This window comes from Heteronotia binoei, chromosome 15 (assembly GCF_032191835.1).
Source record: "Heteronotia binoei isolate CCM8104 ecotype False Entrance Well chromosome 15, APGP_CSIRO_Hbin_v1, whole genome shotgun sequence".
Lineage (NCBI taxonomy): Eukaryota > Metazoa > Chordata > Lepidosauria > Squamata > Gekkonidae > Heteronotia > Heteronotia binoei.
The window spans coordinates 68,007,075-68,069,592 of NC_083237.1; the positions used below are offsets into that span (position 1 = coordinate 68,007,075).

The 62,518-nt window shown below is 46.3% G+C and overlaps 1 protein-coding gene across 1 annotated transcript; it reads left to right on the top strand.

Moving 5' to 3' along the window:
* The first annotated feature begins 902 nt into the window (after positions 1–902).
* On the top strand, positions 903–38,396 carry KIFC3 (kinesin family member C3). Its single transcript, XM_060255288.1, has 16 exons — positions 903–1,097; positions 3,213–3,278; positions 11,679–11,819; positions 11,911–12,150; positions 12,668–12,841; positions 14,498–14,645; positions 15,372–15,502; positions 16,049–16,160; positions 19,080–19,261; positions 19,672–19,776; positions 23,699–23,829; positions 32,156–32,279; positions 32,617–32,746; positions 33,350–33,579; positions 37,181–37,315; positions 38,250–38,396. Exons 1-16 carry the CDS (start codon positions 969–971, stop codon positions 38,394–38,396), a joined length of 2,325 nt encoding a protein of 774 aa, XP_060111271.1. The 5' UTR covers positions 903–968.
* The last annotated feature ends 24,122 nt before the right edge of the window (positions 38,397–62,518 follow it).

Here is a 62,518-nt window from a genome sequence, read left to right on the forward strand (position 1 = left end):
GTGTACATCTCCCTAGCCAGTTCCCTGCTGTGGGATTTGCAAGAAGCAGCCAAGGGGATATGTCCATCCCTTGGACTGACATTGCTCTGCTCAGAAAGCTTGCTCTCCTGTTTCCACATGTCAGTCACATGCTGTGTAGAACAGTCCATGGCCCACTCTCTGTGGAGGCCCTGTCCGTGAAGGTACTTGTCGGGCTGCAGTTTAACAGTTGCACATTTAAAGTTACTTGCTGCAAACAGGGGAATTAAGTCAGAATTCGTTGTTGTGTATTTTCTTACTGAAGCTCACACAAACAAAGTTTGGCCTATGCTGTTGAGGTATAGAGCTTTGTCATGTATTGTCCTTTGGGGTGCTCTGGACACAGACTTAGGGAATACTTGCTCAGGGTAAGCAGCATCCCAGTAGCCTGTTCGTGAGGCTAGCAGTCTACTGCTGGTTTTGCTGGCTGATGGCTCCGTTCAGCATTTTGGCTGGATGTGTAGCTGGTGGTTCACACACCTTAATTAATGTGGGCTGTGGCTTAATTGTTTTAATTTTAAACTGTTTCAATTGTTTTAAACTGTTTTGATTGTTTTATTATGTTGGAAGCCATCCTGAGCCCACTATGGGAAAGGGCAGTCTATAAATCTACGGGAACAAATAATAAATAAGCACTCCTAGAAGTGCTGCTAGAAGCTGGGAATCTTCCCAGAATGGTGCTTGGCTGGTGCTTTCCATCGTGCCTTTTCTGTCCCTGTTCAGCCCTTCAAGAACTCTGCTTTGTAGCCTTTTCTGGTTGTCTTTTCTGGCTTAGTGCTGCTGCTTATCCCATGCTGCTCTCCTCCTTGCCTCATCCCCAGGTGTGGCTGTCTATTGACTTGTCTGCTTGGACTAATTGTGCTCTCTCCCCCCTCCCCCCAGGTGGGTGGTTCTTCAGCAGGAAACGGCCCAGTTTGCCAGAGCCCCATCAGCTTCCTGTGGGCCAGAAGATGGTGGAGTCTCTTGCTCAGCTGCAGGAGGAAAAGTGGCAGCTGCAGCAAGAACTGTTCTCTCTGCAAGAGAAACTTTTTGTTCAAGAAAGTAGCCAGTATTCTCAGACCATGCATCTGCAAAATCAGGTATTTTCCTGTTTAGACTCCTGGTGATGATGAATGATAACACCTGCATCGGCTTCCCCCACTCCCCATGAACAGGTGGTGGAATATGAATCTGAGTGGCATCCCAGCATCTCCCACCATCTCTGTGTTTTGTCATACAAAAAGCAGTGTCCCATTTAAAAGGTGTTGGCATACTAACAGTTGCAGGGCCCCCATCCCCTATATCTGAGAGACCTCGGGAAGAACTGTAGTTGTAAAGCGTGGTGTTTGCAGCAAATCTTCATACTTTCTGCTAGTTCAGTAGGGATTGTGATAAGAATATCACCAGTTACAATGGGGCTTTTCTGCTGAAAGTGGGATAATTTATTTGTTCAAAATGTAAGTTGGCACTCAGGGTTTACGGTTTTAATAAATAAAAATATCCAGTCCACTCTCCTAACAGCCACATAGTAAGAGCAACCCTGCAGTGGCAGCAGTGTGCCTGTTGTACGAGAAACAGGAGACTTGTTCCCTCCCTCTCTTGCACACCTTTTGGAGGAAGGCGATCGTAGCTTCTCCTTCCGGTGCCTTCAGGCCTGGTTCTGTAGATTTGGAATGCTTCACTGTGAACTGGAATTGTTCTCTGAGTGGATGCATTTTATTTTTAACTCTTTCTAACGTATGCTGCTGCTGTCTTTGAATCATTAGTCTGTCTTGCTGAGATGTCTGATCGGCATGCAGGCAACTCTGGCTGGCAGTGGCTCTGCAGGACCTCAGGCAGAGAAAGGTCTTCCTCAGTAACTACCCGATCTGAGATTGCTTTACCAGAGAATAAATCAGGGGTCTTCTGGAAGCAAAACGTGTGCTGCAGTGTAGCCACAGGTTCCCAGTGCAGTCAGAAGAATACCCTTTGTAGCCTGCAGCATGCATCAGACATGGTGTGCTATTTCTCCTGTTTCTTATGGTTTTGCTTTCTACATTTTTTGTACCCATGTATAGACCACAAGGTCTAGATTTCCCCAGACTTTAGCAACATTGCCAAAGTGGGGTGCTGACAGTTATATAAACATAGCAAGAACCCTGCTGGATCTGACCGGTGGTCCACCTAGTCCAGCATCCCATCTCATATAGTGGCTAGCCAGTTCCTCTGGAGGTCCACCAATAGGGCATAGAGGCTAAGAACTTCCCATGAAACTGTCTAATCCTCTTTTTTGAAGCTGTCGGTGCCCATGGCCACCCTGACCTGGATAACCCAGGCTAGCCTGATCCTCAAAGATCTCAGAAGCTAAGCAGGATCTGCCTTGCTTAATAGTTGGATGGGAGACCACCAAGGAGAGTGTGACATGGAGACATGGAATGGCAAACCATCTCTGAACATCTCTTGCTTGAGAACCCCAGCAGAGGTTGCCAGAAGTCAGATGTGATTTGGTGGCCAAAAAAGAAAAGGAAAGGAAAAAAGCCTGTAGCCATCCCCCATGTCCTCTGGCAGTAAATTCCATATTTTGCTCACTTGCCATATAAAGAAGTATTTCCTTTTGTCTCTTCTAAATCTACTGTTCACTGCTTTAAACTTCTATCATGCACCCCTTCCTCTAGTTGTCTCTTTTCTACACATACTGGAAAGTCTTACCTCAAAGGGAAGGTGCTCCAACCCCCTCATCATCTTGATTACTCGCCTCTGTACTTTCCCAGCTTTCTGTTGTTCGTTTTGAAATGCAGCATTTTGACTTGCAGCTCCCACCAGCTTCCCTTGCAGCTTCCAAATCTTTTTTTTAAAACAGAGCAGGAAGCTGCAGGGGAAATTGGAGGGAGCCGTGGATCCAAATGCAGCTGAGCAGCAACTGGTGGGAATGAATCACTTTATCTGAGGAAAGCAGAAGCCTGGGGGTGGAGGGACTGCTAGTGAGGAGTTGGTCCAAGAGTGTTGTTTGCCATTTGTACAGCAGCTGTTCCTGCTCTGCCTTGACTTCCTCATGTTTGCCTTCTTGCTCTGCTAGAGCTGAGTTGACATCACTAAAGAATTCAGTTTCATTGGTTTTTGGGGGAAAGCAATATTCCCTGTGGGACTCTGAAGCACATTTAGAAGTACCTGCTAATTTTAGTATCAAGTGAAGACCTTTTCAAAATGCCTATTTAACTCTACCTGTGTGTTGACAGATAGAACGTCTGAAGGAAAAGCTTATGAAGCAAGCCCAGGAAATCAAGAGGCTTCATTCTGAGTCGGTGAGTTACACTTTCCCCTTTCCCTTCACCATCAACGCCATTGTAACACCCCAAGAGCTGAGGCAAGTCAGCCAGCACAGGTATTTGGCATTGTGTGGTCATGCCGAAGAATGGGAAAAGTGGCAAACATCCCTTGGCAAGGCTCACGCCACATAGTGAGCGCACCAGAGCTCCTAGCAACTTCTGTGGTACCTAATGTCAGACCCAGAGTCAAGGAAAAGACAGCTGAAGTTCGAGATCTTTATTCCAGCTTCATGGGCATACACACGCGTTGTCAGAACTGACCTCTCTGGCAGTTCCCCCAACTTATAAACCTTTGCCCTGACCATTATAATTCAAGCCAAAGCACGCCAAGCAAAAGCGGGTTTTTTTGCTAAGCTCTCATCACCGCAGGTGCCCACTATCAGTTCATGGTTCGCATCTCCTCCAGCTCTTTTACCTTGGTTACTTAGCAGCTAGCCAATTCCCAGACATGCCACCCTCCCTCCAGATAAGCAACAAGTTACAGTTATATCAAAGGCAGAGCAAGCACAGCATAGCATTGAAGCACAGCATAGCATTGTACAAGTGTATACACATGACAAGAGGAACAAGATGGTGTGTCTATTGACACCTTCCAGTCCATGAGGGATGTCCTGGTGATGCCGCATGAGTTGCACACTCGGGTGCCCCAGCCAGCTCTGTGGCACTGATGTTGCCACTGCCCCTTGTCGTTAGGCTGGAATCACCCATGCCACGGGTGCACCAAAGGAGAGGAAAAAGGCAACACAGCTTTCCCTGCTGGTCTGTGGGCAGAAGCTTAAGTTCTTACCTGTAGCCAGGTGCCCTTTTGTTTGTGGCATACCTGGTTGCTGTCCACTGAAGCAGCACTAGAGTCCGCCACAGTAGAACATCCTCCTCTTTCTGATCCCAGCTGGGGTGGGATGTCTGCCAATCAGATACTGGAGCAATACATGGAAACACAAACTTGCAGTGTCCATAAAGGCCATTCCCAGTAGCTCCTTGGGTAAAAGTGTCCATGTAGTGACTGAGAGACATCAGTTCAGTTCCCAGGATCAACATCTTTTGGTGATCCCAGCCCAAAATACAAGCGTTTTCAGCCCTGGCCCCAACTTAGAAGGCAGGGGTCTGCAGGGCCTTTTGTAGTTCTATTCAACAAAGCAGGAGTCATAGAATCATAGAGTTGGAAGGGACCTCTAGTCCATCTAGTCCAACCCCTGCACAACGCAGGAAACTCACATACACCTCCCCCTAAATTCACAGCATCTTCATTGCTGTCAGACGACCATCTAGCCTCTGTTTAAAAACCTCCAAGGAAGGAGAGCCCACAACCTCCCGAGGGAGCCTGTTCCACTGAGGAATCACTCACGGTCAGGAAGTTCTTCCTAATGTTGAGCCGGAAACTCTTTTGATTTAATTTCAACCCATTGGTTCTGGTTCTACCTACTGGGGCCACAGAAAACAATTCTACACCCTCCTCTATATGACAGCCCTTCAAGTACTTGAAGATGGTGATCGTATCACCTCTCAGCCGCCTCCTCTCCAGGCTAAACATCCCCAGCTCCTTCAACCTTTCCTCATAGGACTTGGTCTCCAGACCCCTCACCATCTTCATCGCCCTCCTCTGGATCCGTTCCAGCTTGTCTATATCCTTCTTAAAATGTGGTTCCCAAAACTGAACACAATACTCCAGGTGAGGTCTTACCAGAGCAGAGTAAAGCGATACCATCACATAACATGATCTGGACACTATACTTCTGTTGATACAGCCCAAAATTGCATTTGCCTTTTTAGCCACTGCATCACACTGTTGACTCATGTTCAGCGTATGGTCCACTAAGACCCCTAGATCCTTTCCGCACATACTACTGCTAAGACAAGTCTCCTCCATCCGATAACCATGCATTGGATTTTTCTTACCTAAATGCAGAACTTTACATTTATCCCTGTTAAAATTCATTTTATTGCTTTTAGCCCAGTTTTTCATCCTGTCAGGGTCATCCTGATGAACTGTTAACCTGAGTTATTCCTTGAGTCAGGGTCCTGACACAGATGGATAAATGACATCCACTGCCTCATTCAAAAGCCCGGCAGAGATGATCATTCCACCAGGCTGGGGCTGGGGCTGAAAACACCCCGGTCCTAGTTGAAGCCTGTATTTTGGGCTGGGGATCACCAGGAGATGCTGATCTGCTCGATGGGACACATATGGGGAGAGGCAGTCTTGGAGGTATGTTGGTGGCCTTAAAATTTATTACCAGAACCTTGAAACAGGTTTGAAATTGGATCAGCAGCCAGTGCACTTTGCAGAGCACAGCCTATATGTGAGCCCGTACGAACATCACTGTCAGCACATGTACCACCGCATTCTGCACTTGCTGCAATTTATGGATCAGATGCAAGGGTAGACCCGTGTAGAGCGAGATACAGTAGTCCAGTCTGGAAGTGGCCATTGCATGGATCACTGTAGCCAAGTTTTGGGTCAGTTGCCACACCTGCTGAAGATGGAAAAAAGCTGATTTGGCAACCGCTGTGACCTGCCACAAAAGGGGTACTGAGTTACTGTCATACAAACTGTGCTAAAAAATACTGCATTTGTGTTATCTTGTATCCTGCCTAGCCTGTCTCTTCCCTTCCATGCTTCGCTCTGCTTCCATGCACCTGTATTATGTTATGATTGTACGCTGACTTGGTAACGAATTGTATCAAGTTTGCAACCTGGACAGTGGGAACAGAAAGTCTCCCGATCCAAAGAATGCTCGGGAAAGTAACAGGGAGGGAGGGGGGGAGGCTTATCTTTGCTTTCTGTGCTTTTGCTGCACCTGTATTATTGATGAATATACTTTGGTGGGTCAGATCTGACTCAGACCCTTGGTCTGAGAGTTACTTGCTTGAGATTCTTAATAAATGGAACCTAATAACCAAACAAGGACTGTTTATTGAGTCCTCAGGGGGGAAAACTCCATTGAAAGGGAAGCATCCAGGATCACACCCAGGATCCTCTCATTGGTGTCAGTGATGCCCTGTCAGGGCCGCATTTTCCTCTCCATGCTCAGATACAGGACCTCCATCTTCTACAGATTTAACTTCAGCCTACTCTGCTGCAACGTGACTCTCAACTCTCAAAGCATTTGGGGCTGAGTCCAGCCGGCCACCCATTAACAGTTGGAGCTGGGTGTCACCTGCATATTGATGGCACCTTAGCCCAAACCCGTGGATCAGCTGGGTGAGGGGGCGCTTATAGATGTTGAAAAGAAGTGGGAGAGGATTGCTGCTTGAGGGACACCACAGACCAACAGAAACCATGGGGACACCTTCTCTCCTTGTGCCACCTTCTGTCCCAGATCTTGGAGATCAGTGGGCCCAAATATCATGATCGACCTTGTCGAATGCTGCTGTCAAATCAAGAAGTCCAGCTTCCTCTGGAGATCATAAGGGCAACCAGCACCATCTCTGTCCCATGGCTAGGTTGGAAGAAGAAGATGATGCCACTTGTGGGAAGGGCGGGGTATAAATCTTAAATAAATAATAAAAAAAAAATGATACTGGATTTATATCCCGCCATCCACTCTGAATCTCAGAGTCTCAGAGCAGTCACAGTCTCCTTAACCTTCCTCCCCCATAACAGACACCCTGTGAGGTATGTGTGTGGGGGGGGGGGTGAGAGAGCAAGGACAACCTCTGCCAGAACTATGCCTGACCCAAGGCCATTCCAGCAGCTGCAAGTGGAGGAGTGGAGAATCAAACCTGGTTCTCCCAGATAAGAGTCTGTGCACTTCACCACTACACCAAACTGACTCTCAGACTGGACGCCAGACTGGAAGGTTCCAGGATGGAGGCATCATCCAAGAAAACCTACGGCTGCTCGACTGCTGCTCTCTCATCTACCTTACCCAGAACCAGAAGGTTTGACACTAGGTTGTAGTTAGCTAAGGATATTGGGTCTAAAGATGGTTTCTTCAAGAGTGGACACACCACTGCCTCCTTCAACCCCGCTGGAATGCCCCAACAGAAGGGACAAGTTGATCATATCACACAGGAGGGCCTGCACTGTGTGTCCACAGGGCTTTACCACCCGACAGGCACATATTGAGAAAGCAAGTGGTGGGCCTCACAGCTGTGAGAACCTTGTCAACCTCCTCCTGTGAGTGACAGCTGAAGTGGTCCAGAACAGGACCAGAAGGTGACCAAGGAGCTTCTAGTTCCACTACTGTATCAATCACGGCAGAGTGTCAAGACTTTACCTGTGAAAAAATTCAGAAATGCCTCACAGCCAATATCCAATTCCCTACTGTTTTGTCTGGCCTCTGGCAGTGTGTCAGGTGTGCCTGCCATGATCTATACCGTTAGTTAAACCAATGTCTGTTGCGGGGAGAGTGGAATGGGGGAGGGGGACTGGTAACTTCACTTTGACTGTTAACTCTGGTGTATCCCACGCTTTCTAAGCTATCTTGTCACTAAGACAACTGACTTCGGGCATCTCCAAAGACATAGTGACCTTGGATTGAACAGATGAGAGTAGTGGGAAGGTGTTTGAATGCCTTGGAGGTGGGAGGAATGGGCTCCAGAATTTACCCACACAACTGCCCCACTGTAACTGTTAATACTAATTCCTGGCAACACTGGCCATGTACAGATTAGTGCTGGCACTTCAGTAGTAATGAACTTTATCCATGGTTTCATCAGAGAAGTTTGTTTGACTGATACCTGACTGATCCTGATACATGGTTAGCCAGAAATGTTCATAGTAAAGCAGAAATTTGAACCTGGATCTCTCAGGTAAAATGGCTTTCCTGTAAAGAGAAAGGAGCTACTAAGTCTGTATGGAAAGTATCCAGAACTTTCTTATTTTTATTGTTAAACCATACTTGGATGCTTCAGATCCTGCCGGTTTCAGATTTATCATTCCTGGGCAAAGTAATCGAGGGAGAGAGGTAGCCATGCACCTCCGGAGATCCCTGGTCTGGTGTGAACAAAAACGGCCCAAGAGTCAGTCAAAAACTGGTGGTTCAGGAGGAGGAGAAGGAGAAGAAATTGGATTTATACCCTGCCCTTCACTTGGAGTCTCAGAGTGGCTTGCAATCTCCTTTCCCTTCCTCAGACACCCTGTGAGGTAGGTGGAGCTGAGAGACCTCTGACAGAAACTGCTCCTGAGTGGAACAGCTTTGAGAGAACTTGTGACGACCCAATGACACATCGGCATTGGATCCATTCCAGTCCAGCTTTCACCCCAGCCACGGAACAGAGACAGTGTTGGTCACCCTGATGGACAATCTCCATAGACAGCTGGATTGAGGCAGGTTGGGGCTGATGTTATTGCTTGACAGCAGTGTTTGACACAGTTAATCATGATCTTCTGACTCACCACTTTGCTGATGTGGAAGTCTGTGGGGCGACCCTTCAGTGGCCTTTCCTCATTTCTCCATGGTTGGGGACACGGAGTGGCTCTGGGAGATGACGTGTCCTCTCGGCAACCTTTGTTATGTGGGGTTTGTCAGGGGGCACTCCTCTCTCTGATGTTATTTAACATTCATATGCACCCTCTCACCCAGCTGGTGCAGAGTTTCAGGCTTGGGTGTCACCAGTACGCTGATGACACCCAGCTATACCTTTTATAGCGGGTGGCCAACGGTAGCTCTCCAGATGTTTTTTGCCTACAACTCCCATCAGCCCCAGCCAGCATGGCCAATGGCTGGGGCTGATGGGAGTTGTAGGCAAAAAACATCTGGAGAGCTACTGTTGACCACCCCTGTTTTATAGGATGGCCGCCTGGCTACTGCCCCACAAAATCTGGCTGTGGTGGGATGGTTTAAAAAGAGCAGGTGAGATGGAATCCAACAAAGATTCTGTGGCTGGAGTAGGGAGTGGGATTCAGGGTCGGAGTCCAGGCTTCCAACTGTTAACAGGTTTTGGTGTGATTTTGGATGCCTCTTTAGCCATGGGGGCCAAATCATGCACATTGCCAGGCTGACATTCTTCCACCTTCACCAGGCCTGGCAGCTGGTTCTTTTCTTGTCACGCCATGACCAAGCCACAGTAATCCATGCAACAGTCACCTCCAGGCTTGACTACTGTAACTCTCTCTATGCTGTCCTACCCTTGAGACTGGCCTGGAAGTTCCAGCTGATCCACAAGTCCTGATGGGAATGTCACGAGTGGCACATACTCAGCCTCTGCTGCGCCAGTTGCAGTGGTTCTAGTGAAGTGCCGAGTCAGGTTCAAGGTCTTGGTATTAACCTTTAAAGCCTTGAGCAGTCTGGGACCAACAGACCTGCAGGACTGTCTCCTTGGTATGTCTCCAGGAGGGCTTTATGCTCTGCAAATAACAATGTACTGGCTCTGGTGGGTCCACTGCTGGTAGCAGGTGGAAGTTCCACAGAACAAGCAGGCAGAAAGCACCAGGTAGTCACTCACAGCAATTGTTCAGGCAGAAGTGTGGTCAAGAGACAGTCCAAGTTTTAGGAGTCCAGTGAGGGAGTCATCAGGCAGTCCAAGGTTCAGGGGTTCAGAAGTCAGGTTGTCCAGGGTCCAGTCCAAGTTCAGAGCAGCAGAAGATTCAGTCAGAAGTTCAGGACACCAAGCTGGTGGTTGTGCAGCCATGGTCCAAGTTGCATCCACAATTAGCAGCTTCCCCCTGCCTGGATTTATAGCCGATTCTCCATGGGCTGTTTAGCTACTGCTTATTGTGGCACGCATTCCTGCAAGGACTCCTCTGAGGACAGGTGTCTGCGGTTCATCAGGCACACATTGCGATGAGCTCTCAAGTTGGATCTCCACTAGCAGTGTCAGTGATGAAGGGGTGTTGGGGAAACAATGGATCCTGCCTCCTCTCCCACCCCAACATCTGGTAAATTACTGTCAGCTGGAGAAGAAGGCAGACTTGGAACTGCCAGTGTTTTGTCAAGAGTCTGTTTGTCTTGCCCTTGGAGATTAATGGGCTCTATCTCAGCCCGGTGCTCCTCTTCTCCAGAGGAAATGTCATTATCAGGCTGGTCATTTGCCTGGTCAGGTTGGGGGTCAGGGAGATGTGCAACAAACAACCTCTGGTGATCCCTGACCCCAAAGATGTGCACCTGTCTTCAACCAGGGCCTTTTCAATCTTGGCCCCAACCTGGTGGAACACTCTGCTGAATACCACCAGGGGCCTGTGGGATCTTATCCAATTCTGCAGGGTCTGTAAGGCAGAGATGTTCCACCAGGCTTATAGTCGATGACAGCAGTGGGGTTTTCTGTTGTGGCTGCTGGCAGCCACTTCCTTTCTCCCTCCCCCTCATTCTGATCTTGTGCTTCTCCCCCTGCCTGAAAACTGGCCGGGCAGTTCAGAATTAGGATGCCATCGTGGACTTCTTTTTGACTTGATCTTCTTTTAACTTATTTTAATTCTGTAATGATTGGAATTTTAATGTCTGTATAGTTCTCTATGCCTTTTTGTTGTCCGTTACCCAGAGCCCTGCAATTAACAAATCAAATCAATCAATCCTGACTGATTCCGCAATAGCAATGGCTCTGCCCTGAAGCCTCTGCTTTCCCCAGCTCAACTGATTGATTCCCCACCACTTGTGGTGTGGCTGCAATTTGACTCATATCTCACTCCAATTTCATCCACATCTTCCTGATCTCTAAAAAAACAAGACCAGGAAGACACAGGGGAAATTGGAGGAAGATGCAGGTCAAAATGTGGCTGCGCAGCAGCTGGTGGGGAATTGAGGTGTTGAGCTGAGGAAAGAAAAGCCCAAGGCGGAGCCGCTGCTACTGCGGAGTCATTAATCCCCTGCTGCTGCTGCTGCTGCTGCATATGGCTCAGTTCCTCCCAAGGAAGTCTCCTTGTTTGGGTTGGATAAGAAGACAGGGCGATTTCTGCTGCAGGCCTCTCCCATGCCATTCCCCCAGTCCTCTATTCCTCAGGAGCAGCATTTGAGGGAGATGGGGTGGGCTGCAGTAGAAAGAGGGAGGGAGGGAGGGGGGAGAGTTCCATTCTGTCATCGGACAATTTCGTTTGGATCTCACCCAATGGCTGCCTTCTTTTCTCACACATGTAATGTTTCTTTAAAAAAATATTTTGAACTGCCACACTGTGCTTTGGTTTTCAAACATCTGCCTAGTGATTCCTAAAAACTTTGATTGTGCAGCTGGTTGATTACAGATTTGAAGGGGGAGGGGGTCTCTTTATTAGTATATTTGCTGCACAGTGGATGGGAACCAGCAGGTTCCCAGTTGGGAAAGATTATTGCTTGTCTCAAATCTTCTGATAGTTCAGCAAATTGTGTCTGCTGTGGGTTCTATTTGTACATTCTTACATTTGGGTTTTTCACTGCGGTCCAGTCAACTACTTGGAGTAGCAGTAACATAACTCATGAAGCATATGTTTCCTCTTCTCCCTTCTTTGTGCACCCTTCTCAGAGTAGCACAGATCTGGAGAAGCATCGGGATCTTCTGGCTGCAGAGAATTTGTGCCTAAAACAAGAGCAGAAGTTGTGTGAGGCAAAGCTACAAGGATTCCAGAAGCAGCCTACGGACTGTGCTGGTTGCGAGCACCACCAGGTAGAAAGCTTCTCCTTTCCAGTGGAGTCCTTGTGGGCCGCCCGGTTGCAGTTGTGTGTTTGTGACGTTTCTCCCTCTGTTTGTTGCTCAGGAGAACAAGAAATTGCAAGAAAAGTTGGCCCAACTGAAACAAGAAACAGAACAAGCAAAAAGTCGTTTGTCTGAGCTGGACCTGGAAGTGGAGCAGAAAACCAATCGGTTGGCTGAGGTTGAGCTGCGCTTGAAGGACTGTCTAGCAGAGAAAGCAGATGAGGAGGAAAGGCTCTGCCGGAGACTGCGAGATAGTCAAGAGACAATAGCCAGCCTCAAAGCCCAACCGCAGCAAATCAAGGTGAAGTGGACCTTGGAAAGGTGGCAGATGAACGGCATGCACAGGGCTTTCTCAGCTCTGAACTAGGCATGCCGTCTGCTGCATGATGCGATATGACCACTGCTAATTAGTTCCCTCTGGGAACTTGTTTCCAAGACATTGACGTGACATGATTCAGATTGGGACTGGGGGGAGGAGGGGCTTCAGCTTTCTCCCCAACCATTTTCCTGAACCCAAAGATTGTGGGGGGTGGGGGTGGTGTGTGTTATTTGCCCTGCTGGGGGAAGGGGCTCTGGAGGGAACTTGCAGAGACGGGATGACTGCCAGTCTCCATGCTGGTCACTTGGCAGTTGTCACATCTGGTATCGCTCTTAAAGAAGGTACAATTTAGTCACCTTCTGAGAGCCCTTGGAAGAGCTTCAAACAGAAATCCTGATATTTTCATGAGCTGGTTTGATGAGTTTGTGCCATGATCATCTTTCCTTTGCCTAGCTGCTTGTGGTGGTTCTGGAGCTGTGTTATCTCTCTTGCCCTGCAGTATGTCGTCCGAACTGTGCAAGTGGAGTCCTGCAAGATGAAGCAGGCTCTCTCTGAAGCCCAGTCCCGGAGCCAGCATTTACAGGAGCAAGCTGAGATGCAGAGACAGGTGCTCAAAGAGATGGAGCAGCAGTTACAGCTCTCTCAGAAGACAACAGGCCAGCTCAGAGCACAGGTGCGTAACCAGCCAGGCCTGTGCAGAAGAGACAGACACATGTGCCAAGAAGCTCATCTCAGCTGGGTTCAGAAATGGTGCAGCTACAGAGATGCAGAAGTGCTTGCCCTCTCCTAGTTATTTATTGGTTCATTTCAACCCCTTCTTTCTCCCTAATGGCGACTCAGCTGACATCATTCCACTCTCCTACAGTCAGCTGTGGCTGAGGGGGTGTGACTGGCCCAAGGTCACCCAGCGGGCTTCCTGAGATTCAAACTTGTGTCTCCTAAATCCTCCTAAATCAAAGCAACCCATTATACCTCACTAACTTCCATGATGCTTCAGGCTCTTGTGATTAGTTTCCTGATTGTTTTTAATGATGGCTGCTTTAGTGTTGCTGTTGATTTTTATTTACAATTGACGTGCCCATTGTCTGTACTTCTGTTTTAGATTCTATTGCTGCAATGGGTTGTTTTGAATGACTGTTATTGTCAGCTGCCTCACGCACTTATGGTGGAGAAGTGACTAACTTGTCAGAATTATTTAAATGTTTGTTTTCGGAAGCTGCCAGTCTCAAACTGGCTGCTGGGGGGGGGGGGCAGTCACAAAATGCCTGTTCTTATCAAAACCACAGTATTTCAGAACAGGTCTGCAAAGCATGGATTTCCTGATCTCCACCACCACTCCAAATTGTAACTTTGGCTGCAGGGGAAACTGTACAGTTGCCTCTGTGTTTCCCTGAGAAGAGGCAGATTTCAGCTTTGATGGAAGGAGAGGAGAGGAGCTGATGCTGTTCTTTCCCCATCCAGAGCAACGATGCATCTCTGTGCTGCCTGCCATTACACACTGAGTAATGCACTTTCCACCCACTTTCCAGTTGGATTTGACTGTGTGAACTGGCAAAATCCAGTTGGAAAGTGGATTAAAAGTACATTATTGAGTGTGTGCGATCATCACAGTCTCTTTTCCTTTAAAAGAGAAGGGAAGTAAGTAAGTAAGTAAAATTTTATTTGTATCCCGCCCTCCCCCGCCAAGCAGGCTCAGGGCAGCTGCAGTAGCTTGAAAGGGAAGGATAGGAAAGTAATTCCAGCAGCACTTAGAGCTATTTTTTAATTGCTGGGCTGAAAATAAAACTTTAAAATGTTGCACTGGGGATTTCTTCACCTGATTATTTCCAAGATGCTTCAAGAAGCTCAGGTGTACTAGCTTCTAGCTTCCAGTTGTGCCCAGTTTCCACCCTTTAAATTGCCTTGTTTTCATTGGACCCCCTTCTTAGCCAAAGCAGCTAGAGAGCATCAGACAGACACTCACCATTCCATGAAGGTCGTTTCCGAGTGTAGCCATGTTGACCTGCAGGAGAATGGCTGGACTGGAGCCCAGGAGCACCTGAGAGCCCAACCAGGTTTTCTGAGTGTGACTTTGAGCTCCCTTTGAAGAAAGTTTGACTCTCAAGAGCCTTATTGGCCTCTGAGGTGCTGCTGGACTCGAACTCAGCTAACCCCTCAATGTAGCCAGGGGCATTTCCCTCCAGCTTGGCTGACTTGGTTTCCCTAGAGGTCACCTGCAATCTGTTCCTGGAAACGAGTTCTTTCCCATCAGTGTGGAGGAGACTTATTAGAAGTCAGGGAAAACGGAGATTTGTCTCCTGTAGGAATTTCACTGTGGCCCATTTTCTAGGTTGTGATGTATGAGTCTGAGCTAGAACGAGCTCATGAACAAATGCTGGAGGAAATGCAGACCATGGAAGAGGATAAGAACAAAGCCATTGAAGACGCATTTGCACGAGCACAAACAGAAATGAAAGCAGTGCATGAGAACCTGGCAGGTGAATAAACATTGCCTCTGAGGGCCTGACAGAATTGCAGCTGGGGTGGAGCACCTTCCTGAAGAATCATCACTTCCAGCTGATTGGACGTATTCCACTAGGACTTGTTGCGAGGTTTTGCCCAGGAACTACCATAAGACTCCTTGAGTATATGCAGAAGTAGCTTTATTGATAGATCAGAGAGCAGCCATTATCGGCATGCAAGCAGAAGACTGTGGATGGTTGGCCCCCAATAATTACACCTCTTGAAATAACAGCTCCCCCTTTTCCTGTGCCCGCCTCAGTGTTGCTTTCTTCAAGGTCATGTTCCCACAGACTCATCCCAGTTCAGTATCAGCAGATTAGAGCCCTGCAAACTGGGAACATCCCACACCCACAAAGCACTGAATGTTTAAGAAATACAATCGACGTTAGTAGTCATGAATACATCTGCAAAATGATGAGTGGTTAATGAGCAAAGCTAATTAAACCAGAAACCAAGTAATAGTGCCATCCCCAATTATACTTGTTAGGGACCTGTTCCTGACACTTGTAGAATCTCTGCTTTATGTTAGAGATACTTTGAAGTTTCCTTTCCCACTGTTATGGCTTTTTCAAGGAAGGGAAATTTCATTTATTTGGTTTATATCCAGCCCTTCCCACAAAGCAGGCTTGATGGTCTGTGGCAATGGAAAAGGGAGTTTTCTCTGCATGGATCTGTGATCTCTCCTTTACTCTTCTTTATAGGTGTGCGGAAGAACCTTCTTACACTCCAGCCGGCTCTTCGAACTCTCACTAATGATTACAATAACCTCAAGCAACAAGTCAGAGAATTCCCTGTTCTGCTTAAGGAAGCCTTCCAGAATGCCAAGGCAGAGGTCAGGGAAATCTGCACAGAGAGCAGCCTGTACAGTTCAAGGATTGTGTTTTCATAGAATCAAAGAGTGGGAAGGGACCTCCAGGGTCATCTAGTCCCCCCTGCACAATGCAGGAAACTCACAAACCCCTCCCCCTAAATTCACAGGATTCACATTGCTGTCAGATGGCCATTCATCCAATCTCTGTATAAAAACCTCCAAGGAAGGAGAGCCCACCACCTCCCAAGGAGGAAGCCTGTTCCACTGAGGAACCGCTCTAAACTCACAAGCCCCTCCCCCTAAATTCACAGGATCTTCATTGCTGTCAGATGGCCACCTAGTCTCTGTTTAAAAACCTCCAAGGAAGGAGAGGCCACCAGTTGTTTGTCATTAGTGTGGGGATGAGCCTCTCCTTTCTGTTGTTGGGCTCCTCGTAAGTAAATAGTACCTCAGTGAAGGACAGCTGTTCAGATAGCCAGTTGTGGTTATGATACCTGTGGGTTATGATACCTGTGGGTTATGATACCTGTGGGTTATGATACCAGAATCTTTTGTTCTCTCTTGAAGGTTGGGCAGGCCATTGAAGAGGTGAACCACACAAACCAGGAGCTGCTAAGAAAATACCGCAGGGAACTGCAGCTCCGGAAAAGATGTCACAATGAACTTGTGCGATTGAGAGGTCTGTGCCCTTTCTTTGCTGGCACTGCAGAGATTTTGGTGAACGGCTTTGCGTCCGAGTTGCCAGATTCAATGGATTTATTTTGGGTTTTTTTATTCATAGTTTAAATTTATGAATTGCCCAATCCCTGAGTGCACAGGACTCTGGGCAATGTACATCAAAAGTTAAGAAAATCAACATAACAGTGTTTCCTATATTACTAAATAATCTCCAGATGGCATCAATGGTTTAGTGTTGAACCCTCTCCAGACCGTGTTGCCATCTTGTGGGGAGGAGGGGGAGGAGGCTGAAGTGAAAAAGATGGAAGAAAAAAGGATGCCAGCCATGATGCTGTCCTCAACCAGAAGCCTGGCAGAACAGCTCTGCCTTACGCACCCTGCGGGATTGCATTCCGCCCTTCAGGGCTCTGGTGGTGCTTGGCAGAGAGTTCCACCAGGTCAGAGCCAGGCCCAAAAAAGCCCTCGCTCTGCTTGAGCACAGGTGGATGTCTTTGGGGCCAAGGATCACTGGTAGATTGTTCTCAGTGGGGTGTAACGGTACAGAGGAGGTGGTTAGTCCTGAAGATAGGCAAGGTCTTAAAGGTCAACACCAAAGCCTTGAACCTGACTCAGTATTCCACTGGGAGCCGGCAGAGCTGGCACAGAGCAGGTTGTTTATTCTGGATCAGTTGGAGCTTCTGGGTCAATCTCAAGGGGAGGCCAGAATAGAATGAGTTACAGTAGTCTAGCCTGGAGGTGACCATTGCATGGATTACTGTGACTAGGTCAGGGTCTAATAGCTGTGCTTGGCATAGGTGGAGAAATGCCAGCCAGGCAGTATTTGCCCTGAGCCCATTTGTGGGAAGGGGGGATATAAATCTAAATAAATAAATATTCATGACCTGGATCTCCATAGTTAAGGAGGCATCCAGGATCGTGCCCAAACTCTTGACAGATTGCACCACTGTCAATGGCACGCCATCAACAGTGGGAAGTCTATAACCCAATTTTTGCTGGATTCAGTCTCAGCCTACTTTTTTTTAAGCACCCCACCACAGCAAGATTATGTGGGATGCTATCCCGGTGGTCAGGGAGCCCGTGGTGCAGAGTGGTCAGCTGCAGTACTGCAGTCCTAAGCTCGCTCACGACTTGAGTTCGATCCCCGGTGGAAGCTGGGTTTTCAGGTTGCCGGCTCGAGGTTGACTCAGCCTTCCATCTTTCTGAGGTTGGTAAAATGAGTCCCCAGCTTGCTGGGGGGGGAAGTGTAGATGGCTGGGGAAGGCAAGGGCAAACTACCCCGTCAAAAGTCTGCCGTGAAAGCAGCGTCACCCCAGAGTCGGAAATGACTGGTGCTTGCACAGGGGACCTTTCCTTTCCTTTCCCATCAGCATACTGGGGACACCCCAGCCTGAAACTCTGCACCAGTTGGGTGAGGGGACACACACAAATGTTAAATAACGCCAGGGAGAATGCAAAACACCACATGTTCAGGGGTACCTAATCCAGGCCTCCCAACCTCCCATTCAGGTGGTTTATTTTATCTTGCTCACATGCCACGGCCACACTGCTGAGCTGTCACCCTGCCTTGCCTGCCTGCACCCTCCTCTCTCTCTCTCTCTCTTCATAGCTTTATTTTGCTTTTTTCTTTGCCACAGCTGTGCCTGCCCTGCCTGCCAGTGGCCATGCCTCTCTCTCTTAGTTTTTTTAAAATTAATTTTCCACGTATGCCACAGCTGCACCATCCCCCTACCTGCACACTCTCCTTACTCTCTCTCTCTCATTTTTATGCACCCCTTGGCCCCACCGTGCTGTCGCCCTGCCTGCCGGGGCCCTTGCCTCTTGCTCTCTTGTTGCTCATAAAAGAACTTTTACTCTCTCATTGCTCCTGACACAGCCTGTGTGTGTATGCGGATGTGCCCCCTGACTTATTTAAATGCCCCCTGAAGTAAAAAGTCCTGGCTATGCCCCTGACCTAGTTGATAACCTCTTTCCCAGTGCCACCCTTTGTCCTCCATCATTTCATGGTGATTCCACTAACTGTCGTGTTGGCAATCAGTAGGTCAGGAGATTGTAATTGACCATGTTGAATGCTGCTGTGAGACTGAGTAGAAACGGCAGCAGTGCTGAACCACCTTGATCCAGTTGTCTGCCAGGGCAGCCAACACCATCTCTGCCCCATGACTGGACCAGGACGGATCCAATGCTGATGTGTCGCCCAGGAAATTCTGAAGCTGCTCAGCTACTGTAGTCTCAATTGCCTTCAGGGCTGGTGCATGGGAGTAGGCGGCTGCCTAGGGCGCCCCCTCTCTTCATCCCCACTGCCTTCCTGACTTCACCAAGGCTCAGGAAGCCTCGGCAGAGTTGGAGAGGGGGGCCTTGGCAGTGAGCACACTCAGAGCCTGCCTTTGACGTCATCGAGGCTTCGTAGGCCTCTGTGAAGTTGGGGGTCGTGGCTGCCCGCTGCCTTCCTGACTTCACCGAGGCCTCGGCAAAGTAGGGAGGCGTAGCTGCAAGCTTGCTCAGGGCCTGACTCTGAGCAAGCCCACTGCCTTCCTGACTTAGCCAAGGCTTCTCGAGGATTAGGAAGCCTCAGCGAAGTCAGGGAGAATGTGACATCATCAGGGTGGAGGGCGGGGTGGGGCGCAAGAACCCCTAGTGCTGGCCCTGATTACCTTATCTCTCCATTACCAAAATTGGGGGACTTTGGGATTGGAAACATGGCTTGCGATGTACACCAGCTCAGATAGTTTTGCTGTTGGCTCTCTAACACAGGCTGGATTTGTGCACATGCCACTTCACAGAAAGCAGGGTTTGATCTGGAATGACCCAAATGTCATCTGGAAGAGGGTTCTTGTTGGATGAATTGGTCTTTGCAGAGGAGTCAGGGGCTAGGAAACCAGTTGCTTTCCAATGTATAAACTTCTCTAATTCCCTTTTGAAGGAAATATTCGAGTATTTGGCCGTGTCAGGCCAATAACTAAAGAGGATGGAGAAGGTCCAGATGCTGCCATTGCAGTGACTTTCGATACTGATGATGATGCTGTTTTGCAGCTAATGCACAAAGGGAAGCAGGTATCATTTGAACTGGATAAGGTTTTCCCTCCAGAAGCAACGCAGGAAGATGTAAGTATGGCTGCAGTATTCTGGGGCTTGCAACAGTGAGGGTTGACAGACCTCCCGCTATGTGTGTGAGGGCGGAGCTTGGCTTGAAGCACAGTGGCTGTCAACCGAATAGGAATTTCTTTTACCGGGGGAGGGGCGTATTGGGCTTCTTCTCACCCTGCTTTCTCATTCTATTCTTTATTTAATGAAATGTATATTCCACCCTCCCCGCAAGCAGGCTTAGAGCGGATCATAGAACAGAATGTAAAAACATATCAGAGCATCAATACATAATTCAATATAAAAGTAAAACAGTTTTAAAGCAGCCTGAATTAACAGAATACGGGGGTTTCCAGCTAGCATCCTTGGGCTCCAGATCTTCAGGGAATCACTTTGCTGCTGGTATCTGATGTAAGCCTTGTTTTCAAAAGATCTTCCGGGAGGTTCAAGCCCTGATTACATCGTGCATCGATGGTTACAACGTTTGTATTTTTGCCTATGGGCAGACTGGTGCAGGAAAGACTTACACTATGGAGGTGAGCATCATAGCCTTTTCATTTGCATGCTAACAATCTGCAGGTTTTGGAGTACAACTGAAATGTTTGTGCTAGGGATCATAGGACCAAGCCAAACCAGAAAAGATTGAGAAACAAAAATATAATCAAGTCTAAAGAGAGAATCAAGTCTCCTCCTAGAAACAAATACCATCTAAATAGATTAAATTATCCATTAACAAGGGAACAGTGTTTGGGTGTGTTCATACTCCGCTACATAATGTGTTTTGCAACTGATTTTCACAGTGTAAAAATAGCAAAAGTCCAGTTGCAAAACACATTATGTAGCGGAGTATGAACACACCCTTTGTTCTTTATTATGGTCATTTGATCAATCATAACACATTTACATGTAAAAAAATTCAAGGCATATAATAAATCAGATAAAACAATTTTAAAATTGAGATCTAATTACAGTATATTTTCTGAGACTTAAAAATCACCAAACAGAATCCAGCTACTTGATGAGTAACCTTGGCACACTTATTAGAAGAGTAGTCAAGTCTAACTTTCCTGGTGAGGCAAACAATGTTTCTGTAACCTGTGGAACATTCAGTTGTCAATTATAAAAGACCAAATATATTTCCATGTGTTGTCTTCATCAGAGGTCAGTATAAAGAATTCATAAATACCATCATTCCTTTAAGAAGATAAATGTAATATAGAACTAAAATACCAAAGTGTGGATAGATTGTCAATATCTTATCGAAAGCTGCACAGGCAATCATTCTTTATGGGCTTAAGGTTTCCATTCTGCAAACTATGTAAAACAGAAAACAATGTAAAAGAATAGAACTGTGTAAAACTATGTCAGACAGAGCCAGTTTGGTGTAGTGGTTAAATGTGCGGACTCTTATCTGGGAGAACCGGGTTTGATTTCCCAGTCCCCCACTTACAGCTGCTGGAGTGGCCTTGGGTTAGCCATAGCTATTGCAGGAGTTGTCCTTGAAAGGGAAGCTGCTGTGAGAGCCCTCTCAGCCCCACCCATAAGAACATAAGAGAAGTCATGTTGGATCAGACCAATGGCCCATCCAGTCCAACACTCTATGTCACACAGTGGCCAAAAAACCCCAAGTGCCATCAGGAGGTCCACCAGTGGGGCTAGAAGCCCTCTCACTGTGCCCCTCCTAAGCACCAAGAATACAGAGCATCACTGCCCCAGACAGAGAGTTCCATCTAAACTCTGTAGCTAATAGCCACTAATGGACCCCTGCTCCATATGTTTATCCAACTCCCTCTTGAAGCTATCTATGCTTGTAGCCACCTTCACCTCCTGTGGCAGTGAATTCCACATGTTAATCACCCTTTGGGTGAAGAAGTACTTCCTTTATCCATTCTTAGCTGACTGCTCAGCAATTTCATTGAATGTCCGCGAGTTCTCATATTGTGAGAAAGGGAGAAAAGTACTTCTTTCTCTACCTTCTCTATCTTGTAAACCTCTATCATGTCACCCCTCAGTTGACGTTTCTCCAAGCTAAAGATCCCCAAGCGTTTTAACCTTTCTTCATAGGGAAGGTGTTCCACCCCTTTAATCATTCTAGTTGCCCTTTTCTGCACTTTTTCCAATGCTATAATATCTTTTTTGAGGTGTGAGGTCACAGGGCGTCTGTTGTGGGGGGAGAAGATATAGGAGATTGTAAGCCACTCTGAGTCTCTGATTCAGAGAGAAGGGCGGGGTATAAATCTGCAATCATCTTCTCCTTCTTTTTAGAAAGGTAATATTGTCATGGAATGGTTCAGGAAGGCACTTTTTATAAAGTCAGTGCAATCACTTTTATAAAGGGAACAGGACTGTGGACTCTGCCGCTGTATAGTAGACATTACCTGTTCTGCTCTTGCTGCTTAGTTTTCTTGTTTTCTAATACCATTTTCCACATTGTCTGACACTGATCATGTCTAATGTTTTTTCCTTGTTTCTAATTTCTGTAGTGCTAGTCCTGTTGCGTTGCTTATTAGATGTCTCACCCAATTGATTGCACTGACTTTCACTGTGTAATCTGCCTCGAGTCTCAGTGAGAAAGAAAGGTGGACTAAAAATAAAATATAATTATTTCAGAGATTAAAAAGGCAGGCCTGCCATATTCACAAGCAGGGATCAGGTTCTCTGCCATGAAGATCTGTTTTCACAGTATTTCTGACATGCTTACATGTAGCCATGCTCTAACCAAGGGGGGTTCAGGAGGGGGTAAGGAGAACAGAAGCTTTGCTGCTCCCACTAGGAGCTTGCTGATCTGCTCACCAGTGTGGCTGGAAGATGTAGCCCTGGCCTTGGAGACCCCCGGCAGGATGTGTTATGCTCAGCCCAGGCAGAACCCCGTCCCCTGGACTCTAACAAAGTGCATGTGGCACAATGACGTCACCTGAAAGTGACATCATCGTGATGGTGTGCTGGCAGCTCAACTCTGAAGCAGAGGAGAGGGCTGGGCAAGGGGCGGGCCGAGCATTCTCGCTCTTCAGAGGGAGCTGGCTGGGCAGCAGCCACCTGTGTTCTTCTTCCTTCCTTCCCTCTTCAGTATCTGAAGTGGTGTGAGTGGGGAGGGGGAGCAAGCAGCAGGGAAGGGTCAGCATGAGTGGGGACAGGGTGGGGGTTCCTGTCTCTGCAGCAAGGTGGCACCCTAGGTGGCCACTGGCCTCGCCTACTTCCACGTGCCAGCCCTGGTTATGCTGTCTGTAATGGAGACTCCGGGTGGAAAGGGTTTTGTGCACACTTTTTGTGTCTGTAATAGCCCCCAGTGCATTTAATGAGCCATTCTCGGCAGTGGCTTTCTAAGTGAAAGGTCATGCTCTGAATCTGACTTCTTATAAATCTTCACCATGTTCACACGCACGTGGATTTGTTGGGTCAATAACTGGCAAAATGTTACATTCGTCGTCGTTGAAATTACTTGCTGTTTTCCAGCAAGTTCTCAGGAGGTGCTCTTTATGTTTCATTTTTTTCATCATGTCCATGTGAGTGTCAACTAAGAAGACACCTCCTATCTGTCTGGTTGGAGGGCTGGGGCAGCCGCCTGTCTCCTTGACCCATGGCCAGCCCTGGAGGTGGTGGTGGCGGGGAGGCGGCTGTGCTTGGGCTTCCCAATGCTCAGATTTCTTCTAGGAGGTACTTCCCCATCCACATCATCTCCCCACATAGTTGCACGGATTTTTGGTGCATTTCTGTCTTCAGCAGTTGCATGCAGCCCTCTAGGAATTGCTGGTCACAGCAGTGCTGCATTGAGGCCCCTCCAGCTGCTCCTCCTTCACTCTGCCCCTCTGCATGTGCCCTTTGGCTCTTCCAGAGGGACAGTCGCGGTTTCCATGCTCAGGGTGTTTGAGAGGGCCAGCGGTCCCACTGGCTGATGGGCTTAGCATCCCTCTGCACGATCACATGCCTTGGTAGCAGCTGTGGGGCCCCTTTCGTTCTTCTTGGGGCTCCTCCATTGAATCTGACAACGGCATTCCCCTCATCTTCATTCATGGTGGTGGATGACTGGGATGCAGGCGGAGAAAAGTGCAGGTCCACCAATGTGTCAGGTGCTGCACAGTCTTCACCAGTGATGACCTCTATGTATGTTATGTCTGGGAACTTACAAGTAGCCTTTTTCTCACCCTGAGGTATCAAGGTCAACTACGCTCAGAGGCTATCGCTTTCGGTTGCAGCTGGCTTGAGCTGGAGCTTGAGATAAGGGGGGAGGGGAATGTTTCATTAGTATATTTGCCAGAATTAAGGTGGACTTGTCAGGTGCCCCAACTAAGGAGTATCCAGTTACTGGGGGGGGGGCGGGAATCCTATGGGTGTCTTCTGCCCCCCCTGCTCTTTAACGTGTATTTAAATGATTATTGTTCCAGGTTTGTCAGGCCCATGAGCCTTAAGCTTTGTGGCCTATTTTCATCTCTGTGTTCAATTTGTCATCTCCCCCACTAGGGAATTCCTGAGAACCCCGGGATCAACCAGCGGGCTCTACGGCTTCTCTTCTCAGAAGTGCAAGCAAAAGCTTCTGCCTGGGACTACCAGATCACAGTCAGTGTGGCAGAGATATACAATGAAGGTCTCAGGTAATGGAATTACTCCCATGGGCTGTTGAGTGGTGGTGGTGAGACTTGCTTTTCCTTCTTGTTTCATAGCAGCAGCTAGCCTTGAGTTATACAGAGAAGTAGTTCATCTTCCTGGAAGCTCCAGGGACTGGTCATCTTTTTCTTTCATTCCCCTGTTAGAAGCCAGTTTGTTGGGCAATAAAATATTGAGCACTTCATTATGATCTGGGCGGTAGGCCACACTTCGAGGAGGACAGAAGGTGAATCAAAACAGCTTTTGTAGCTGCTTCTCCCATGGCCTTTTCTGCTGTTGCCACATGGGAAAATATTTTCACATAGCTGCTTCCACCCAATATCCTTTCCTTTATAAGATTATAGGTCTCTAATGAAACCCAGCTCACATGTGCAAGATGGAATGGGAAGGCTTAGGCAGGGTGTGGGAAGCAGACTTGCCATGACAAGGGCCTTACATAGCAACTTAGGTTTTTACCAAAGATTTTTGAAAGCTTAAAAAATGTACAAAAACGTTAAGCAACACCTGCAAAAAACCCCATAGGTTAACTAAACGGCAAATGAGGATTTGATCCACCCATCTTTCTTCAGTCCAGCTCGACCCAGTTGCTGGTGGTTCAGAGGGTGCTGCTGTGTAGAGTATCGTGAGATGGCCTCCTCCTGCTAGACGCAGGAAGGGGCAAGAACTTTGAGGGGCTTCCTCTCCGTTCCCCAGTTCTGTTAATCTATGTGATTTCCAGGCTAAATCTGTGTTGCAAGAGGGATCTATCAAATCTTATGCAGGGAATAAGTACTTCCAGGAAAAGAGCTGGACCACTAGGTTGTAGAATTGGTCCATTAACTTTAGTGAGAATTTTACTTCCCTTTAATTAGATGCAGACTTTTCCAGAGAGAAAGTTCCAGAGCATGTAGCGCAATCTAACCTGGGTTAACCCTACCTAGATTAAAGCAGCATAGACCAATAATGACAGAGAAAAGAAACACGGTCCAGCAGAAGCACGCAAGGATGGCAAAGAAGTGATTGGTTGGAAAGGCTCTTCTGAAGGATATCTTGGCAAAATTGTCATCTGAAAATAATGAAAAAACATGCATGCCCTTTCTGGTTTCCCAAGGTCAGAAAACCCCTATTTTGCTGGGCTGGATCATCCTAAATTGTAACTGTTCCCCAACAGCTCAACAGTGCTGATGCGGTCTATCTCCTGACAGAATCCATTTTAGTATGAAACTGTTTGTGATGGTCACAGTCTCTGCTCCAAAGCGTCCCTTTAGCGGTTTCTGGTTACTGGCAATAATATGGCACAGAAGCATATATGTATAACATATATTTGTATAGCATAGCATTGTTTCATGCACAACATTGAAATGTACTATAGAAAAGATTTCAAGCGGGCAGGAGGGGGGTTGTGTGTGTTTACTTATGCTCTGGCAGGTAGAACTTGTTTTGGCCCTGGTCAGGTCTGCTCCAGACACTCTTCTCTGACTTCCACTTCCCAACTCCTGTTTGGACTTCAGCGTTGGCTGTTTGGCTGTTCAAACTTCTGTACGGACATGGAGAAGATCTTTCCTTTCTCACAAATGGGATTTTTATCCTATTATTTCCTTTGGATTATAATCCACCTAAATTGGCAGGATTTTCCTCTGTTTTGCATAACCCCCCTGCAGCTCAGGCAGGGCAAGTTGACATTTCATAGAATCATAGAGTTGGAAGGGACCTCGAGGGTCATCTAGTCCAACCCCCTGCACAAGGCAGGAAACTCACAAATACCTCCCCCTAAATTCACAGGATCCTAATTGCTGTCAAATGGCCATCCAGCCTATGTTTAAAAACCTCCAAGGAAGGAGAGCCCACCACCTCCCAAGGAAGCCTGTTCCACTGAGGAACTGCTCTAAACTCACAAACACCTCCCCCTAAATTCACAGGATCCTCATTGCTGTCAGATGGCATTCTAGCCTCTGCTTAAAAACCTCCAAGGAAGGAGAGCCCACCACCTCCCGAGGAGGAAGCCTGTTCCACTGAGGAATCACTCTAACGGTCAGGAAGTTCTTCCTAATGTTGAGCCGGAAACTCTTGATTTAATTTCAGCCCACTGGTTCTGGTCCTACCTTCTGGGGCCACAGAAAACAATTCCACCCCATCCTCTCTATGACAGCCCTTCAAGTATTTCAAGATGGTGCTCATATCACCTCTCAGCCACCTCCTCTCCAGGCTGTTTTCTTTCTTTCTGGGATTCTAGTACAGCTTCCTATTTTATTAGGTTTGTATTCCAGGCTCAGGACGTCAACATTTTAAAACAACAATTCAGTTTAAAAGCAAGACAATATAATAAAACAACAATTTACAAAACTATAAGCTGCTCATCCAAGATTCGGTCACCATCGCTGCCGTTATTGCATTGGCGCTCACATATTGCTGACATTATTACTACTGTTATGTTGGCGCCCAGATGTTGTTGTCATAGTGCCGGTTGGGCTCTCAGAGCTATGATGTAAATATTATAATATAGCGGTTGCCTGCCTCAGGTGTTAAATGCAAGCTGGAAAAGTTTGGTCTTGAAGGCCCTGCGGAATCGTACCAGGTCCCGCAGAGCTCTAATTTCTTCTGGAAGGGCATTCCATCATGTGGGGGCCGCCACAGAAAAAGCCCCGGCCCTGGTGGGGGCCAAATGTATGTATGTATTTATTTTTATTTCATTCGATTTATATCCCACCCTATCCCACCGAAGCGGGCTCAGGGCGGCTCACAATGCAAAAATTCTAACAATAAAATTAAGAATTAAAATACATTAATAATGTACACAATAAAAATAAACAACAGTTCATCGATGTGCTATCCCACAGTCTTCCTTAGAAGTATTCAGATGCCGGTCAGTTGTATGCCAACCGGAAGAGGACTGTCTTACAGGCCCTGCGGAATTGCCCAAGGATTGTTAAAAGATTTTGAGAGCCTGAGCGTAGTGCCCACTGGGGTACATATGGGGACAGGCAGTCTTGAAGGTAAGCAGGCCCTAGGCCATATAGGACTTTAAAGGTTAAAACCAGCGCCTTGAAGCAAACCCGGAATGCCATAGGCAACCAGTGCAGTGTTTGCAGCGCTGGTTGAATGTGCACCCATACAGGCAGCTCCAATAACAACCTGGCCACTGCATTGTGCACTAGTTGCAGTTTCTGGATTTGAGTCAAGGGCAGCCCCATGTAGAGGGCGTTACAATAATTTATTCTCGAGGTGACTGTCGCATGGATTACTGTTGCCAAGTCGCTGCACTTGAGGAATGGAACCAACTGCCTTACCCGCCAAAGATGGTAGAATTCTGATTTGGCAGTGGCCACTACTTGGGCCTCCATTGTCCATTGACCCTAGATGCTGGCACCAGTGAAGGCCAGCAGGGCGATCTCTCTTCCTAGGCTGCTGCGACTTAGATGCAGGACCTCCGGCTTCATAGATTTCAATTTCAATTGATTCTGCCTGAGCCACTTCACCACGGCCTGCAATGCCAGGTCTAGATTTTCCAGGGTGCAGCCAGACCAGCCACCCAACATTAGATAGATAATATTACCCAGCAATGGTAAATTTGATACTGGGCGGTAGTTGGATAGAACCAATGGGTCCAGTGATACCACTGCCTCTTTCAAGTTGCCAGTCTCTTCCAGGGGCACCTGGGCCTCATCCCCACAGGCCTTGACCAGCCAGGATGAGCACAGATCTCAGAGGCAGGTGGTAGGCCTCTTAGCTGCCAGGACCCTGTCAACATTCTCCCGGGAGAGCCTGCTGATATGGTCCAAACAAGGACTAGAAGACGGACAAGGGGCTTCCAGTTCTCTTACTGCATCAAGTGTGGTTGCGAAATCCCAGTGGAGCGACATGATTTTATCCGTGAAATGTCTCGCAGAAGCCTCACAGCCAATATCCAATTCTTTACTGTTTTGCTTGCTCTTTGGCAGAGTAGTTAATGACTGAATAGTCCTAAGTAATTGGGCTGGGCGCAAGTTCGCAGATGCAGTGGAGGCTGCAGAGAAATCCTTTTTTGCAGTCTTCACTGTTACCTCATAGGCTTTCATTAGTGTCCTATAAGATGTTTTTGATACTTCGTCACAGATATGCTGCCACTTTTGCTCTAGCCATCTCAGCTCTCGCTTCATTCCATGGAGTTCCAGGTTATACCATGGAGCTCGTTTGGCACGAGTGTGGAGAGGGTACCAGGGGGGCAATCTCATTGATGGCTTCAGAGATCTGGCTATGCCAGTCCTCCACCAGTTCATCTAATGAGGTACCAGGGGGCTTTGGATCCTGCAGAGTTTCCTGAAGCTGCTCAGGGTCCATTTGGCTCCTTGGGTGACCATAAATCCGTTCACTACCTAAACAGGGAGGGTTTGGCATGCTCAGCTGGACCTTCCTTTTGGGCCCTCTATTTCAACCCAAAAGCATTTCTAAAAGGGAATCTAATTCTCTGACCTCAGTCTTACTGGATCGTATATCCTCTCTGACATACAGAGCCACCCCACCTCCAACCCTTCCCTCCCTATCCTTCCAATATAACTAATATCCAGGAATCACCGTGTCCCACTGATTCTCCTCATTCCACCAAGTTTCTGAAATTCCCACAATGTCTATGTTTTCTCCCAACACTAAACATTCCAATTCACCAATTTTACTTTGAACACTTCTGGCATTTGCATACAAACATCTATAATTTCCCAGGCAAGCTAGGCCCGCCACCTTCCTCCTGCCGCCTCGAGACTCCGGCAGAGAGTCCATACTGTTTGTCACCATCTCAGTGGACAACTCTGATCCGTTACCCGGTAGAAAAATAGCAGCCAACCCTTCATCTCTTTGAGACGAGTCCTCCCGAACCAGAGACATTCCATCTCCTGTCGGCTTTCCCCCAAGATTTAATTTAAAAACTGCTCTGCCACCTTTTTGATTTTAAGCGCCAGCAGCCTGGTTCCATCCGGAGACAAGTGGAGACCGTCTCTTTTGTACAGCTCCCGCTTGTTCCAGAAAGCATCCCAGTGCCTAACAAACTTAAACCCTTCCTCCTTACACCATCGTCTCATCCACATATTGAGACTTCTAATTTGTGCCTGTCTCTCCTGCCCTGCACGTGGAACAGGTAGCACTTCTGAGAAGGCTACCTTGGAGGTCCTGGCCTTAAGTCTCCCGCCTAGCAGCCTAAGTTTTTCCTCCAGGACCTCACGACTGCATTTCCCCACATCGTTGGTGCCAACATGCACCACGACCACAGGCTCCTCCCCAGCACTGTCTATCAGCCTATCTACCACAACCAGCATGCCTCAGGATGCAACGTAGGTAGGAAGAATTCTGAGCATTCTCATATCTCCAGCTCCTTCCATTCCTTTGAGCGGAATTCCACCTAGACCTACCACTATCTCCCCCCCCCCCCAATTATTGGTATCCCCAACCCCTGCATGGCCTCCCTGCTAGATCTTATCTTTATCCTTTTCTTGAACATTTGTCTGCCTCCAGTCTTCTGGCACCTCACCTGTTCTCCAAAAATTCTCAAAAATAATGGCCAGAGGCTCAGAAATTATATCTGCCTTTTAGTACCCTTGGATGCAGCTCATCTGCCCCTAAGAACTTAGGCTCATTCAAAGAACTAGGTGTTTATGTACTACCCCAATACTGACCCTAGTCTGCAATTCCTTTCCCTCATCATGTGTTCTGTTTTTGCCAGGCTGAGCACCTTTTCCCTCATCAGGGAAGACTGAGGGAAAGTAGGAATTGAACAGTTCTGTCTTCTTTTCATCACCTGTTACAGTTTCACTTCCTGTCCCCACAATAGGCATACTATGTCCTTGCTCTTTCTCTTACTTTGATAAGAAAAGAACCCCCCTTTTTTGTTGTTTTTGGTTTCTCTTTTTAGCCGAAGCTCTTACTGAACTTTAGCTTTCCTTACTCTCTGTCTACAAGCCCTGGTGATTTGTTTATATCCATCCTTGGTTATAAGGCCCTCCTTCCTTCCCTTTCCTAGCATGAAGCTGCTTTATACTGAATCGGTCCTTCAAGGTCAGATTTGTCTAACTCAGACTGACAGCAGCTTCCCAGGTTCTCAGGCCAAGGTCTTTCCCATCCCTTATAGCCTAGTCCTTTTCAGTGTAGATGCTGAGGATTGATCCTGGGACGTTCTGCATGTCAAGCAGAGGCTCTACCACGGCGCCACAGCCTCTGCTGTGATTGAAATTCAAAGGGAAACTCCAGCCCAAAACTGCTGGATTAACAGAGGGACTAGCTGCCTAGAAGGTGCGTGCCTTTTGGCAGGACCTCCCCCGGTTCCACAGGGCACGCAAGGCTGCACTGCTCCCCATGTCCTTCGGGTGACTCTGGTCTCCCAGATAGCTGGTGAATTATGCTCCAGCTGTGTCTTCACCATCCATGCACCCCACCCTGCTTAACTGAGGTGAATTTTTCATTGTATTATATTTTTATTTATTGAATCTTTTGTACTGTTTTATCAGGTGTATTTTACATGCTGTTAGCTACCTTAAGCCCCAGATATAAATTTGACACAAAAATAAAATAAATGAAAATCAGGAAGCTTGATACCATCTCCTGAGGACTTGATCAGGATCTGCAATCCCTCAGTCATTACAGGCTTTTACCAGCTTAGAATAATTAGCATGATTGCATAAATTATCACCTCCTGCTGCCACTGGGAGCAGTCTCTGCACTTTTCTGGATTATGAATCAATCACATCTCACCCTCAACTTCCTTCATGTCAGATTTCGGATGCTGATGTTCTGCTTCCGTCTTTCCTGTGTGACCACGGATGTGTCTGCCATAAGACTCCAGCTTACTTTGGCTGTTTCCACACCCGTGGGGGGGGGGGCAGACTCTCTAGCCTTATTTGTGGAGACTTTGGCAAAGCCCGTCAGTGGGATAACCTCGGAGCGGTGTCTGCAGAGATGGCCTCCATACATATTATCCAGTTTATTGTGTTTTAACTTTGTGAGAAGCCCCTATTTTTCTTTATCTGTTATTCAGTCCTGTTAGATTAGCAACTGTGCATACAGTTTTTTTCCCTAGTAGGGCTTTTCCAGGGTATGGCCTCAGTGAGGAAACGCCCTCCCTCTGGAATCACCAAAATCCTAACAACTCTGCCTGTGATCAGCAGAGGTGCCTTTCCAGAAGTGAACACTGCCCCACCCCAAAACCACTGGAAATGGACATGTGTGGCAAGGGAACAAATCTTCCTCTCTCAGACCAGCTCCTTGTCTGTCTTCAGCAGCCAGCATTTCTCTTTAGTTTCCTTCGGTGTGTTCCGATGTCTTTATTACAGCTCTTTCTCCATTCTTCTTGACCTCTGTCTCCACTTGGATTGGTACTGTCTCCCAGATCTTGGTTGGTCAGTCAGGACAACTCTGTTTCAGTTCTCAAAAGCTGCTCTTTCGAGTTTGATTCTTTTGGATCTGTGAGAGGCCATCTTCTCTGGTTTTTATTGTTTAGATTGAACTCTGTGCCTAGAATTGTTCAATCCTCTGGCAAACATTTTAAACATTAAACACAAGGACCAAATTTTTAAGAAGTGGAAACAGTAACAGATCTATGAGAACTGTGTTGTTTCTAGAATCTCTCCTTGACCCAATGAATGCAGATAGCTATCCTTTTCTGATTGCAAGCTCAGAAGATAGTATATACTCCTTTGATTCAATTTCAATTCATTGGTTCTTGTCTGACCTTCTGGGGCCATAGAAAAAAACTCTGCACTGTCCTCTATATGACAGCCCCTTCAAGTACTTGAAGATGGACAGAGAGCCAGTTTGGTGTAGTGGTTAAGTGCACGGACTCTTATCAGGGACAACCGGGTTTGATTCTCCACTCCTCCACTTGCAGCTGCTGCAATGGCCTTGGGTCAGCCATAGTTTTCGTAGGAGTTGTCCTTGAAAGGGCAGCTGCTGCAAGAACTCTCTCAGCCCCACCCACCTTTGGGGGAAGGCAAAGGAGATTGTGACTGCTCTGAGACTCTGAGATTCAGCGTATAGGGTGGGATATAAATCCAATATCATCATCATATTCTTCTCCTTCTCATCTCTCAGTCATCTCCTCTCCAGGCTAAACATACCCAGCTCCTTCAGCCTTTCGTGGTTTGTCAGAAAAGAAGGCTGAAAATACTTCCCTCTGACTCTCTTTATTTGATCCCACTGCAAGAATAGAAATTGGGCTATATAATATTGTGCTGATTTGAGAGTTTCTTGCACCTCTTTCTGACCTAGTAAGTACATACAAATATGTCCATAAAGCTACGTTGTTGTTTTTTTAGAGCTATGGCCTTGCTGGCTTTCCTGGGGATTCTTCAGTGTCTTGCCTGCTCTCTCTTTCAGAGACTTGCTTGGAAAGATGCCTCAGGAGAAGCTGGACATTAAACTGTGCCCAGATGGCAGCGGGCAGCTCTATGTGCCAGGCATGACTGAGTTTCCTGTACATTGCTTGGAAGATATTAATAAGGTTAGAAAGGAGGAGATGTTCACTATTGCCAGCCAAGAAGGGGGTTCTAGTTTGGGGTTTTGCAGCCTAGGCAGGAATGTGTTAGCCTGGACTGGCTTCTGTTAGTCAATTTGATGTTACTCAGAAGAAAATGATGGAGGATCATAGGTCCTGGTATCACAAGCTACCTCTGCATTTACTGTGAAACTTGGATTAGATTTTATTGTACGCCCACTCTTTGTTCCTGTTTTTTTTTGGGGGGGGGCGCTGTAGTTGGTGTTTGAGAAGGAATTCTTCAAGAGAATTAGCTCCATTTTGCAAGGGAGTGAATGAAACCCGCTGTCTGACTTTCTCCCAGGTCTTTGAATTTGGACACATCAACCGAGCTACTGAATGCACCTACCTGAACGAGCACAGCTCGCGGTCTCATGCCCTGCTAATTGTCACCGTGAGGGGAGTAAACTACAGCACTGGAATACAAACCACAGGTTGGTATCTCACGTAGGCTAGAGATGAGTGGAAATCCCTTGAATCTTGTGAGGTATTGCCAAGTAACACTCAAATAGATTTCACCTATGAAGACTTAGGAAAGCTTTACTGATATGTTAGAAGTGCAGACTTCTTCCTTGAAAGGCTTTGCCTGAAGTGAGAGCAATGAGCTTGGGACAGCGTTCAGTGATTCCAAAAGTGCAGGTCCCCCCCCCCCACCCCAATCCTTGAAGGTTTAGCTATTTACAGCAACACAGTTCACAATCCCAGCCTGAAAAAAAGAAAGTCATCCTTGGCCAGATGGTCCAAAGCAGCCCCCCCTCCATTCCCAGACACTCAGTACCGTCTCCACCAGCACTCCTGGGAGGGGAGAAGCCCAATAACCATCGCCAGACTAGCACACAGGCCTAACAGTCAGCAAAGCAAGATAACGGAAGACAGCCAAAATGACAGGAGACAGAATATGCTGACCCACGAGGCAATGGGAAATTTGACTTATTCAGACGGCTTGATCTCACCAGAGCATCTGGGAGGAATTGTAGTTGTTGCTCCAATGAGCTGTCTTGTCTCTCTATGCCCAGTAAAGTTTTGTTCTCTTCTAGGAAAGCTGAATTTGGTAGACCTGGCAGGTTCTGAGCGAGTGGGAAAATCCGGTGCGGAGGGGAACAGGTTGCGTGAGGCTCAGTACATCAACAAATCACTCCTAGCGTTGGGAGATGTGATCTCTGCCCTGCGTTCTCGCCAAGGCCATGTACCATTCCGCAACTCCAAACTGACTTACCTCCTGCAAGACTCTCTCAGTGGTGACAGCAAGACACTCATGATGGTCCACGTAAGTGCCGGGCCATGAGGAATGTGTGCTCCTGCAACTGACACAGAACAAACTGTGGAACTGAGAACCTAGAGAGAGCCAGTTTTGGTGTAGTGGTTAAGTGCGCGGAATCTTATCTGGGAGAACCAGGTTTGATTCCCCACTCCTTCACTTGCAGCTGCTGGAACAGCCTTGGGTCAGTCATAGCTCTCGCAGAGCTGTCCTTGATGTCAGATGCCAGTCTCAGCAGTTGGGGAGCCCACTCTGAGGGGAAGATGGCGCAGGGAATCTGGTCCCAGCGGGAGCATCAGCTTCCTGAAGCTCAAGATTGTCAGCCTCAGCATTCTGACTTTTCAGGATCTTTTAGCCAGACAGGATGTTCTAGTACACACACACAGACAACATAGCCACCAAGTCCTATATCAACCATCAGGAAGGACAAAGTCCAAATTCCTGCATGCAGAATTGAAGCAGGTCCTACAGTGGGTGGAGGTTCATCTGCAGTCGCTCGAGGCTGACCATGTTGCAGGGAAGGACAACGTCCATGCTCAGTGGCTTGGTTAGAGATCCCTGGACTAATCAGAGTGGATGCTGAAAAGGAGTAGCTTCCAGCAGATTTGCTGCAAATGGAAATAGACCTCTTCCCCATGGAATACAACCATAAAGTTCCACAATTTGTCTCAAGAGCAAAGTGCCCCCAAGCCATAGGGGTAGATGCAGTAAAGTACAGCTGGCCAGATGAACTGCTGTATGCCTTTCCTCCTATACAACTAGTCCAAAGAATCATCCAAAGAATTATAGATCTGAGAGTGGAGGTAGTGTTGGCAGCGCTGTCCTGACCATGGAGGCCATGGTTCCAGGACCTCAGTGGGGCCTTGGTGCCTTCCAAGCAGGAGGGGCCATCCTCTTCAGGGGTTCCTAGTTAGTCCACAGCCCAAGTTGCAAAGCCTCACAGCCTGGAGGTCGCAATTTAAGGAAACAGGGTATTCTAATAAGGTTATTGGGATAGGGTTCAAAACACTACCTGGCAAGTTTTCCAACTGTGGTGCTCTAGTTGGGGTGGAACCTTTTCCAACCAAGGTGTGAGATCTTTGGAAGAAGAGTCCTGCAGTATACTGGGAGGTTTTGCTCAGATTCATTCAAAGAGGCTTCTGTGATGAATACAGAAAAAGCTTCCACTGAAAGATCAGTAGCAGACCCTCGGCAAGAACTGGCTTAATGAAAACTGAGTACTTATTTATATGCAGATATAACTGTTCTAAGTTGCATGCCCAAAGTTCGCGTTCTACATACATTTAAAAAGATTCCCAAGCCTTTACAATATCTCTGTGTTCAGTTCAAGGTTAGTTTTCCGCAGGCAGGAGCATCTGCCTGGGCCAGTCCAGTCGGTTGCCTTGGACACCAGATGATAACAGTCCTTGAAAAAACATTCTAAGGCTGATGCTCCCAGCAATTCTCTCCTAACAATATTAAAACTACAACATTAAGTCTGGTCACATGGTGATTATAAGATGAATAAAATATATGGTGATTACATGCCAAAGAATTTGGATATATTACATGAATAAATGGATATAATGATTACATGAATAAATGAGCAAACAGAATAATGACAAAATACAATATGAAATAGGATTAATAAGCAAGGAAAACAATACTAGTATTTGTGAATAACAAGCAAGGAACACACCCCAGAATCTGTGATTCATGAGCAAATAAAACAATACTGGAAACCAAGAACTCATGTCAAGAGGCCATCCTGACACATACATTTTCAGGCTAGGAGCTAAGATTCTTTCTCTCCCTGGGGCAAACTGCTTCTTTATGTCCCAGAAGTAGAGATTGCCCCACCCCGGGCCCCTGGAGAATGGAAGATTTTTCTCATAGTGAATCTTCCTACTTGGTGGTCCTGGGTTGGGGCAGTCTCTTCCCACCCTAGGGTAGAATTCTCTCTCAGATGGCTCTTCAGACAGAGTTAGGCATGCTGCTACAACCCTATGGGGCTTCCTTGCTTCCTTTTCAGTCCTTGCCTGACCTTGTGGCCTATCTTAGGATTCTTTAACATCTTCTCTGTGTACTTGTTGGCTTTTTTTCCGGGGGGAGGGAATCATTTATTTTAGGTCCATTTTTTCATGTTTGATCCTTTTTGCTTTAGGACCAGATGGGGGCTTGGAAGAGAAGCCCCTCCCCTCCAGGAATCACAGAGTTCAGCGACCCTGTCTGCCTTCAGAGAGGTGCCTTTCCCCAGAAGTAAAAAGGATCTACTAAGGACCACTAAGAAGGAAGGTTCCTCTTGGCTGAGGAACTAATAGAGAATTTACCCACTAGGGTTGAAGAATCCTATATATATAAAAGGCAAGCCATGATATCACAACTGAGCTCCAGATAGCAGATATCTTTTCCCCTGAAGAAAACAATTAGTATTTTGGAGGGTGGACTCTGGCATTTTATTCAACAGAGACCTCTCCTCTCCCCAAACTTCCTTAGACTCCACCACAAAATCTCCAGGTGTTTCCCAACTTTGAGCTGGCAACACTAGTCAGGACTTGCTCCAATGAGTTCTCACTCAGAGACCAAAATAGGCCTGGAAAGGGCTTTTTCACCATGCCTTTTACTGACAGAACCATGCTTGGAATACTGTAATTGCCTAGCAACAGCCATGATCTGCTTTGGAGGGTGAACTCTATTGCATTATATTCAGCCGAGGCCTCACTCTTCCCCAAACTCTGACTTCCTTAGACCACCACAAAATCTCCAGGATTTTCCCAGCCTGGAGTTGGCAACCGTATCTCCTTCTCAGCTAACCTCATCCCACCTTTATTTGCCCCTCTGACTTCAGTGTTAATCTCCTCTGCCCTCCCTGTAGCCCCTACCTAGGAAAAGTACAGTCTTTCTCCACAGTGAATGCAGCTTACATCATTCTCTTTTCCTCTTGATCTGCACGACAACGCTGTGTGGTAGGTTAGGCTGAACGTCTGTGACTGAAATCACCCAGTCAGCTTCCACAGCAAGAACCTGTCTGGCAAACCCTGCTTGGAAGCACTAACTGTTATGCCACACTGGGTAGCCAACCTCCATGTGGAGCCTGAAGATCTCTTGGTATTACAACTGAACTCCAGACAACAGATCTCTCTCTCCCCCTGGATAAACTAACTGCTTTGGAGGGTGGACTCTATGGCATTATATTCTCATATCTGGGGAGGCCTCTCCCATTCCCAAACTTTTGTTTCCTTAGACTCCACCACAAAATCTCCAGGAATTTTCCACCAACCTGGAGCTGACAGAGCCAAGCTTGGAATACTATGATTGCCTAGCAACAGCCCCTGAGGGAAAATGGAGGTCCCTGCAAATGGGCCAATAGGACACAATGGCAGCTTCCCCCTCAGTGGCCCAGTCCTCATCTGTCCTGGGGCTAGAGGGTGGGATTGCTTTCAGGAGTTTGAGTGACAGGCAGCTCAGATGGTCATCTTTAGGAGTCCTGCTTTAGGTGCTTCCATCATTGGAGACTAGGTAGGTGGTGACACAAGGATGGACTTCTTGGCTGTGACACCAACATTCTGCAGTTCTCTCCCCAGGGATATGTGCCTGTCTGCTTCTCTCATGGTTTGTCTCATGGTTTCAGGTATCTCCTGTGGAGAAGAACGCAAGTGAGACACTCTGCTCCCTCAAGTTTGCTGAGCGTGTTCGCTCTGTAGAGCTGGGCCTTGGTTCTCGGAGGACAGAGTTAGGCTCTTGGCCAAGTCAGGAGCACTTAGAGGTAACTGCCTCTCTTCTCTGCATCGCTCCTCAAGATTAATATTGCTTTAGGGTGCAGTTGACTTTCTCTGGGTTTTCCTTGGTTTTGCATTTGACAGTACAGTATAGAAAATGTAAACTCTGGACTGACACGCATTAAATGAGTTGCATCTTGCATGGTGCCTCTCTCACCAGCTCAGAAGAGAAGGGATGCCTCTAATTGCCCCCCTCAGTGCCTTTTGTGTGAAGGAAGCCCCTGCTTTGAGATCTCAGTGGTTGTCATTGAAAGGAGCAGTGGTGTTGCGGTGCTTGTTGTGGTGTGTGCTTTTGTAGGTCCTAGCTTCCTTCCTCAGCAGCAGCCTCTTTGTTGGAAAAGTCAGGAGCCAGCTGATTTGGAAGCAGATCCTGCCTGCCAGGAGGGGTGGTCAGCAGCCACTTGCAGCCTCTTCTGTTCTGAGTAGCCTCGGACCGACTCCAAAGATCCTTCTCAGAGCACAGAGACAGAAACCTTACTTTTGTGCTTGCCACTACCCCCAAAAATCTTTTTTTTGTAAAAGACAAACTGTTGCATGCAGGTTTGTGGCTGCCCCCTCCCCTCCCCCCCCACTTTAGTGAATGTGGATGTGCCTGTGAGAAAAAGCCAGGGTCCTCACCTCCTCCCTGTCAGGCCTGGCTTTCCTTCAATAATGACGAGGCTCCATTTCCAGGATTAGTGTTTATTGTAAGGCAGAATACAGGTTCAGGTGGGTTGGTTCTATACTATCATAGTGATGGTTACATGCACACCTTTTGGTTCAGGCACGAAATGGAAACCCATTCATAACAGACTTCCAGCAGCTTCTCTTTGAATGCTTCTGGCTTCTTGAGCTGTGTTGATTTGAATTGTTCTCTTGTTCTCATATTCTTCTATGGCAACTCATTATTATTATTATTTCCTCTGGGTATTCTTTCTGTAGACGGTCTCGTCAGTCTCAGCACAAACCTGCATTCGATCGCAGTCTTCCCCTCAGACAAGGCGAGCAAGTTCACTCCGGTCAAGGCTCCAGATACCAGGTAAAATCTGCAGTTTCTCAGTGCACTATAAATCTTGCAGCACTGCCTAAAATCATAGAGTTTGAAGCAGTCTCCAAGGTCATCTAGTCCAACCCCCTGCACAATTAAGGAAAGTGTCTTTGTCTTATGTAAAGAAGGTTCTTTTGTATTTCAGTAGTCTCCAAGAATTCCAATAATTTGTATTTCTTACATAGACTCCCTTTCTTTGTCTTTTTTCTGAATTATTTTTTGTAGTAAATTTGATCTGATTTTTTAAATTTTTATTTAGGAAAGAAGATTTAGAAATGAAGAAACCTCTGAGCCATTTAGAAATGAAGAAACTTTTAAGAGCATCCCAGATGTAATTTGGGGAGGTGTCACCAGATGTGTTAATTTCCAGATACACTTTAATATGAGATTCAATTTCATTGTTTAATTAGTCATTAAATAAAAGAGACCTATTTAAAGACCAATTTGTCTTGAGATTCTTCATATCATTAAATAAAATAGTATAATTTAGCCATGTGTGATCAGAGTAGAAGCCAATATTTGCAGACTGTACTTCATTTAATTGGGGAGGGGAGAGTAAGATGAATTCAGTCTTGGTATAAACATCATATATTGGAGAATTGTATGTAAAGTCTTTTTCTGTTGAGTGTAAATGCCTCCAGACATCACATAATTGAAACTTACTCAGCAAATTAGCCAGTTAGGTTTTTTGATGTAGACATCTTTTTAAAGTTATGATGATGATGTGACCTATCCAGATTAAGATCAATGGCATAAACAAGGTCCCCCATAAAATTAATTCAACTTATTGGAAGTTTCTCAGGTTACTTAAAGTTTCTTTTAAATTTTCATGTCCTTAGTGTTTGGTTTGCAGAATGTCACAAGACTCGCTTAGACCGATGTTGACAGCTGCCAGAGTAACAATGATTCTGGACATCATTGTAGTCAATGGGTCCCTTAGGGTTAGAATTATGGTGGAGGTAAACATTAAGTAAGGGTATGGGTTAGCCTTTGGCCTGCTAGACAAGACAGAGAGAATGTCAGAAGAGTCCCTTAGATCTATGTTGACAGCTGCCAAAGTAACATTGCCTCTGGGCATCATTGTAGTCAAGGGTCCATTAGGGCTAGAGTTATGGTGGGGGTTTGGGTTAGCCTTTGGCCTGCTAGACAAGAGAATGTCAGAAGAGTCCCTTAGATTTATGTTGACAGCTGCTAGACTAACACTGACTCTGGGCATCATTGTAGTCAGTGGGTGTTTTAGGGTTAGAGTTAGGGTTAGGATTAGAGTTACAGTGGGATTTATGGTTAAATTAGGGTTAAAGTTTGAGTTAGGGTTAGAATTATGGTGGAGATTAGCGACAAGTTAGGGTTTGGGTTAGCTTTTTGCCTGCTAGACAAGACAGAACATCACAAGACTCCCTTAGATCTATGTTGACAACTGCCAGGGTAACATTGCTTCTGGGCATCATTGCAGTCAAAAGATCCCTTATGATTTGAGTTAGGATGAGCGTTAGGGTTAGAGTTATGGTGGGGGTTAGGGTTAAGTTAGCGTTTTGGTTAGACCTTTGGCCTGCTAGACAAGACAGAGAGAATGACACAAAACTCTTTTAGATCTATGTAGACAGCTGCCAGGGTAACATTGCCTGTGGGCATTATTGTAGTCAGTGGGTCCATTAGGGTTAGACTGCATATATATTCTCCTAATATAAATATTGTAGAGAGCACTTTGCCAGCAAAATCCAGAAGGGTTAGGGTTAGGAAAATAATGATTTTTTTTTTTTTAGGAAAATGATTTTTATTTAAATATACCATTCCACATACAAACGGCGGGAGATTTATCCGCATACAAAAGAAAATTCTTGTTATGTTGTACAATCGTTAAGTAACTTGTGGTACATAAAGGAAAAGATTATATAATTACATAATTACATCATTATATAACTATATTTATACAAACTAAAAGTCGTGGAGCTCTCTGAAAATTCGCGTGATTACAGAAAAGAAAAAAAGTTTGGTTACATCACCTTAAAGGAAGTTTGGTTACATCACCTTAATGCTTAGTTACATTGCCTTCTGTTTACCAGAAGGTTATAATCAAGTAAAAAAATCAAATGGGCCACTCCGGCCACAAACAATAATCTCTGCTCTATATATCCTACAAAAGTGAAGTAGTCTTTGAGATTTGCTTAAACCCCTTCGACTGCCACTCCTTCTTATTCTCCTAAAGGAACAAAACTCATATCTCCCCTGGGGGCGTGTAGAGATCTCAGAGATGTCAGAGAAATGAATCTTTCTTCTCGGCTGGGTTGGGTCTCCTAAGATTCAAAAAAATTCATACAAACAAACAAAATTATATATAAATGGAAGGGATTTTCACAGCACGGGCGGATTGACCACCTCAAGCCATTTCCACCTCTTCCACCAGACAGATGTTTTAGTCCTTTGCTTTTCCCACGTTTTGACCTGGGAGAGTGCTTTTACGACTCTACTTACTGTGTTCTTAACTGGAGTGCTCTTTTTAGATGTGATTTCCTCTCTTCTGTTTTGGAAAATAACATAAAGGGTAGGCAAATTAACCAGTCGGACCACAGACCATGGAACCCCAGGCGGTACGTTCCGAGAGAGAGAAGCTGTAACCCCGTGACCGTTAACATGCCGGGGGCCAAGGCTGACCCGGGAGACCGTACCCCTCTGAGGGTTCCAATCCAGACACCATTCCCTCCCAAGGTTGATGTAGCAGGTACAGCCAGTGTAGGGCCCTGGTGATAGAAGCACACTCCCTGCGGACGGCTACACACGTAGAGACTGTGTGTTAGACCGTTTCTATGGTGGCCAACCGTCTGTATTCGTCTGCGAACCTTCCTGGATCAGACAGCAGAAACCTGACACAGTCTGCCCTGGGACATACTTTTTGGTCCACTGGAAGCCCAAGTCAAGTGGTCCTTCAGAAAGGCTTACAGCTGCGATTCCTCTATGCTTAAAAGCTTAGAGGGTAACGGGCCCCCGTCCCCCCATCCTGTCCCCCTCCTCCGAACGGTTGTTAAAATCTCCAGCCACTATTAAAGTCCTATGAGTCCTAGAGAAATCCTTTAAGACCTCCCAAAGCGCCTTCCATTTTCTAGAATCGACGGGCGCGTAAAGTGCCAACAGTCTGTATTTAATCGCAACAAGACCAGGGTGGGTCAAAAAATTAAAATCCAAAATGACTAGATGGCAGGGGTAGGTATGTATCGTCCTTATCGTTTGTAAGTCACTAGAGGCTTTAAACAAAATTCCTATTCCCCCCGCTCCGCGTTCTAGCTTGAGAGACCAAATGGAGGGTCCCCAAGTCCAAGCCCATTGCTCTTCACTCCGTTCTCTCGGAGAACTGATGTTAGTTTCCACTAAAATTAGGATATGGGTTTGGATGCGAGCGCAGGTATAAAATATCTCCTCTCTCCAGGAGGGTTGCCGTAGCCTGTTACAGTTCCAAAATAAAATAGAGCCATCATAAGAAATTGATTGTAGAAAAAAGAAAACTATTATTATCAGGTATCATAAGGAATCAAATACTAAAAATTCATCTAATCAGGAAGTTGTAATTTATTGACACCAAAAAAGGGAATCACAAAAAAGAAAAGTAAAACTACAAGGTTACTATGTTTCACCCATATAAAAAGCAGTTAAAAAGCTATCCCATCACAGACCTTTTAAGAAAAAAGTGCACGAGTGTTAAAGTGTACAGGCTCGAAAATTTCAATAGTTCTGCAGGTAGTCTTAACTGTTAGCCTATCTCCAACCGAATGGAGGTCATTTCGGGCATCAGCGAAGCCTGATCACCCGCCCCTTCCCCGGGAGGGCGAAGTGCGGTCTCACTAAGGGGTGGGGGGACAGCTCCCTCAGAATCTCGCTCCGTTTCACTTAGGTTGACAGGCGGGGGGTACAGGTGAGGCTGTAGAAAATAAAGCTCCTGATTAGGAGGTAAAGTGGGGTAGGGTAGAGAACCGTTCTCTTCGAGAGGCGATGGGAATTGGGAGGGTCCTTCGCCCTGTTGTCCGGGAACGAGTGGCGTCTGTTGGAGTTGGTTGTTTGCATCCTGGGTCATATCTTGGGTTATATCTTTTAGACTCTTATAGTCGGGTTGGGTCATTTCGCGCAGTTCCTTCTTCTCCGTATCCTTCTCTAACTCTCTCTGCCCATCCTTGGGTTCGACTTCCAAACATTCCATATTTGAAAGGTCCGAATCTGAACCCACCGCCTCTTCCTCCATGCGGGCTGCATCCTTCCTTTCCCTTCTCTTGTCTGCCTCATTAGTGGCTATGGCTAGCTTGGTCCTGACCCTCTGGAGTTGTTCCACCAAGTGGGATTTCTCTGATTTGTAAGAGCGGACCTTTCTCTTCCCCATCTTGGATCCTGTCCCTTGTTCCCACATTCATTGGAATGTGGCCTCCTTTCTTTGCATGGTGTCTTCAGTCGCTTGATACTCCTGTCTCATCTCTTGAATCAATTGATCCAGGTCGGTTTTGTCTAGAGCCACCACCATCTTCCCCCATCAATGTAAGTTGGTGATGTATTTTTCCGTACTGGTTGCCCCGCCGGAGATTTTGTACGGTGAGGTAACGAAAAAAAGAAGAGGGAGAGGAAGCTGTTGCTGTGTCCTTAGCTATTGCAGAAGGGAGATTTTCACCGTCCCCCGACTCATCACCTTCTTCACTTCCAAGACACTCCCCTGCACGCTCGCTGCCATCCTTTGCCGGCGTCTTCTTACCTACGTTCACTCTTTGGTCCTCTCGGTGTTGAATTTCTTGGTCTTCTGCGTTTTGGAAGAATTCAAAGCGGTTTCGGGAAACCAGCATGGTTTCCTGCTCCTCTGTGTGTTTAAACTTCTTATACGCGCCTTTGGATACGGGCCTTCTGGCGGAAGTTATCTTTTCCCTCGAAACTTGAATCCAATCTTGTTCTTTAGATTCAGCTGTCATAACCTTATCAGATTGGTCACGTTGTGCTTTCTCCGTGTGCAAAGAGGTAAGGTCTACAATATCTGTGGGGGAAGATGTCTGAGTCGCCCCTGTTTTGGTGGAACCGGGGTCAGGAAGGAAGAGTTCCAGCGTAAGGAGGAGCTCCAGCAGGTGTTTGTTTCCTATAGCCTGAGTGAGTCTGTTTAAGTCGTTCATATGCACTAGGGTACTGGTATTATAGAATGCATAGGGACATAATAGGTATGTGTGACCCACTTGTCTACAAAGGTTACAAAAAATTCCCTTCCTACACCCTGTGGACAGATGACCAAATTCCCCACAGTTGGAGCATAAGGGTGAAGAACAATCCTGCCGGATATGGCCGTATCCTCCGCAAAGGAAACAGGCTGGAGGTTGACCACTAGATCTGGTAATGCACCATTCTGGGCCCAAGAAAAAATATTTGGGTAGGTGTTGGAGTCAGCTTTTCGAATCTCTCTGCAAGGCAATGACAGCCTTTTATTCACCTGTCCAGATCCCTTTGTTATTCAGTTTTTTCTTTGGGGACATGAGTACTGTACAGTGTCGCAATAACCACTGTTTGATATCCTGTTCCAGAACAGTAGTTGTTCTTAAGGACACTGTCAGAACCCTTGCCTCTCCCCGAAACAAGGGGAAGATATCAAAATCAGTCAGTGGGCCAGAGGAGAAAGCAGTGGCCGTTCGAATCCGAGCCCAGAACCTTTGAAAAGCTAACTCAGAGATGACACATACATCCGTCTCCCTCATTCCAGGGGGAAAGATAACGGCTAAAATATCCTCTCTAGAATCTTCCATGTCACTGCCTTCATTTAAAAAAGCCTCTAAAATTTCATCATCAAAGATTCTTTCCTGCTCATAATTGACCGCTCTCCTGGGAAGATCAGTTCTAGGGGTTCCCCGAGACTGGGTGGTGGATTCTGATCTCTCAAACCACTAAGTGGCGTAGCCTGGCTGTTACCCACTGACTGAAACCTTGCATTTTTCCCTTGCAGGGCCTTAGCGTAAGACAGGGAAGAGAAGGTCTCACCCCTTTGTATTCTAGAGAGTGTTGGGTAGTCCTACCATGGACTGACAAGTCTGTCGGACTCACTGGAAGGAGAGTAGAAGGAGTCGAAACTAAAATTAAAGAAATTGACATACCCGGTTTAGAGGGCTGAGATTCAGAATTATCTTTCAGAGGACCTCGTCCATACTGACTGGAAAAGCTTCCTGTGGCACCCCCTTATTATCTGCCATCCGTGAAGTGTCCAGTCTAGCTCGCTTAGTAGCATCACCAGTCAGCATCACTTCTGAGCCCTCTTCTTTCAAAGACTGAGTAGGAAGAGGAAACTGTCCCTGCACAGTGGAGACAACACCAGGCTCTATCGGATTGAAGTCAGTCTGTGTAGTTATCGGATCTATCTTATCCTCCCCTTTGTCCCCTGAATAATCTACGTTGAGTCCCATCAGTATTTCTAAAATTCGAGGTGGTATCAGAAACATTGGAACAACGGAGATTATCACTCAAAGTTTTTACAACCTCATGTATATCACTGTCTCGCTTTGTTACACCCACAAGATTGTCCTTAGAGGCTGGAGCGTGTGAAAAATTGTCTAAAGGACGAGGCATTCTTGGGTTCCAGTTGAAGCTTCGGAGGACGTTGACCCTTAGGCATCATAAATGGAATAACTGGAGAAAGTTCGATCTCCGCAGTCTCTATAGAACGAAGTCCAGTCTTCGATGCGTTTGCTGGTATCCCTCCGACAGGAGATTCCATAAATTCCAGCAATTCATAAGCAGGTGTGGTAGGAGCTAAGGGTGGAGCTGAGGATGAAAAAGGAGCGGAGAGAGACTCTGGACAGGACAGGTATTGTGAAGGTTTTTTCCCTTCCCCCATCTCCCTCCCTTCCTCCCCTTTTCCCATTTGGATAGGTAAACTCTGCCTCCCTACCAGGGTACCTAGTGAAGCAGAAACATTGGGGTTTTCCCCCTTTCCTCCATATATCTCATCCTCCCCTCCACTGGAGCTCAAAGATTCCACACCTGACATAACCTCCCTCTCTTTCAGCATCGAGAAGCCCTTTGAAAAATTAGCCGGGACATGTAAGTCACAAGCCCTAAAGTGTAGGCCTTTAATGCCAAAAACAGACAGTGCGGCGTCTGAACAAGTATGGGCTTAGGCAGATGATCTAGATGGAGAAGTTTGAGTTGGATGGTCTGGTTGTGTTCCCTTCCTAATTTTTCCCGTAACTGTTTTAAAGTTACTTGTTGATGCTCGAGGAGGTGAAGGGGTTTGGGGTGGATCATGTCTAGAACGTGATCTAGTCATGTCTTTCACGCTAATTCTAGCTGAAGCCTTCCCCGGGGCTTTAGGGTTCAATCTCCCAGATGTCCCTGCAGCTTGAAATTCAATTGTCTCAGATGACATAGAAAGAAATTCCACAGCTGCCCCCCTTCCCATAGATGGAGTAAAGGTCATAGGAGGTAAAATAGAAGTAGAAACAGAAGTAGTAAAAGAAGAAGAGGTAGAGGAAGGAGGGCTAGGAGGAGGAGCAGAGGGGAGAACAGTCTGTCTTATGAATTCTGAAGTGCAAGAAGACAAATCCTCACCCGTTTGCGGGGGGACCTGAGAAGCAGGTTCCCCCTGGCAGGTGTGTAGGGCCCATCGAAATGTAATTACAGCCGTCTCTCCTCCTGGAACTCCCTGTCAGTTGTCCTCAAGGTCTTTCCTCTGTCGAATGCGAATTTTCATGGCGTGGACAGCCGCCTTGAGCCAATCAGCCCATTGTTGTCTCGAAACCGGAGCCATCTTGGATCCTTCTACGTCCCACAGGTAGTAGTCCGCCCTCGTGTCCACATGTTCTGCCAGCCTAAAGAACTCCTTCAACATGCTTAAAACACCCGAATCAGTTAACCACAAGGGGTACTCTTCTAGTGAGGACCTGGGTTTTCTGCCAATCAGCAGGCGCTCCGTGATTTTAATCGACAAGCTACGGGCATAAAGGATTTTATCCAACAAATCCGGGTCCTCATTTAGGCTGTCTTCTTGTTTGTTAAACAAAAAATCACATAAAAGGTCCCTCATTTTGTCCAGCATACCAATAGTATCATCTTTCCTGCGTTTATCCAGACCAGTCGTAAGGACCTCTGGCATCCGAAGATGAAATAGAAAAAACCCCCAAAACTTTGCCAGATCTGTCTTTTGTATTACCTTAGGGTTTAAGATGGCTAAGCCATCACTCAAAGATAATTGTTTCTCCTGATCCCAGCAAGCAAGGATCTTAGTTTCTTTCCCCTGAACAAATTTCTTTGGTGATCTCCTAGGGTCAGGGGTCAGTTCTGATGGAAATAACAGCCCAGGAAAAAGGGATTCACAGATGTTTCTGCAGGCCATAGTGTTCTTCACAGGCCTCTTTGGAGTGAAAAAAATCAGAGGGACCTTCAGGTATAAATAGTCCTCCCTGAAAAGCCTCTGAAGACTGTACCCTTTCCCTTTTTGGCCTCTTAATAGAGGGGGGCAGGCTGGGAGATTTAAAGTGAGTAGGTGTCAAAGGACACTGGACTTCTTTACCTCTCTCAACAGAAGTAAGTGGTCCCTCCATAGGGACATGGTCCTCAGAAGCACTCAAATGTAAATTCAAAACAGCACTTTCCCCTAATACAGAGGCTTGTCTTTTTTTAATAGGAAATAATGAGGGCTCTGTTACTGGAAAAACTTCCTCTGCAGGCTGTCTCAGAGGAGTTTCCTTTTCCTGAATTTGCTCTGATAGATCCATAGGTGTTAGCCCCAAGCCCTGAGGCTGTGGGAGAGATGTAGGAAGGAAGATGTCAGTATTATCCACTCCTTCAATTGGAGTCAGCCTAAATGGGTCTTCTAAGACTGCGATTTCTTCATGTTTTATCATGTCATTGATCAGGCTTGTGGAGGGCAAAGTCTCCAAATCAAGGTATTCAACATCCTGATGAAGAGAAAGGTCCCTTTCTTCTTCAACAAAATGTTCAACTTTAGAAACAAAATCAGTCTCTATAGAGACTGAACACAAAGGCAGTTTGGAAAGTTGTTGCTCATTTACAGGAAAATTATTTAAGTCCTTTTGTTTAATGGCTGCTTCCCTGGGATCAATTCCTTCAAAATTTTCCTGTCCAGGGGCCTGTTGTGGAAGGTCACCCTCCTTCATAATATGTCCCCCAAGGTCTTTAGCAACAGGATTTACTGAATTTGCAGGAGTTAATGGGGATTCCTGGGTTTGAGAGGCAGCAGAAAAACCCAGGCCTAATTCAGCAGTCTCCATAACAAAGGCTCTAAGGGAAGCACTAGGTCTCAAGGCCTGAACTAGATTTTCATGTCAATCCTCTTCTTTTAAATTCTAACAAGGAGGGTTAAAAAAAATTCCCCAAAAAACCTGTAGAAAATCGGTGGAAATTGGAGAAATAGGTACTCACTCACAGAGCTCTAGAAAGCACAGCCTCACCCTCCGAAGTCGTCAGGTTAGGTTAGGTTACGGTTGGGGTTAGGACACGGGTTAGGGTTAGGGTTAGAGAGGAGAAATGGTTGCCCCTGCCAGACAGGCTTCCAGAGATGGGGAAAGAGTCCCAACAGGTGGGGCCCGCAGTGATCTCTTTCTCTCTTGCAGGGTTTGGCCAAGAGAATGGCTGAGCGGCAATTGCTTATTATTCTCAGCTGAAGGCTGTCTACGTGGAGATGGGCAATGTGGAATCGGTGTTTTAGGGTCCTGGGCCCAGCCAGCTGTCTGCAGCAGTGCCCTGTGGCTTAGGGAGTGGCCTGGAAGAGGTTGCTGCTGTGTTTCCTTCTCCCTCCTGCTTGGCATTCTTCTGCTTTTTCCTTCTGGAAGTGGCAGAAAAAGAAAGTGCTCCTCAGAAGGACAGACAGACAGACTTCAGCAGCAGGGAGTAGCAGATTCCCCTTTGGACTGCCTCTTCCCTATCTGCCTCATCCTGCTGCTAGTCTGCTGCTCACCTTCACCTCCCTCTTTCCTCACCCGGCAGCCCTTTTCTATGCAGGCACTTTTGGGCACAGTTTTCAGAGTCAATAAAAGACCTGAACAATAAATGCTGGGATTGAGCAGCCCCAGGGGAGGTAGGAAGGCATCACTGCCATTCCTGGGAGCCTTCAGGGAGCACACCTCTTGAAAGGGCACCGGCACCCTGGGCTACGCTGAGAGAAAGAGGCAGAGATTAAGAGCAGGAGATCCTCGCACTCAGCACTGCTGGCTGCTCCTTCAGGGCAGAGGCAAGTCGGAGAGGCCTGACCTCTTCGGTGGCTGCACTCCTAGACCTCACACTCTGAATTCCCTTGTGGGGGGCAACTAGGGACATTCTTGGAGTCGCACTGAATTGTTTTATTTGCAGCTTTCAGACCCCAGGAATCTTATTTCCTTTGTTTGGGGTAATGTCAACAGTGACCAAGAGGCTCGGCTCGCCCGGGAAGAGGAGGAGAGGCGCCCCCTCCCCCCCCCTGCAGGCTGGCCCCTTCCCCCTCTCCCGCCCGGACGGGGGGGGGCACTCAGGCCGTCCCACTGGGCGAAGGCGGCGCTTCTCCGGAGGCTGCCCGGGACGCAGAGGGGCCGGAGCTGGAGGGCTGGGCCCCCGCCGTGGGGCAGCGCACACGGAGCCTTCTGGCGCCGGAGGGAGGAGACACCGACAGCCGCGGCCGCCTTCCAGGCAGGCAAAGCAGGGCAGGCAGGCGGGCGGGCAGCGAGAGAGCCGCAGCAGCGACAGGCACCAGGCGGAGGCAGCCCTGACCATGGGGCGCCAGTGCCACTGCCCGCGGCGCGCTCCTCCTTGCCGCGCTCCGCCACGTGGCTGCCTGGCTGGCCGGGAGGGCGAGGAAGTCCGGCGCAGGTGAGCGGGGGGGGGGGGGGGAGGAGAAGGCCGCCGGGGGGGGGAGCAGCCCCTCCCCCCCGGAACTGCTGGAGGAGAACTCGCGCGCCACGCCAGGGCCGCAGGAGGGAGAGCGCCCTCGAGAGCCGGGGGGCTGCCTGAAGCCCGGGAGGGGGCAGGCAGAGAAGGAGCTGGCCCGCGAATGGCTGGGACTGGGAAGCGGCGCTGGTGGCTCTAGGACCCTCGGAAGGCTGCCTGCACGCCCCCCACCCCCAGGGTGACTTTCCCCAGCTGCTCTGCAAGAAAGATTTGGCTTCCAGTACTGCCCAGCCTGCCTGTGGGTTTCACACGTGAGCTCAGATTGGAACGCAGGTTTCTCCAATCCTGGTCTCACGCGACACCACTGTTACCTTCATCACGCTGGCTTGTGGCAAGAGTTGCCACCTGGGCTTTTGGGGAGACAAATCCCAGCAGGAATCATTTGCATATTAGGCCACACCCTCTGAGATGAAGCCAGCCGGAGCTGCGCCCCTGCTCCAAAAAGCCCTCTTGCTCTGAGGAGCCCACCGTATCTTCAGTAGCTGTGAGTGGAATGGTGGCATCCGGGAGGTCGCTAAAGCTTTCCAAAGAGTCCTTCGGGTTTGTAAGTCTTTCTGTTCCGTGATTTCACACGAGGGTGGAAATTGTCCTCCTCATCTCATTCACTGAGGCAGGCCTCCCCACTTTGGCTCTCTGGCCAGTAGGAGTAGCCAGTGCTGAGGTAGTGGGGAGAGGCTCTGGAATGGGGCTCAAAGGAGTCTTGCCTTGCAGGATTATCTGTTTCCTGAGACCCATTTGTCTGGAAAGGAAAATGTTACCGCTGCTGCTTTATCCGGGGTTTACCATCAGATGAGTAACTGGGAGTATTAAAATTATAGAATGCTTTGCTGCTCCTAAATGTACTGTGTTAAGAAAGCTCATTTTAAATGGTCTTGTTATGTATGTCTTTAACATTATGAAAGGTACGCATGTGGGTGGTGTTGGAGGGCATTATCCCTTTTGAGCTAAGTAATGGAATTTGGGATTCACGCCCCTCCATTTCCATTTAGGGGGAGGGTGTCGTGCCACGGTGAAGGTTTCCGTGACTAATTTCTGCAGGATCTTTCACCTTCTGTTGCAAGCCCCAGGGTGGAGCCCCCAGCTGCAAGGCATCAGGCCTGATTGCCACTTAGAGGCTGGTGAGCTAGTAAAAGAGGAGGTTTCTCCCAGTCTCAGTCTTCTGGCTGCTTGCTGAGGCCAGGAGCTGTGGTGGCCAGAGGGTCAGTAAGAGTCTCCTTAGAAGCCTGGTGGGTTTGGCCGGACCGTCCCAGAAGGGAGCGCCTGTGGAACTCTGAACCTTTTAGCTCTCTGCAATTGGCCTGAGGGGCAAGGTAAATAGACAGTTTTTAAAGTGTTTTGTTATTTTATTCCATGGTGCTGGGAGAGGACCTGTCCTGTCAGAATACATTGTTGTTTCACCTTTTGTTTGGTGTCGGTGGCTTGCAAAGGACCAGTGATTTTTGGCCCTACTCAGAAGAAGGTGTGAAGGCCATAAGCATCTCTTTGGTTATCTGGACATTGTTGATCCTTCAGGGGAAATGGGGGGATTGGGCCCTGCTAAAATACGAGTCCGGTGGCAGCGGCCTAGGGGGAAGGTGGAAGAGCTTTGCTTCCCCCTTGATATCAGCTTAAAAGTGTCCTGGTAGTAAGTTCCTGGACTGGTCTCCTCACAGGAAACGGAGCTGGCTAGAGGGTCTCCTGAGCACATTTACAGGGGTGTCAAATGTGTGGCCTGTGACCTGAATCAGGCCCCCAGAGGGCTCCTCTCAGGCCTGTGAGCAGCTCCCTGTTGTGTGTTTCCTTCTGCCTCTCTTGCGGAATTCCTTCTTGCTTTGCCGGGCTTGCTCAGTCACACAGGAGGTACAGAGAGGGTTGCCAAATCCAATTCAAGAAATATCTGGGCTCTTTGGGGGTGGAGCCAGGAGACTTTGGGGGTAGAGCTAGGATACATTGGGGAGGAGCCAGGAACAAGGTTTCAACAAGCATAATTGAACTCCACAGGGAGTTCTGGCCATCGCATTTAAAGTGATCACACACCTTTTAAATGTCTTCCCTCCACTGGAAATAATGAAGGCTAGGGACACCTCATTTCAGGGCTCATAGAATTGGACCCCTGGTCCAATCTTTTAGAAATTTGGAGAGTATTTTGGGGAGAGGTACTGGGTGCTATTGTTCAGATTTGGTGCCCCTACCTCAAAAACACCCCCCCCCCGAGCCCCAGATATCTGCAATCAATTTTCCATTATACCCTATGAGAATCAGTTTCCATAGAGAATAATGGAGTGCCCAGCAGACATTCTCCTCTCCCCACTTGAAGCAGATAGAGGGCCTCCAAACTGGGGGATCCAAACATGGGGATTGGCAACCCAACTACAGACCAAAGCCTTTTTCTCTATTGGCTGTCCAGTCCATAAGCAACTTATGCTAGAAGTGTCCGAAGTAAAATTGGTGAATTGGAATGTTTAGTGTTGGGAGAAAACATAGACATTGTGGGAATTTCAGAAACTTGGTGGAATGAGGAGAATCAGTGGGACACGATGATTCCTGGATATAAGTTATATCGGAAGGATAGGGAGGGAAGGGTTGGAGGTGGGGTGGCTCTGTATGTCAGAGAGGATATACGGTCCAGTAAGACTGAGGTCAGAGAATTAGATTCCCTTTTAGAAATGCTTTGGGTTGAAATAGAGGGCCCAAAAGGAAATTTAACTATGGGAGTTTGTTATCGCCCACCAAATCAAAAGAGAGAGGACGATTATAATATGATGGAAGGATTAAAGATAGCGTCTAAACGTAAAAACTGTGTCGTAATAGGTGATTTTAACTACCCGCAGATTGATTGGGTCAATATGTGTTCTGGTCGAGAGAAAGAGATTGAGTTTCTTGATGCTCTCAATGACTGTGCTATGGAGCAGATGGTCTCAGAACCTACCAGAGGTGGGGCGATCCTGGATCTGGTCCTAAGTAATGCCCAAGACTTAGTGAGAGACGTAAAAGTGATTGCGCCGCTTGGGAACAGTGACCATAATGTTATTGATTTCACCGTTTGTATAAATAGGGAGTTGCCCAAAAAGACCGCCACAACCACATTTAACTTTAAAAGGGGTAAATTCTCTGAGATGAGGAGGCATGTGAGGAGGAAACTGAAAGGAAAGGTAAATACGGTCAAAACCCTTGGGGAAGCTTGGAGACTATTTAAAACTATAATCCTAGAAGCTCAGATAAAATACATACCACAAGTTAGGAAAGGCACAAACAGGTATAAGAAGAGGCCAGCATGGTTAACAAACAAAGTAATGGAAGCTGTAAAAGGTAGGAAGGACTCCTTTAAGCGGTGGAAAACCAGTCCAAGTGAGATTAATAAAAGGGAACACAGGCAGTGGCAAATCAAATGCAAGACTGTGATCAGGCAGGCAAAAAGGGACTATGAGGAGCATATTGCAAAAAACATAAAGACCAACAATAAAAATTTCTTCAAATATATTAGAAGTAGGAAACCAGCCAGGGAAGCAGTGGGGCCCTTGGATGACCATGGGGTAAAAGGATTACTGAAGGAGGATGGGGAAATGGCTGAGAAGCTGAATGCATTTTTTGCCTCCGTCTTCACCGTGGAAGATGAGAAGTGTTTGCCCGCCCCAGAACCACTAATATTGGAAGGGGTGTTGAAAGACCTGAGTCAGATTGGGGTGACAAAAGAGGAGGTCCTACAACTGATAGACAAATTACAAACTAATAAGTCACCGGGTCCAGATGGCATACATCCGAGAGTTCTGAAAGAACTCAAAGTTGAACTTGTGGATCTTCTAACAAAAATCTGTAATCTTTCATTGAAATCTGCCTCTGTTCCTGAGGACTGGAAGGTAGCAAATGTCACCCCCATCTTTAAAAAGGGTTCCAGAGGAGATCCAGGAAATTACAGGCCAGTCAGTCTGACTTCAATACCGGGAAAGTTGGTAGAAACCATTATCAAGGACAGAATGAGTAGGCACAGTGATGAACACAGGTTATTGAGGAAGACTCAGCATGGGTTCTGTAAGGGAAGATCTTGCCTCACTAACCTGTTACATTTCTTTGAGGGGGTAAACAAACTTGTGGACAAAGGAGACCCGATAGATGTTGTTTACCTTGACTTCCAGAAAGCTTTTGATAAAGTTCCTCATCAAAGGCTCCTTAGAAAGCTTGAGAGTCATGGAGTAAAAGGACAGGTCCTCTTGTGGATCAAAAACTGGCTGAGTAATAGGAAGCAGAGAGTGAGTATAAATGGGCAGTCTTCGCAGTGGAGGACGGTAAGCAGTGGGGTGCCGCAGGGCTCGGTACTGGGTCCCATGCTCTTTAACTTGTTCATAAATGATTTAGAGTTGGGAGTGAGCAGTGAAGTGGCCAAGTTTGCGGATGACACTAAATTGTTCAGGGTGGTGAGAACCAGAGAGGATTGTGAGGAACTCCAAAGGGATCTGTTGAGGCTGGGTGAGTGGGCGTCAACGTGGCAGATGCGGTTCAATGTGGCCAAGTGCAAAGTAATGCACATTGGGGCCAAGAATCCCAGCTACAAATACAAGTTGATGGGGTGTGAACTGGCAGAGACTGACCAAGAGAGAGATCTTGGGGTCGTGGTAGATAATTCACTGAAAATGTCAAGGCAGTGTGCGTTTGCAATAAAAAAGGCCAACGCCATGCTGGGAATTATTAGGAAGGGAATTGAAAACAAATCAGCCAGTATCATAATGCCCCTGTATAAATCGATGGTGCGGTCTCATTTGGAGTACTGTGTGCAGTTCTGGTCGCCGCACCTCAAAAAGGATATTATAGCATTGGAGAAAGTTCAGAAAAGGGCAACTAGAATGATTAAAGGGCTGGAACACCTTCCTTATGAAGAAAGGTTGAAACGCTTAGGGCTCTTTAGCTTGGAGAAACGTCGACTGAGGGGTGACATGATAGAGGTTTACAAGATAATGCATGGGATGGAGAAAGTAGAGAAAGAAGTACTTTTCTCCCTTTCTCACAATACGAGAACTCGTGGGCATTCGATGAAATTGCTGAGCAGACAGGTTAAAACGGATAAAAGGAAGTACTTCTTCACCCAAAGGGTGATTAACATGTGGAATTCACTGCCACAGGAGGTGGTGGCGGCCACAAGCATGGTCACCTTCAAGAGGGGGTTAGATAAAAATATGGAGCACAGGTCCATCAGTGGCTATTAGCCACAGTGTGTGTGTGTGTGTGTGTGTGTATATATATATATATATATATATATATATATATATTTGGCCGCTGTGTGACACAGAATGTTGGACTGGATGGGCCATTGGCCTGATCTAACATGGCTTCTCTTATGTTCTTATGTTCTTATGCATAAAAGCTCACAATGCTCAGCCGTTTCATGTTTTTCTCTGGGTCTTTGGCTCAAAACATTGATCATGAGATTTCAGTAATGGGTGTCTATAAATCAAAAGTAGTTTTGCAGCTTACAGATACACACCTGAATAGCACCTGCACAGCATACTCAAGATTGCTGCAGCACAGACATTGTCTCCAGATGTTGTAATAATTGAGAACAAGAGGTGTCAGTTATCAGAGAATAACCAAAATATTGCAAGAGTGGGAATCTTTTAAGCATGTTTTAAAGACAGACACACACACACACACACACACATACAGATACATATATATATGTATATATATATTTGCAAAGGGTTTTTTGTAGAAAAAGCCCAGCAGGAGCTTATTTGCATATTATGCCATACCCTCTGACACCAAGCCAGCTGGAACTGCGTTCCTGCTCAAAAAAAGCCCTGAATATGTGTGTGTGTGTGTGTAAACATATATATATATACACACACACCCCACACACATATGGAAACCGGAAAAAAGCCCACAGGGAAAAAAGGCCCCATGGAAAAATATGTAAAGCACCATAAATGTTTATTATTGTGGATAACCATTAATAATATTTTGTTGTTATTTTAGGATTAAAATAAGTTATATTCACATGCAACAAAAAGTGACCATTTTGTTATTTTTATATTGCTGTTTTAGGATTAAAATATGTCATATTCACATGCAATGAGTGTTAGGGAATTCTGTTTGAAATTCTGTTTCTTTATCTCAAACAGTGCGATGGATCACCGGATCAAATAAGCACTGAGAGGCATTTAACATGAAAAAGCAAAAACGTATTTATTACTACAGGGAAAGGGTACTGGGAGATGAAAATAACAAACACTATAGAACTACATGCTTACATTGGAACAGGGGTGGCCAGTGGTAGTTCTCCAGATGTTTTTTGCCTACAACTCCCATCAGCCCCAGCCATTGGCCATCGTTTCCCAGGTTTCAAAAAGATTGGACCAAGGGGTCGAATTCTAGGGCATCCAGAGAGGTTGCCCCATCCCTCCATTATACCCTATGGACCATTGAAGTCAATGGCAAAATAGAGTATAATGAAGTGAAGCTGGGGGACAGGGGGTTTGGGTTAGTGACTCCAAAATTGCCAGGCTGCTGCAGGAGCCTCTCCCCCACAGAACCTCCAGGTTTCCAAAAGACTGGACCAGGAGGTCCAATGATAGGAGCACCCAAATAGGGCCTTTTCCACCTATGATGGATGTTGGGGAAATCAGTCACTTTCATTACAGTGGGAAAAGTGCCTCTGAGGGGAGGGGATTTGGGTGAGAGGCACCAGATTTGCAGGGCTGCTTCTGAACCCTCAACTTCCAAAAGGATTGGGCCTGGGGGTTCAACTCTAGAGGTACCATGATAGGAAAACCTACCCCAGGTAGAAGTCAGATTCTCCTAGAGAATCTCTGCAGTCAAGACAAGTGTGCTGAGGGTGCTAGCTTGCAAGGAACATAGTTGCCCAGTAGTACAAGTGAGACTATGGCAATGGTAGCGCAATACAGAGGACCATAGTTCAAATTAGAGAATCTCTCAGATTTTAGAAATTGGGTTGGGGGCTTTCTGTAGGGACTGCAGCACAGAACCAGTGCATCAAGCACACAAGTGTCAAGCAGCAGAGATGGGGCGTAGAGTTTCCACATGCAAAGGAGTTGCAGACTGAACCATAGACCTACATAAGAAATAGCTGTGGGGAAGCCTGTTATATTACACTGTAAGATAGAATATTTTGGAAACTGGAACAGGACATTTGTATTTTAAAAGAAGCTTCAGGGAAGTCAAGGCTGCTCAAGGGGAACCTTAACGTATGTGGCAATAAATTGCGTGGACATCACCTCTAGTCGTCTTTTAAAAGCAAGTAACTTGGAAACCTGTCACTGCAGTGTACTTACTCTAGTTCTTGGTTCTAGCATGGCACACATCTGAAGTAAGCATTTCTATCTATTTTTTTTTTATAATTTAAATTTTATTAAAGAAATTTCAATAATATTCCAACAAAATAAACACACCCCAACATGGGGTCCAAAACATAGCCTTACATGTACCGTCACATTTGGTGTTGGCAGTAAGCCTTTACAGAAAAAACTCAGAGTATACATAAATCAGAAAATTGGAAACCAGTGAGTTACATCTATTTCAACATTAGTAGATCATAAAATGCACATACTTTGCCGGCAGTTTCCCAAATATAGTGTCAGAGCTGTTCACATAGTCAAGGAAATCAAACCATTTTTGTAAGAAGTAGTCTCCCGCTTTAGTGTTATCTAACATAGTAATAGCAGTTGTCAGCTTATCCTGAATCAGGACATCCCAGACCTTATTGCACCAGTTCTGGAGTGGAGGGGTATCACATTGTTTCCAACAAGTGGCAATAGTAATTTTACCCGCCAGCAAAAGTAACGCAACTAGATCCTGTTTTAAAAGTGAAAACATCTGATCAGGCCATAAATTTAACAGAACTACTGCAGGTGTGCAAGGGATACTAACCCCTATTATTTTTGAAATTATTTCCAAGAGAGACCTCCAAAATTGATTTATCTTCGGACAATCCCACCAACAGTGAATAAATGAACCTGGTAGTCCACACCCCTTCCAGCAGAGAGGATCAGCCTTCACCCCGGCCTTAAAGAGTTTAAGAGGAGTCGCATACCACCTTGCAAATAACTTATAGTTTTGAAGTCGAAAGTAAAGTGATTTAGATTTAAATAAAGGTGATGTCAAAAGCTGGTTCCATTGGTCTTCATTAATTATGATTGAACAGTCTTTTTGCCAGTTATTTTGATGAGAAGAAAGGCATTTCCATACTTTTTGGTTTAAAAGAGAATAAATCATAGAGATAACTCCTTTTATGGAGGTGTTACCTTTATTGATTAACTTCTCAATTGGGTTTAGTGGTCTGTTATGCATTACGATGGGTATTACTTGGTGTAATGCATGGTGGACCTGTAAGTACTGGAACCACGGGATAGTGATCTTAAATTTATTTTCCAGTTGGGAGTGAGAGCACAATTTTCCATTCACTGTAATATCAGTTAATTTAAATAAGTTGTTCTCCCTCCAAACTCCAAATTGAGTCTTGTCTTTACCCGGGGGGAATCAAGATTGACCGAGAAAAGCCATAACCGGAGATGACGCCGGTGAAATAGTATTCCTCCATTGGTCCCAAAGTTGAAGGGTATATTTTAAAAATGGATTCGAGATGGTATACTCCTTTCTGTCTGCTCTCGGGGACCAAATAAATTCGTGCAAATGTAGACTGGGTAGGTTCGCCTTTTCAATTTGGACCCACGCAGGGAGAGAATGTGGCGATGCGTAGAAAACAATGACTCTCAGTTGTGCAGCCAGAAAGTACTTATCCACTAATGGGGCTGCCAGACCACCCAAGTTGTATGGTTTGGTCAATAGCGAGAGAGCGATTCTAGGTTTCCTGTGGTTCCACAGGAAGGATGACCACTGTGATTGCCATTTGGAGAGCTCCTTTTTGGGGACTGGAATTGGTAAGTTTTGAAACAAAAACAATAAGCGTGGTAAGAGAAAAGATTTAAGGAGATCAATTTTTTCTAATAAAGAAAAGTTGAATTTGGACCAAGCAGATAAAGAAGTCATAGAGCTAGATAAGGGACCATAGTTGGCTCGGAATAGGTCTTCTAATTTTAATGGGATTTGGATGCCAAGATGTCTCCATGATTTAGATACCCATTTGAAAGGTTGGGAAGATTTTATTAGTGACTGGAGACTTGCAGGAATGTTGATAGGATAAATTTCTGATTTTGTGAAATTTATAGAAAATCCAGAGTGTTTCCCAAATTCATCCAGGTTCGCTTTGAGATGACTTAACGAGGTAAGAGGGTTGGTTAAGTAGAACACCATATCAGCTGCGAAGAGACTTATTTTATATTCAGACTCATCAACTCGAATGCCCGAGATTTCTGGTGAGGTTCTAGTAAGGTGGGCGAAAGGCTCTACAGAGAGAGCGAACAATAACGGGGACAAGGGACAGCCCTGTCTGGTACCTCTACATAGATAAAGTTCCTCAGATCTAAAGGAGTTGGTAAGTATCTGCGTCGATGGGGCACTGTATATCGCAGATATAGCTTTACGGAAGCACGGGCCAAAGTTCATTAATTGGAGTAGGGTCTTTAGGTAATCAACCTCCACTTTATCAAACGCCTTCTCAGCGTCTAGCGAAAGTATCAAAGAGGGGGAAGAGGACAGCTTCGCCAAATGGATCAAATTTAAGGATTTGCGAATATTGTCCGTGATGGAACGGCCAGGCATAAAGCCAGCTTGGTCAGGATGAATATAATATGTGATGATTGTTTTTAACCGTTCCGCCAACATAGTGGAAAAAATTTTAAAATCGTGATTTAAAACTGAAATGGGGCGATAGGAAGCCGGATTAAACTTGTCCTTGCCTTGTTTGTGAATGAGAATCGTTCGGGACTCCAACCAACTAGAGGGCAGTTGACCGTCCTTCAAGACTGTATTACAAGTCTCAAGGAGGGGATTCAATAACGAAGATTTGAATAATTTATAAAATTCCGATGGGAAACCATCCCTACCAGTAGCTTTATTGTTTTTAATTTTGGAAAGAGCCGCAGTTAACTCTGTCAAAAACGGCCTATCTAAGAAATCCGCATGTTCCGTTGAGAGGATTAAAATCAATGGATCATAAATAATTTTCAATGTTCTGACAGTTGGGTTTTCCAGATGCATAAAGCTTCTTATAGTAGTCAAAAAAGACCCTTGAAATTTCCTTAGAGGATGAATGGAGGATTCCCTTAGCGTCTTGTGTGGCATGGATAGAGTTTGTGGGATTTTTTTGGGCGATACGAAATTTCAGGTATCTAATTGATTTGGAGGTTTTTGTTGCATATCTATGCTTAAGATATATAGATGACTTCTGTATGGAGGAAGATTCCAGAAGTTCTAATTGCTTTCTAGCTTGATCTAATTTTCTTAAGGTTTTCTTTCCCCCAAAGTTTTGGTGTCTATTTTGGAGCTCAGCAATGTGTAAATTTAAATCAGATATGGTTTTTCTGCGAGCCTTATTACAAGCAGAGGCAATAGATATAAGATTGCCTCTCATAACCACTTTAAAACGTCCCAAACGACTATTTGAGGGGCCCCGCAGTTGGTGTTGAACTCGAAATATGTCTGAATCTGTTGTTCAATCTTCAGACGTATCTCTTCCTTGGATAATAGTAGCTTATTTAGAGACCAATTAGGACCCTTACCATCAGAGTCCTGGGCTGAGATTTCACATTCCACTAATGAGTGGTCAGAAATATTCCTAATATAATATTCCACGTTTGTGATACAGTTAATTAAAGACTGGGATGCAAGTATAAAGTCAATTCTTGAATATGATTTATGCACTGGAGAGAAAAAAGAATAATCTCTAGCTTTGGGGTGGAGATTATGCCACGTGTCCACTAATTTAAAGTTGTTGAGAATCGTGCCCAGATTCGAAGAAGGGGGGGTCTGACCCCTTACAGCTCTGTGTTGGTGTGATTTGTCTAGGGAAGGGTCAATTACCAGATTAAGGTCTCCCCCAATTAGTACATTACCTTCTTGGAAAGATTGCAGCTCTAGAAACGTACTTTTAAGAAAGTCGTTCTGTCCAGAATTAGGGGCGTAGATTGAGGCAATTGTAGTAGGTATCCCGTCTAGTGTGCCTTTGATGAATATGAATCTACCCTTGGGATCAAGTTTGGTTTGAGAGCAGACGAAAGGAGTATTTTTAGAAACTAGGATAGCTACCCCTCTTGCTTTGGAGGTACCAGGAGCCTGAAATGATTGGACAAACCACCGTGATTTGAGAGCGCTGAGATGCTTCTCCTTGATGTGAGTTTCCTGCAAACACACAATATTGAGTTTTTTCTGTTCCAAATAATTAGATATACGTTTGCGTTTTATAGGGTTATGAAACCCCCTACAATTCCAAGAGGCTATTTTAATGTGATCGGCCATATAGCAAAACTAAATTTAACAAGGACCAAACACCCAAATATTAAACTACAATTAATAAACAATTGAAACTTTAATTAAACCTACACCTCCTCTCAGTTCTGGAGGAGTGAATTATATACCTCTTAGTAAAAGAGAGGTGTCTAGATTCACTCCCTCCCCCTTCACTAAATACAAAAACACTAACCCCTAAACTTAGGGGCAACCGGGATGGGGACCAACTAAAAAGGTCACTACCCAACTTTTTTATAAATAATACAAACTAACACAACTACCCCACTTCTGGGGAAAGGTTTCACCACCCCCTGTATTAGGGGAACAAGGGAGAAATACACAATGTACTCCCTTAGGGTGAAACTACTTAGCTCTTTTAAGGGAGCAATAAATGTTGCTGATGAAATACACACAATCTGTATTTAGACTCCATCCCCCCCCCCCTTCTAGTCATACACAGGAATATACATCCAGGCTTCTTTAACATTACAGTAAGATCAGGAACAACAAACATTATGAAACAGTTTCCAATATAGTCTTCCAAAGAAAAAATAGACATTCAAAGCTTCTATAATCTTCCACAGGTGAAGGGCTTCAGTAGATTCGTTCGTCAAGGTGTTGCTGCCCTCTTGTGGTTTTGCATGTGAAGAAAAAACCATAGCCAAATCGCCTATACTATAAAACATACAAGGGCTTCAGTAGATTCGTTCGTCAAGGTATTGCTGCCCTCTTGTGGTTTTGCATGTAAAGAAAAAACCATAGCCAAATCGCCTATACTATAAAACATAGAAGGGCTTCAGTAGATTCGTTCATCAAGGTGTTGCTGCCCTCTTGTGGTTTTGCATGTAAAGAAAAAACCATGGCCAAATCGCCTATACTATAAAACATAGAAGGGCTTCAGTAGATTCGTTCGTCAAGGTGTTGCTGCCCTCTTGTGGTTTTGCATGTAAAGAAAAAACCATAGCCAAATCGCCTATACTATAAAACATACAAGGGCTTCAGTAGATTCGTTCGTCAAGGTGTTGCTGCCCTCTTGTGGTTTTGCATGTAAAGAAAAAACCATAGCCAAATCGCCTATACTATAAAACATACAAGGGCTTCAGTAGATTCGTTCGTCAAGGTGTTGCTGCCCTCTTGTGGTTTTGCATGTCATTGCTTTGAGTTAAATACAGCTTGGATTTGTTGGTCTATTAACCTCTGGTAGGGGTAAGACACGGAAGACTTCTTCCTGCGTTTTTTCTACCTATTTCGGTCAGGATCTTGAAAACTACAATGTTCTTTCCATATGGAACCTGGTAAAGAGACGAAGCTCCTCTCTTGCTTTCCAGTTCAGGGCGCGGCAGGGGTTTGCTGCTGCTGTTGTTGTTCTTCTTCTTCCCCAGGAAAAAGGGCGTGTAGCTCTTCCTCCTCCCTTTTTGAAAGCTTTATGTTCAGATTGTTTAGAAGCTTTTTTCCTGTTTCTAAGTCCGATGCTTTGAAAAGTGCACCCCCTTTGTAGACTATGATGTCAGAGGTAGGGCTCCACCGGAATCTTATGTTCTCATTATACAGCTTAGTTGCAAAAATGTTTAGCAAGATTTGGTTTAACCTCTTGACCTTCATGTGAACCTCTAGGAGTTTTCTGAGTAGACACAGAGTATGGGTGAACCTGTGAAGGGTGACTGGGCCACTATGACCCACTTCCAGAGGTATAGCTTTCCAAATAGTGGACATGTCCTTAGAGGAAGAAAATAAAAAACCTTAATCTAGAAGGGTTGCCATTCACTCCCAGTTGTTGGACTTGCTGTTGTTTTTTTTCTCCAAGTCAGGTGGTATTTTCCTAGGTTCAAGTCATAACTTTTGTTTCATCTGCGGAAGAGATTCTGGAGAAAGAGGGTCCAGAAGTGGAGCTGACCTGGAAGACGCAAGAAGTGACATCTCTGGGGACTGGAGATGGTAAGCCCGCTCTTCACCC

Coding starts and splice junctions, on each gene's coding strand:
- KIFC3 (XM_060255288.1), top strand. CDS start 969: ATGGTGGAGTCTCTTGCTCAGCTGCAGGAGGAAAAGTGGCAGCTGCAG. Junction 1,098..3,212: donor CCATGCATCTGCAAAATCAG/GTATTTTCCTGT, acceptor GTGTGTTGACAG/ATAGAACGTCTGAAGGAAAA. Junction 12,151..12,667: donor CCCAACCGCAGCAAATCAAG/GTGAAGTGGACC, acceptor CTTGCCCTGCAG/TATGTCGTCCGAACTGTGCA.